This window comes from Triticum aestivum, chromosome 5B, assembly GCF_018294505.1.
Source record: "Triticum aestivum cultivar Chinese Spring chromosome 5B, IWGSC CS RefSeq v2.1, whole genome shotgun sequence".
Taxonomy (NCBI): domain Eukaryota; kingdom Viridiplantae; phylum Streptophyta; class Magnoliopsida; order Poales; family Poaceae; genus Triticum; species Triticum aestivum.
In genome coordinates, this window is record NC_057807.1 from 293,599,612 (window position 1) to 293,671,700 (window position 72,089).

The 72,089-nt window shown below is 45.0% G+C and overlaps 1 protein-coding gene across 1 annotated transcript; it reads right to left on the reverse strand.

Moving 5' to 3' along the window:
* Positions 1-5,126: 5,126 nt before the first annotated feature.
* On the reverse strand, positions 5,127-20,305 carry LOC123111470 (preprotein translocase subunit SECY, chloroplastic). The gene is made up of 8 exons (XM_044532273.1): positions 20,002-20,305; positions 19,733-19,908; positions 13,829-14,214; positions 12,933-13,232; positions 12,757-12,846; positions 7,056-7,179; positions 6,777-6,940; positions 5,127-5,547 (listed from the first exon to the last, which is right to left on the reverse strand). Exons 1-8 carry the CDS (start codon positions 20,175-20,177, stop codon positions 5,317-5,319), a joined length of 1,647 nt encoding a protein of 548 aa, XP_044388208.1. The 5' UTR covers positions 20,178-20,305; the 3' UTR covers positions 5,127-5,316.
* Positions 20,306-72,089: the final 51,784 nt, after the last annotated feature.

Below are 72,089 nucleotides of genomic sequence, written 5' to 3' on the forward strand. Positions count from 1 at the left end.
TAAATGGCCATCTGGTCAGAGCTAATGTTTAATCTAGTTTTAATATTGTGTTGACACTCTTAATTGCGCTCATCACAAAAAAAACGTATTTTGACATTACCTTCCATGACATAGAATTCTGAGGTACCAGATAACTATGCCACAGAAAATAAGAAGGAGCATTTGAAACCAGTTTCTTGTTATTCAGAAGTTACATATTCTAGAGAACTTGCACATCCAACCTATCTATCAAATATACAGCTGGATCCACATAATAATAATATGGGACAACTTGGGTGCATGAGTTCTTTTGTATGTGTGCAACATCACGTGATCAATGAGTCTGACATACTTATATCCTACTAATAGAAGGCTTTAAGTAAAGGTGGAGTTTGGCATAGTGAGAACAACTCTGCCTTTCCTTTTTATATCAAAAATCATATACACCCAAATACAGGAAAGTAAGCCTCTGTGTACTTCCCAGTTTCTACTGCTTTAAAGAATTTAGTGTCTATCCTATTTTTATGTTTAGTTATAGGCACACCCATACACCTGATCAAGAACAAAACAATGCTCGGGTGTATTAAACTTCTTTTTCCAATGACAATAACAGCACGAAAGTATTAGCACATGGTTTATTAACATAATATAAAAACATAAAGGCACAAATGGTCAAGAAGAGGGGGTTGGGGGCGAGGAGGGCATGTGTCACGGGTCTGCTAGGCGACTGGGGATTGGATATCGCAAGGATGAAGAAAACCTCCATCGTCGACCGAATTGGAGCGGTTGGTGCTCTTAAACGTTAAAAGGCCAACAAAATTAAACATTAAAAGGGGTGGAAAACTAAAGAGTGGATGAGCTCACCAGAGGGTCCTGGCCACTACAACACATGTTGCCATACTAATGAACAAACACTTCCTAGTACACATCAGGGGTCCCCATATGTTACAGTCTGCTACCTAAAACAGTCTGAACATGAATTCTATTGGATAATTCAAAATGTGGTGTTGCATAGTATACAGTAGCTAGCAGATAATATACTTTAACTAAAAACTAAAACTACAGTTGTCCACTCTCTGATTTCTAGCATGGTTCAATTCATGTAAGGCAAGAAACACATCAGTTTGAAACTATTGAGAACAGAGGCACAAGTGTAGCTTAGAAATGTACTCCTCTCTCTCGCTCGCTCAAAATTACAGAACTGCACTTGTTCCTAACTCATGTCCAAAATCAAATTAAAATCTAGTTATTTCTTGTTACTTCTTTTTCTTGTTGTTTGGCACATCAATTTCAATTGCATATACCAAAGGCCAATACATTTAAGAAATGAGGAGAAATGGAAGGGATGGTGAGTACTGACGAATATGGCCAATGTCTAAAGACACTAATCACAATCACAATTCCTTCTGGAGGTTATCTGATTATCACGAACACGTGGGGAAGAAGGTCACAAACACAATTCCTTCTGGAGGTTATCTGATTATCACGAACACGTGGGGAAGAAGGTCGCAGCTCACCTACGGCATAGAGCTGGAATAAAAAGTAGGAGCTCATCATTTCGCATACTTGAACATGCCCCCACAAGCCAATAAACATTCCATTACTCCTGAAAAATTGTAAAGCAAACAAAAATCAATGCTTTTTTTTTGCGGATGAAAAATCAATGCTTTGTGACAGACCAACAAAATTAGAAAACAAATTCTTATAACCGAAGGTGCTCTGAACCCAAATCGTTTCTTCATAAACATGGAGAAATTCTCGTGAACAGAGTAAGCTTGCGACATATAAAATGATATTATAAAAAAGAACCAGATAGGAGCTAACAAAACTAAGTTATACGCTAGAAAATCAATAACTGTACAAAAATATTGTGGTCCAAATCGAATTCATATAGGCCACTAACTAAACTGACAGGAACCAAACTTTTATATTTTGACCAATTGTTCCACATTATACTGATTTTGTTTCAGGAGATCCATTTGGCAAGCACAAGTTGATCATGATGCAACAGAGAACATTCACCATATAAAATCAAGATTACCTGAGACCGTGCTGTGGACCAGCCAAACCATTCAGTGTCGCTACAAAAGAAAGGTAAGGATCTAACAGAGCAGTTCCAACCTATGATAAAATAAATATCATTAGTGCTAGATAAAAAGGTTAGTGCGTGTAGGGGGTATAAACAGGAAACAATTAAACAACCAATTCACACTGAGCTAGTAGGATCACAAGCAACGACACAAATAATTGAAGGCCAACCAGTCTCTCTAAATTAGCAGACCACAAAGTTGCTCCACCTCAAAAAGGCTACAACTTGCACAACTACAAATTAGGCGTCTAAATTATGCTATTTTCCATTACAACAATGATGCATCGCACGGGGCACCAGTACCTTCACTGGCTCAGATCTGGCACACGCTTTACGTAGGCGAGGAGTGGTTGCGGCCCATGCTTATTTTGACGTGGCGAGGGAGGCGGGCAAGATGGGGCTGGTTGTTAGGGTTTCTCGGGCGTGAGAACGATAGCCTGCTGCTGCTGTCAGGCCTGCATTACAATATCTTTATTATCTCAAGTAGAACCAAAACAAAACAAAAATTATCTCACTATCCTTCGTTGTGTTGCTTGGGGAAGTAGTGATCTAAACACTCTTAAATTTCTGTACAGAGGGAGTACATGGTTATAATTTCAGTTTTCTACAACATGTTTTTTTGCTAGTTGTTTATAATGTCCAGTTTAGTTTGTAAATCCTAATAATTTCTCAAGTAGTGCAAATCAGTGTTGAACCATCAAATTAATCCGATGTTTTGTCAGTGAGAAACAGTTTACTGTTTGAACTCGATACAAGTTACAGGATTCATCTGGATCAACAAAATTCAGGTCAATTTTCACAACTTCCAGTTCAGATTTCTTCCGGACTCGAATATACTGATCACCTTCTGTTAACATCCACATAGGATCTATAAATAAAGAGGTCAGATGTACAATAAATGGGTGGTTGCACATGGACGAACCTGTCCAATAGCCATTCAATCCCCTCAAAGCGATGCACCCAACTGAAACCGCGCCGACGCCCGCGCGCGTACCTCCGGCTGGGTGCTCGAGTGTGGTGGAGCTGACAGCGGCGCGCCCAAGGGCTCCAGATAATGCATAGAAAATTCAGATACAGGCTCGAAGGTTGTCGCCGCCACGAGAAAGAGATGCTCCCTGCTGCCCTTTCTGGAAGACATGAGAAGGAGGACAGCGGCAGCTAGGCGGAGACAGAGGCGATGATGCAGGATCTTGATTAGTCATCTGAACAACTGAAAGTGTTGATGGTTTCAGATTTTGGAACAGCACAATCCAACTTGAAACAGCACTGAATATCATTGAGAGAAGGGATCCTCAATTTACTCTACACAGGATATGCATGGAATTTATGAATATGAAACCAACCCTGCAACGTCCGGGGAGTAAAAGCAGGGGAAAATTATCTAAGACAAAAGCAATGAACGGCCTGTCACCGCAGCTTCCCCACAGAATGAACAGAGGGTACATCACCAATTATTCACATGCAGTCTGCATATTTGTCACAGGTGTACAAGTAAAAACGCAGGTTTCGGAACAAACCTACAGCTAGGGATTAACCCTGCCGAATCCTCCATAAACTTCCTTCACACAACCAACCACAGGCACAACCGCATCAGACGAAGAAGAAAACCAGAGGAAGAAACGGTAAGGAGGGATCCATACCGAGGATTTGATCTACAACGCCATGGGTAGCAGGGGGTTGAAGGAGGACTCATCAGCACGGCCCTGGCGGCGCCGTACACCATTCCCCGCTGCCGCCGCCGCCGTGCTCCTCGCCCTCCCTCCGCTGCGCCCAAGGCCTGCTGCTGCGCCGCCTTGGCCTGCCGCTGCTGCTCTCCGCCGCCGCCGTCGTGCTCCTCCTCATCGCCCAAGGCCTGCTGCTGCGCCGCCGCCAAGGTCCAGGCCTCCTCATCGAGTGGCCGCGGTCCATGGTGGCGTGGTCATCGGCCACAGCGAGCGGGACGGGTGGGGTGGGGCGGGCGAGGCGGCGGGGCATCGGCCACGGCGAGCGGGACGGACGGGGCGGGCGAGGCCGCGGGGCATCGGCCACTGCAAGCGGAACGGCGGGGGCGCGGTCATCGGCCACGGCCAGGGCGAGCGGGACGGCAGAGCGGGGCGGGCGAGGCAGCGGGCCGGGGCGGGGCGGGCGAGGCAGCGGGGCGAGCGGCTGGAAAGGGGAGCGGCTAGGGTTCTACGGGAGCTGCTAAGGTTTTATACCCAAAAATGAAATGACAAAAATACCCTCAGGGGGGCGCTGGAATTACGGGCGGTGGCAAGCTTGGAGTGAAACTATTCATTCCTACAGTCGCACGAGTTCGATCCTACGGCCTGCCTCCTCCTGAGGCTCGATCCGACGGCCTAGATCTCATTAACCGAACGAGATGGACGGCCAGATGTTTCAGATCGCTGAGGAGGCTCGGTGAGAGCTTCATCTCTTATTTCTCGATGCATTCATATCATCAAATGACATAAGTACTAAACCTGCTAGGTAAATAAAGGGTGATCTTATATTGTCTCAAAAATCAAATGGTGATGTTATCTTCTGTATGATTATTGCATCTCAGATATTGATAATTTGATTCATAAATAGTACTCCATGTTTAAGTTGGTTCTAATATTACCTGTACATACATCAGTATCTATGTTACAGACAAAATGAGTCCTACTGAATGTGAGGTAACTCCACACATACGACGATGAGTGAAATGTATTGAGCTCGACAAGATTTGCTTGTGTAAAAAAGGGTAAGATAATGAAAAAAAAAGCATCAAGATAAAAAAATCAAATAATAGAAAGAGAGCTATCCACATAAACAGGGCGAGAACAAAATATGCGCATATGCGTAAACTGGCATGCCAGTTAATATGGAGTTGCAATAGTGTAGCATATATATGCATGAAAAGAGAAATAATTGAGTTGGCTTGAAGAACATTATATTATCTCTGTTTCTCAGTCTCTCGACGGACATGTTGAACACTCGCCAATACTTTAGTTCTAAAATTTTAAGAAGCAATATAGATAAAGTTTAAAATCCCTTCTCCAGGGTACAGAGATCACATCAGATCACTCGACAACAGAAATATCCATGAGCAAGCTTCCACAGCTATAGAGTATCTTTTACAATACTGATGCTTTCCGAACTCTGATCCTCTAGAAGAGATCTAACTGATATACACAGAAGAGAAAAAAGGAAAAGAATAATGAAATACTACCAAATGACACAACAATCATTTATACGAGATTATATTTAAGTACATGTTCGGAAGATAATCATTTGTCAGAACTATTGACATCATAGAACTCGATGTCCTTATATTTCTGAGAAATTATTTCTGTCTGAACTTTCCGAGCCGTGTCGGTTGCACATCCGACAAGGATAAGCACTGATGTACCAGCGAATCCCCGAAATGCTGTCAAGTGAGAGACTTGTTCAACCACAGATGGTCCAGCAGCTAGTACAGCGAGAAAGGCAGATCCTAGGACAGAGATACGACTAAGAACCTGCAATTAGATAAAGTTATTTTTAGTGTGAGATATTGCTGAGGTACCGTGGACAAATTTAGATGTGCTTCAGTTCTGTTGATTGCGTTTCTTATTGGATGTGGTACTTCTAAGTCTATTTGTCCAAAATTGATGCATGGCTGAAGTGCAACATGCTTTCTCACATGCATACATGACTAGTTATCTGAAATAAGGGACCTAGACATTTCAACATCAAATAGAAGTACACCGTCTGCTGAGGAGACTCGCCCACGTGGTGCTGGTTTACTCTGAGGTTCGCTCTGTGCTCGCTGTACACCGTCTGCTGCACTGGCTCTTTCCCGCTCTAGTGCTCCGTCCCTCCTGCCCACTACTCCTGATAGTTTGGGTAGCTCTCATACTCATTGCGGCTACTACAACAAGGGTGGTCATCCCGAGTCTGATTGCTTCACGAAGAAGTGGCACATGCGCAACAAGGGGCACACATCTTCTTCATGGACTCGTGCTTCTACTCCGACACCCGCAGCTGTCTATTCAACTGAGCAGGATATTGTGCGACTTAAGCGTATGCTTGCCACTTTAGGTTTTCCTTCCACGGGTGCTGGAGGTTCAGATTCTGTGACTGATGCTTCTGGCACCAAGCGACCACCATCTACACACTCAGGTACATCCCTGTGGGTTCTGGATTCTGGAGATTCCTTTCACATGTCTTCTGATTCTTCCACCTTGTCCTCTCTTAGATCTCTAGATTTTTCTGTTCATGTACTCATAGCTGATGGTACTCCTCTTTCTGTTGCTAGTCAAGTCCCCCAAACCTCAACCACCGCAAGGAAACCATGTTTCTTTGGAAAAAAACTCAAAGTGGAATCTCGCTTAACTTCCCATAAGACAACCACTTGGAGGAAGAGAAAGCAGTGATCTAATTCCGAGGTTGAGAACACTTGGGAGGAAAAAATAGAGTAGATACTAGTGCCTTTTAAAAGGTTTACAGCTGAGCTATATGGGATACTACCTTGCCAAATGTGTAATACAGTACCAGAACAATTAGCACTTATAACCATACAAAGAGACATACTCATTAACAAATAACTACTCTTCCCCACATACCCATTGCATAGAATCGGTTATGCAGTTAGCCTAATGAAAAGCTACCACGTTACAATAATGAGCAAATAAAGTACATAGTCATGCAATACTCCAAAATTTAGACAAAAAAATGCATCCTTTCTGATGGAAGAGAAAGAACTCACTGTTTTAATAAAGGCAGCTGTATTTTTTCCTGGCCGCACAAGCGGTATTGACGCACCTGTTCGCTTCAATTGCTCACTAAGATCATCAGGATCCAATTGAAGGAAAGTGTAATAGTAATTGAAAAAGGCTATAAGCAATACATTAGTTGGAAGATAAAAAGAACCTGCAGCAGAGAGTTAACAGAATGAGATCATTGTAAATAACAGGTGCTTTATGGCATCTTGGTTCTCCTGAGAATAAATAACAATCTTTGAATAAACTAGAAATATTCAGTTTACCTCCTGGAGTTAGGGCTATGGCAGCCTTTTTAAGAAAATCTAAGCCAGTGAAACGTGCCAAAGTAGCAGGTAAAGCCAATGAAGATGTAGAGAATATGATAGGCATGACACCAGAACTATTGACCTGCTCGTAATGGATTGAAAGGTAGGTTACAAAATAAGTTAAAAATAGGAACACTGTGAGGCTGACAGACAGAACAATGTTAGCACAATTGTGAGTATTAGCAGTTTGATCTTATTCATTTGCGAATGAAGAACAGAATACATTTTTGGCAGTTCAAGATTCATATAAATGAATAAATGAGTGAATTCCTCTCGCCATGTTTCATGCATGTGAGATCTAGAGAACTGAGCGCTAGTGATTGTCTGCTGCTCCAAGCCAGCCAAGTACGACTACCCACAGGAGTGAATATTGCAACCAAGTTTCTTGCTGCTTCTTTGGTTAAAACCCAGGGGCACCTCCTCCTCTGGTGTTCTTTTTTACTCTTATGTGTGTGACATCTAGAAAATTATTTGAGATTTTTAACTTGTTTCTCTCAGATAACATAAAACTCTTGTAGAAAAAATTAACACTAAGCAGCTAAAAAATATTGAAATTCTAACCTACACTTTAAGAGAAAGATTGTGTATGAAACTGGAACTTCCCCTTTATGGATTTGCCCCTCTTATTGCATAATTTTGACTTCTTACCCAAAAAGCGTTGATCTTACCTAGAAGACCAAAATGGTCTTACCTCTTGCCTTACTATCCCCCCCCTCCCCCCCCCCCCCCCCCCCCCCCCCCGCCAACACACACACACACACATTGGACTATAGTGATAAAGCCTCGTTCGTCGCTGCACCTGTCGGGCCGTCACGCAAACCTCGATGTACCTCAGTAGAGGCCTCCCCGCAGACCTTGGCAACAGCTTGACAAGAGCCGCAGTGGGGAAAATGGAAGGGGATTGAATCAATCACAATGTTCTGATGGAAAAGAAGATTCATTCATTTAGTTCCCTCAATAGGTTCCATTACTGGGTTGATTTGTTTGATTCATGGTGAAAAGAACAAAAAAACTAGCAACCACACACACCACCATCGCTGGACTCCACGCCATGCCTCCCCGCAGACCACGCCATGCCTACATGGTGTGGTCAGGGACTGAAAGGAAGTATCCCCAAGCCTGGGAGCACCTAATATGTTCTTCTCGGGAAGGAGACAAGGGCGACGTCTCACATGGTCACTGGTGATGTGTCTGAAGAGTAAAGGATCAGGTTTGTAAAAGGGAACAAGGGGAAAATAAGGAGAAAACAAAGAGGAGGGATCAAAAGGAGGGCCTAAGCGGTACGTTTAGCATTCAACCAGTCAAATGGCACAAAGGAGAGAAGCCCAATGTTCTGGTGGCATAAACAACATTATGCAATACAAAATGGGATGTAAATAGAGGCAAAACCACTGCTGGCAACAACAACAACAACAACAACAAAGCCTTTAGTCCCAAGCAAGTTGGGGTAGGCTAGAGGTGAAACCCATAAGATCTCGCAACCAACTCATGGCTCTGGCACATGGATAGCAAGCTTCCATGCACCCCTGTCCATAGCTAGCTCTTTGGTGATACTCCAATCCTTCAAGTCTCTCTTAACGGACTCCTCCCATGTCAAATTCGGTCTACCCCGCCCTCTCTTGACATTCTCCGCACCTTTAGCCGTCCGCTATGCACTGGAGCTTCTGAAGGCCTGCGCTGGATATGCCCAAACCATCTCAGACGATGTTGGACAAGCTTCTCTTCAATTGGTGCTACCCCAACTCTATCTCGTATATCATCATTCCGGACTCGATCCTTCCTCGTGTGGCCACACATCCATCTCAACATACGCATCTCCGCCACACCTAACTGTTGAACATGTCGCCTTTTAGTCGGCCAACACTCAGCGCCATACAACATTGCGGGTCGAACCGCCGTGCTGTAGAACTTGCCTTTTAGCTTTTGTGGCACTCTCTTGTCACAGAGAATGCCAGAAGCTTGGCGCCACTTCATCCATCCAGTTTTGATCCGATGGTTCACATCTTCATCAATACCCCCATCCTCCTGCAGCATTGACCCCAAATACCGAAAGGTGTCCTTCTGAGGTACCACCTGACCATCAAGGCTAACCTCCTCCTCCTCACACCTAGTAGTACTGAAACCGCACATCATGTACTCGGTTTTAGTCCTACTAAGCCTAAACCCTTTCGATTCCAAGGTTTGTCTCCATAACTCTAACTTCCTATTTACCCCGCTCGACTATCGTCAACTAGCACCACATCATCCGCAAAGAGCATACACCATGGGCTATCTCCTTGTATATCCCTTGTGACCTCATCCATCACCAATGCAAAAAGATAAGGGCTCAAAGCTGACCCCTCATGCAGTCCTATCTTAATCGGGAAGTCATCAGTGTCGACATCACTTGTTCAAACACTTGTCACAACATTATCGTACATGTCCTTGATGAGGGTAATGTACTTTGCTGGGACTTTGTGTTTCTCCAAGGCCCACCACATGACATTCCACGGTATCTTATCATAGGCCTTCTCCAAGTCAATGAACACCATATACAAGTCCTTCTTTTGCTCCCTATATCTCTCCATAAGCTGTCGTACCAAGAAAATGGCTTCCATGGTCGACCTCCCAGGCATGAAATCAAACTGGTTTTTGGTCACGCTTGTCATTCTTCTTAAGCGGTGCTCAATGACTCTCTCCCATAGCTTCATTGTATGGCTCATCAGCTTAATTCCACGGTAATTAGTACAACTTTGAACATCCCCCTTGTTCTTGAAGATTGGTACTAATACACTCCGTCTCCATTCTTCTGGCATCTTGTTTGCCCGAAAAATGAGGTTGAAAAGCTTGGTTAGCCATACTATCGCTATGTCCCCGAGACCTTTCCACACCTCAATGGGGATACAATCCGGGCCCATCGCCTTGCCTCCCTTCATCCTTTTTAAAGCCTCCTTGACCTCAGACTCCTGGATTCGACGCACAAAACGCATGCTGGTCTCATCAAAAGAGTCGTCCAGTTCAATGGTAGAGCTTTCATTCTCCCCATTGAACAGCTTGTCGAAGTACTCCCGCCATCTATGCTTAATCTCCTCGTCCTTCACCAAGAGTTGGCCTGCTCCGTCCTTGATGCATTTGACTTGGCCAATATCCCTCGTCTTCCTCTCTCGGATCTTGGCCATCTTATAGATGTCCCTTTCGCCTTCTTTCGTGCCTAATCATTGGTAGAGGTCCTCATACGCCCGACCCCTTGCTTCACCAACAGCTCGCTTTGCGGCCTTCTTCGCCATCTTGTACTTCTCTATGTTGTGTGCACTCCTATCCAAATATAGGCGTCTGAAGCAATCTTTCTTCTCTTTAATCGCCTTCTGGACATCATCATTCCACCACCAAGTATCCTTATCTTCGCTTCTCCTTCCCCTGGACACTCCAAACTCCTCTGAGGCCACCTTACGAATGCAAGTCGCCATCTTCATCCACACATTGTCCGCATCCCCTCCTTCCTCCCAAGGGCCCTCCTTAATGACCCTCTCCTTGAACGCCTGAGCTACCACCCCCTTGAGCTTCCACCACTTCGTTCTAGCGACTTTGGCCCGCTTATCCCGCTGGACACGAATCCGAAAGCGGAAGTCAGCAACCACCAGCTTATGCTGGGGTACAACACTCTCTCCAGGTATCACCTTACAGTCTAGGCACGCACGCCTATCTTCTCTTCTCGAGAGGATGAAATCAATCTGGCTAGAGTGTTGGCCACTACTAAAAGTCACCAGATGTGATTCTCTCTTTCTAAAGAGGGTGTTGGCTACAATCATGTTGTAGGCTAGAGCAAAGCTTAAGACATCTTCTCCTTCTTGATTCCTGATGCCATAGCCAAAGCCCCCATGCGCCCCTTCAAAACCTGTGTTAGATGTACCCACGTGGCCATTGAGGTCTCCTCCTATGAAGAGCTTCTCACCAATCGATACACTCCTAACCATGTCTTCCAGGCCTTCCCAGAACTCCCTCTTGGTGTTCTCATTGTGGCCTACTTGCGGGGCATACGCGCTGATAACATTGAGAACCAAGTCCTCAACTACCACTGCTGGCAAACAAAAAAATTAACAAAGATTTGGAGGTAATGCTACACACTACAGCATGATTGAGAATAATACATACTGAATCTTCCGTACCCAGGGGCAGATCCAGTGCCTAGGAAGGTCAGGAGTCTGTATGACTCCAAGGACCTCAGGGCCTTTGCCAGAGTACAGTGAATTATGTTCTTTACTCTTTTTGAAGAATACACAGGACATCTGTGAGCTTTTCATTCAAAGGAAGAAATTGCGCAATTTGCACAAGGCAGTGGAGGAAGAAAACAGCACTGGTGTCACACACTCATGTTTGGAGGGCAGTTGGGCTGACTGCACCCCACTGGCACACTCAGATTAAGCCACCACTTTGAACTGGTTTGGCTCAGGAACAAGGCCAGTTGCCCAGACTGAAATGCTGAGACAAGTGGAATGAAAACCCTAAGTGGTCTTGTGAGTGAGAGGTGGCAAGACATCAAGGTTTTATGAGGGTGATCGAGAGCAAGCAGTAGGCAGCTGCAGTTGGGAGGAGCCAGGAGGCTAAGGGCCAGTTCTTTTCAGATTCCCCAGCTGATTATGTCGGGTTGTGCCTCTATGGTGTTGTATGGGTCATGCCTTCTTTGGCGTTTGTATCTTCTGATTTCTTATTAAAAGGGCAGCCCGGTGCACGCAGCTCCCGCTTGCGCGGGGTCAGGGAAGAGTCTGACCACTTTGGGTCTTTCGTACGCAGCCTTTCCCTGCATTTCTGCAACAGCTTTACCACTGTGCCAAGGCTCCCCTTCTTCTCCTTTCTTAATGCATATTAAAAAAAAGAACTGGGCTTTGGCCCATCGATTCCCCAGTCAGCTGCTCCCAGTTCATGTGTATGGCCAGAAGTGAGGCAACCCCAGCTTCCCGAAATTCTGAGCCAAAAATTGAAAGAGCATATTTGATTGTCCCTATCCGCCGGTGGAATTACAGAGAAATCGGCCCTAGCCATCTCCATCTCCCCTTCCCCCTCGGTAAAAACTGACACTTGAGCTCCCTCCTCGCCCGGTCCCGCATGGAGCAGACGCCACCCGAGCCTCCCGCCCCAGCATTCTCCTGCCAGAGCACTCCGACACCAAGTCCACCACTCTCGCTGCCATCATCTTCACGTTGGTGGCGCCGGTGGTGGTCGGCGCTGCTGTTGAGTCGGGGAACATGCCGGCCTCGCCGGGGACTCGACTAGTATCTACAGCACCGCGCGTGCTCCAGCGCAGGGAGTTCTTCCTCCGCTGCTGTCCTCGACTCAAGTGTCCTTGTGCTGAAAAATGTTGTTTTCTCCATATGGGTGAATGTACTGGATTTCTGAACTCTGTAATTATGGTGTTGCTTCTCCCCTTCATGAAAAGATGTGCAAACGCTTGTTTGCACTCCAAAAAACCATGCACATCTCGAGATAGTATGAAGAGATCGAGTTGTTTTCAGTTTATAATCAAAATAAGTCTTGAAACAATTGGCTACTCTCTAACTATAACTACTGCCCTGGCTTATTTGTGTTCTGTATGTGTTAACGGATCTCAAAACCTAAAATCGATCCACACCCAACATGTGGAGAGGCAGAAATTAAAATGAAACCATATGGAAACATTACGAACCTTAAAAGGTAGATATGCAGAACGTTGGGGTCCTCCAGTTCGACTGCCGTATCGAGAAGCATAGTTCAGTGGTATTTTTCTCTCAGCTTCCTGAAACCATAGAAATGATCTGAATTAAGCAAATCATACTCGGACAAATTTATATTTATCTTGAAAAGCAAAGTATATTTTCTCACCTGGACATAGACAATCCCAAGAACTAAGAAAAAGAATGACAATATGATTGTGAGAAGTCCAACATAATTGCCTGCTTGAAATCCCTCTGCAACTGTCCTTCCAAATGATGCAGGCAAATACGAAATTATACTTGTAAAAATAAGGAGAGATGTTCCATTCCCGAGTTTCAACTCAGATATTGTTTCACCAAGGAAAGTTGTGAACACCGATCCAAGCGTCAATAGAGTCACAGATGTTAGCACCCATTCTGTGCTGAAGTCATTAACATAAGGACGAAGAAAAAGAACTTGCCCGATAGCCTAGCAAAAGGTACAGAAATTAAATTTGAAGCAGATGGGAAGATAAATAGAGCAATCAGAACTTACATTAAAAATAAAATAATACCTTCATAACTAATACTGTGCAAACTCGTACTAGAATGAAATGTACACACAGCAGTATATCATTCTCCAAAAAATGTCTGGCAACAGAAGCGTCAGACGGACTCAACTGAATAATACTAGGATTGATTTTCATTGTTTATGACCGCAAAGCACATGATTTGGCATCAGGAATAAGTTCGTTGTATTTTGAGTTTCTTTGCCATGTCAAAGATAAGTCATCGGTGTACATAGAAGGTATAAGTTACAAAAACGGAAGTGTCATATTACCTTGATATTGCAAGTTATGTGGTCAAATTGTGTGGCATGTTTGACATAATTCTAACTGTTTAACATGGTATGCTGTTAAGTAGATAGTCAGTTAATATAGCATGTGAGGTACCGACGCTTCAGAACCGATTATTGACATAAAAAATTTCCAACAGCTGCTCTTGTAGTTTTAACTAGTCAAAAAATTATCTTGACAAAAAAAGATATCCAAGAGCTGCTCAAATATTTCCAAGACTCTAACCTACCTGGGCAATTGCAAAACCAACAGATGCATATCTTGTGTACTGAAGAATCTTTTTTCTACCTGCCTCCCCTTCTTTTTTCTGAAGCTCTTGCAATTTCGGGTAAAGCTGAGTAAGGAGCTGAAACACAATCTGTGCATTGATGAACGGAACAATGCCGAGGGAGCATATACCAAGCCGGCCAATACCTCCACCAGAAAAAGAATCTAAAGTGCCCAGCAGACTGTTCTGGTCAAGATTACCAGCAAAAGCTGCTTGGTTCACTCCACCCAAAGGTATATACACACCAAGTCGAGACAATGCCAAAAACCCAAGGAGCTTCAGAAACTTCCCGGGTAGAGGACCCTTGAAGAAGTCACCAAAGTCAATAGTACTGTCCTCCATTGCAGCTGCTCCAATCAGATTAAAATACATTATATAGGTATAACAGGATAAACTGAAGTGGACTCAAGCTGCAAATATATGAACGACAATGCCACCAGTCATACCTGTTTAATACATAAATAGTCGCAGTCGACTCGGCACTCACTATATCAACTGAATTTTCATAGTAACTACATATCATGTATACGTTTGGGCTAAACTGGGGTTGAAATTTTAGACTGGTTGAAGAAATTTCTCATTAAGAAGACCCCACAACCAAAAAATTCGACAAAATGTGGATGAGTAATCAAGAGGCAGATTTTTTTATGGGTAGCCCATTAGGTTTATCAGTTACAAGCATACTTTCTTTTCCTGAGGAACCGGCAGGACGCTGCCTCTTAATTAAGGAGAAGAATATTTACATGTTGGGACATGTTTTGAGAAGGCTGCAAGGCGAGCTGTGAGTGAAGCGAGGGGTCGGGCGTATGAGGACCTCTACCAGCGGTTAGACACAAAGGAAGACGAAAGGGACATCTATAAGATGGCCAAGATCCGAGAGAGGAAGACGAGGGATGTTGACCAAGTCAAATGCATCAAGGACGGAGCAGACCAGCTCCTGGTGAAGGACGAGGAGATTAAGCATAGATCGCGGGAGTACTTCGACAAGCTGTTCAATGGGGAGAATGAGAGCTCTACCATTGAACTGGACGACTCCTTTGATACAAGCAGGCGTTTTGCTACGTTGCATGGATACTTGGATACGTATCGGATACGCGATACGGGGATACGCCCGATACGGGGATACGTTTATACATAGATATTACATATATTAATTATTAAAAGTATGGAAAAAAATAAGGAGCTTCCAGGTTAAAGCATGCCTCAATAGGACCCTTTCTTTTCTTGCACTTGGTCCACTTTCATCTGTTGGCACTCGGATTTCCCTAGGTTTGTTGTTCTAATCAGTGCATCGACTCTCTCTTGCTCGCCTCTCAATTGAATAAGAATATTGCCAGTCATGCTTTGACATGAACTCACGCCCATCTTGGGAATCTTCAAAAGGTGCGCTGTACTATTGAGGGGATTTCACACCGAACTAGGCGTTTGAGGCATCCAAAAAGTATCGCGGAAGTATCCCAGGAGTATAGGTATCCAAAAAGTATCGCGGAAGTATCCCAGGAGTATCAAACATTATTTTCTTTTTTAAAAATCAAAAAATTGAGGGATACTTACAGGATACGTATCGGGGCAGTATCCGGCCGGATACGCACGCTTTCTGAAGTATCCGCGCAACGTAGGCGTTTTGTGTGGTGAATCCAGGAGTCTGAGGTCAAGGAGGCCTTAAAAAGGATGAAAGGAGGCAAAACAATGGGCCCTGATTGTATCCTCATTGAGGTGTGGAGAGGCCTCGGAGACATGGCTATAGTATGGCTAACTAAGTTTTTTAACCTGATTTGTTGGGCAAACAAGATGCCTGAAGAATGGAGACAGAGTATATTAGTACCAATCTTCAAGAACAAGGGGGGTGTTCAGAGTTGTACTCCCTCTGTAAACTAATATAAGAGCGTTTAGATCACTAAAGTAGTATTCTAAACGCTCTTATATTAGTTTACGGAGGGAGTAGTAATTACCATGGAATTAAGCTGATAAGCCATACAATGAAGCTATGGGAGAGACTCATTGAGCACCGCTTAAGAAGAATGACAAGCGTGACCAAAAATCAGTTTGGTTTCATGCTTGGGTGGTCGACCATGGAAGCCATTTTCTTGGTACGACAACTCATGGAGAGATATAATGAGCAAAGGAAGGGCCTGCATACGGTGCTCATTGACTTAGAGAAGGCCTACGATAAGATACTGCAGAATGTCATGTCGTGGGCCTTGGAGAAAACAAAAAGTCCCAGCAAAGTACATTACCCTCATCAAGGACATGTATGATAATGTTGTGACAAGTGTTCAAACAAGTGATGGCGACAGTCATGGATCTTGAGCCCTTATCTTTTTGCTTTGATGATGGATCAGGTCAACTTTGAAATAGGATTGCACCAGAGGTCAACTTTGAGCCCTTATCTTTTTGCTTTGATGATGGATCAGGTCACAAGGGATATACAAGGAGATATCCCATAGTGTATGCTCTTTGCGGATGATGTGGTGCTAGTCGATGATAGTCGGACGGGGGTCAATAGGAAGTTAGAGCTATGGAGACAAACATTGGAATCGAAAGGTTTTAGACTAATAGAACTAAAACCGAGTACATGAGGAGCGGTTTCAGTACTGCTAGGCACGAGGAGGAGAAGGTTAGCCTTGATGGGAGGTGGTGCCTTAGAAGGACACCTTTCGATATTTGGGGTCAATGCTGCAGAAGGATGGGGATATCGATGAAGATGTGTACCATCGAATCAAAGCCGGATGGATGAAGTGGCGCCAAGCTTCTGGCATTCTCTGTGACAAGAGAGTGCCACAAAAGCTAAAAGGCAAGTTCTATAGGACGGCGGTTAGACCCGCAATGTTGTATGGCGCTAAGTGTTGATCCACTAAAAGGCGACATGTTCAACAGTTAGGTGTGGCAGAGATGCGCATGTTGAGATGGATGTGTGGCCACACAAGGACAGAGTCCGAAATGATGATATACGAGATAGAGTTGGGGTAGCACCGACTGAAGAGAAGCTTGTCCAACATCGTCTGGGATGGTTTGGGCATATTCGGTGCATGCCTCCAGAAGCGCCAGTGCATAGCGGACGGCTAAAGCGTGCCGATAATGTCAAGAGAAGTCGGGGTAGACCGAACTTGACAGGGAAGGAGTCCGTAAAGAGAGATCTGAAGGACAGGAGTATCACCAGAGAACTAGCCATGGACAGAGGTGCGTGGAAGCTTGCTATTCATGTGCCAGAACCATGAGTTGGTTGTGAGATCTTATGGGTTTCACCTCTAGCCTACCCCAACTTGTTTGGGACTAAAGGCTTTGTTGTTGTTGTTGTTGGACATGTTTTGAGAAGGGGAGAAGCGCCAAAAACCTCGAACAATGAGGGATGCTCAAACCATTGGTCACTGAGAATATTAATGGATTTTTGCGTTAGGTACGATCGATATTAAATGTATTAAGTTTGCTATTCTAGCTTTAATCCTAAGACCCCAGGGGCGGACCATATACCCCAATTCCGACCTATTGCTCTTATCAATGTGCTCTTCAAACTGGTTGTCAAAGTATGCGATGCGATTGGGTTTGTTAGCAGCTAAAATTGTCCCATGCACAAATGGCTTTTATTAAAGGTCGTTTTATCCTTGAGGGGGTGCTATGTCTTAACGAAATTGTTCACGAGCTTAACCGTAAGAAACTCCCTGATGTTCTTCTAAAACTTGACTTTGAAAAGGCGCATGACCGAGTTAGTTGGTCTTTTCTTTGACAAGTTCTGAACGGAAAGGGTTCCAAGCAGGCTTTATTCACAGGATTATGCAGCTTGCCTTGGGAGGACATACTGCAATTTGCATCAATGGGGAGGTTGGCCCATTTTTTCGCAATAAGAGAGGCATGCGTCAAGGGGATCCCATCTCTCCCCTTCTATTTGATATAGTCGCGGATTCGCTTTCTTCCATGCTAACCAAAGCCAAAGGGGCTAGTCACCTCAAAGGGGTGGCGTCCCACCTCATTCCAGGAGGAGTGACTCAACTCCAATACGCTTACTACACGATGCTTCTCTTTGAGCCCGATGTACGAAGTTTGGCCACTATCAAGATGCTTTTAATTTGCTTTGAAGCTATGTCACGGGTGCAAATTAAACTTTGCCAAAAGTGAAGCATGCATGGTAGGTGTGGATGAGGCTAAGAGTGTGTGTGTGAATTGCCAATCTTCTTAACTGCTACAAATCGGATTTTCCCATCTCTTACCTTGGCCTCCCATGCTCGGATAAACAGGTGTGGGCGTCGGATAGGGATCCAGCGATTAGTAAAGTTATTACATGAGTTGACCCTTGGCAACGAAAACTCATGTCTTCGGGCGCGAGAATCACTCTTACCAATGCATGTCTGTTTGCTAACCTGACCTTCGCGATTGGTCTCTTCTTGCTGGGGGTGGCGTCCATGCGCAGTTCGACAAAGGTTAGAGCCAGATTCTTCTGGGAAGCGGACGTGGCCAAGCGCATGGTCCGATGGGCGGACATTTGCAAACCTAAAGACCAGGGAGGCCTAGGTATTACTAATTTCAAGAAATTGAACCTTGCGCTGATTAGTAAGTGGATTTGGAAAATTGTTCAGAACGATGACAACCTGTGGGCTCGTGTCCTCAAAGCTAAGTACTTCTCGGATTCTTCGCTCTTCGCTACTAAGACCAAGGGCTCCAAATTTTGGAATTGGGATCCAAAATTGCAAAGAGATATTCAATTTGGGTGCTCGCTTCGAGGTCGGGAACAAGGACACCAAATTTTGGCTTTCAAAATGAATTGATGACAAACCTCACTATGCTATTTATCCTAACCTATTTGTCATTGCGTCGGATCTTAGTTAGCAATTTGTTTGTCGCCGGCCAAATTAATCTGGCTTTTACGCGTAACCTCAATGATTCTGAGCTTGCCTCATGGGAAGCTTTACAAATTCAGTTCGCTAATACTAATTTAACCACCGAAAAGGATTCAGTAAGTTGGGATCTTGAGGTGTCTTGCGACTTTTCAGTAAAATCTTTATACGCCAAACTTAACCAATGTCCTAAGGTGAGATGCGCTAAGGCTTTCTGGGCAGCGAGAGTTCCGCTCAAAGTCCGTATTTCCCTTTGGCGGGCTGTGTTAAATCATCTGCCATCTGCAATTAACCTCCAGAAATAGAGAGGTCCAGGCAACGGCTGCTGCGGCCTTTGCAACAGCCCGGAAGACGCTGACCACATTCTTTTCCACTGTGCCCCTAATATATCCTTATGGAGCTGTGTCAGGGACAGCTTTGGCGCTAACTGGGCACCAAACTCCATGGTTGCTCTGCTGTGCACCACGAGAGGCCAGCAAAATAGATTACCCTAGCGCTCGTTTGCGGCCTTAGCTTGGGCGCTGTGGGCCACTTGCAACAAAATTGCTATTGAAGGAAAATTTCCAAGTCATCCAGCTAATTTTATTTTCAAATGGTCTCTTTTCTTTCAGCAGTGGTGCCCTCCAGGGAAGAGGAAGGCCAGTGACGCGGCCAGCCCGGTGCTTCGCACGATCATACACTCGCACGCCATCAAGAGAACAACATCCTGTGAAGCCATCAAGCGCTGCCTAGCAGCTTTATATCTGTGTATGGCTATGTCTTTTGAGCGGTTCTGTAATGCTTACTCTTAAGCTCTGATCTCGGCACTTATATTCTCCTTTATGTTGTAAGACTTTGTAAGACTAAGTGGCCTATGTTGGCTTTATTAATTAAGTCGGGCGCTCCTTGCGCCTTTCATCTAAAAAAACATTACTTCATCTAAAGTAATGAAAGCATTTGTGCAAAGTGGCATCCCTCTGAAGCACTGACAAAATAATCATGGACTATACTTCGTCAAAAATAATAGAGGGAGAAGGGATTAGCTTCGAATTGCAACCTGCTGCTCCTCGGCCATAGGATGACTTCTCTTTCCTGGATCCACTGGAGCTCCCGAACACTGGAGACAGGACGCCGAAAAATGTCGAGAAGGGAGACTGATAATCAGAACTGGACGGGTCCTCCCTGTAGAGCCCTAGAGGATCAAAGGCCGGGCCACCCGTCTCCAACGTGCATCTACACGAATACAGCAGAGGAGAGCCCAATCAAATTTAAACAGCACATACCCCTGATTGTATTCTGCGCCCAGGAGAGGCGCTAATTTGCTACCTGGGGGAGAAGGCTAAGGCGGCTCTTCCACTCCTTCTTGCCGTTACAGTGCGGCGGCCCGGGAAGTGGAAGGAGGAGGCTGCTCTGGTGAGGTAGCGTAGGCGTAGGGGAGTGGAGGTGGGAGGAGGGCGCGCGCGGGCCGGAAGGCAGCATTGCTGTGGTGTCGCCGTGGCCATGGTGCCGCGGGGACGATGGCGGAGGAAGGAGACGAGTGGATGGTGGTTTTTTAGGTGATATAAAGCTAGACGAAATGATTTTATTTTTTTGGAGCAACCGCTAGACGAAATGATGATGACGCTGTAGAACTGGCTTCGTCGGCCTGCTCATTGTTTGATTTCGGCCCAGTTATGGCCAAGGGGCGGGCGTTTTTTAGAACGAAGGCTGCAGACGAGCCTGACTTTAAATTAACAAAACCATCAACCGACTAGGTATTACGGCCAACAAGTGCAAGCCCAACTTCATTTACAAAGAAAATAAAACACGAGCGGCCAAAAGATACATGGGTGCTGAAGAACACAACTTACAACACAGTCGCAAACTACAAGCACCTAAACTAGTTGGAGATGAAGAATCGCTTGAAGAAAGGGCCGCCCTTGAAGCTCGAAACACCGGCGCCAAAGAAAACATCAGCGACAATGGCATTGTCGACCGCCTTGACCACAAACACGCCAAACACCTGCACTAGAGACCAGAAAGATATCACACCTTCCTTCTCCCTTGCCGAAGAGGTTTCGTGGTTCTAGCTTCTTGTTATCCTATCGATTTATTCCATTTGTCACATGTTCTTTTCTTACCCATCTGGAGTATGTCAGAAGTTGTTTTTCCCGTTTCTTTTCACCGGAGGCCATCATTCCAGAAGAATTCTTTGTCCTCACATTTCAGCTACCATTATCCAATTATCCCGGCGCTTCGTTCAAATGTTCTTTAATCAGCTCGAGTTCTTCCCGTTCTCTTGTATCTAAATCCCCTCAAGCATATTTGCCTTCTAATTCTTCCCGGTGATTCATTCTCTTTCGTCAGTCATTTCCGAATTCTAACGGTGGTTCTTTAAGATTCTTTTCTTTGGTTATCATATTTAATTCATTCGTTCTTTCTAATCCTACCGGTGGTTCATGAAGACTTTCTCAAGTTTTGTGCTATACCCCCCTTAATCCTTTTCAAGAAGAATAAGTAGTATGCAAAATCCATTGCTTGTCATCAATTTAATTTGATGAAGGTAAGCATACAATAAATCTTATTCTTATTTCATCCAAGTGAGTAATCCCTTCCTTCGGAGTTTGTCCTTGAGGAATAAATTCTAGTTCCAAGTGTTTTCATATTTCTTTTCCGAGTTCAAATTACTCGGCCTTTTCGTCGGAACATTCATCTAGTCATCGCAAGGCTTCAATATTATCTCTTTCATCCTTCAGTTTTATCTCGTCATCCTTTTGTTACCGGAGTTCTTCATGGTGGTTCTTCATGATTTAATTCATTCTTCAAGTGTTCATCAAGATTCTAGTAGGCGAAGCTCAAGTATTCTTCTTCTTGCTTCGCGAGGTGCAATTAATTCCTTTGAAGTGGAGTTTTGTATTTCTTCGTTCTTCTCAGCTATCCAAACATTTCCGTTTGTGGCTGGTTATCACCTTATGATCTTGAGATGTTACCTATAAGACCACAACAAGCTTATTCTTTTCGTTGTTGATTTTCTCAAAAACTCTGTTTAAACCTTCCTTCTAAAGATGCTTTCAATTTCATTCGTGGCAAAACTTGTCCTTTTCTTCTCCGTTCTTTCATTCAACTCTTTCAATTCTTTCCGGAGGTTTTGTGTCATGTCTTCATCAAGTATCATTCCATCCTCTAAAGCTCGTGTTCTACTCCTCCATGTTTCAGTCAGAGTGCTGCCCAAATTCTTTTATTCATTCCTTTTCTATCTTGTTCTAACAGGAGTGGTTTCATAGTCTATCTGATTCCGTGAGCTTTCGATTATCGCCATTCTCGTCATTCCTCTCTTCTTATCGAGTGCTCTCGATTCTTTGCTTCTTTTCTTGAGTTCTTGTTTCACCTCACCCTTTTTTCCTCCCCGTCCCGGTCCTAAGATCTCGGGACGAGATCTCTTATTAGTAGAGGAGAGTTGTAACACCCCGGATTCGATGCGCCAGGTGTCTGCCAATTATTCACCGTCATTGCCATGTCATGTGCTTGCGTGTTGCATTTTGCCATGTCATCATCTGCATTTCAGATCATGTCATCATGTGCATTTCATTTTGCATACGTGTTCGTTTCTTGCATCCGAGCATTTTCCCCGTTGTCCGTTTTGCAATCCAGCACTCCTATGTTCCACGGCACCCCCTTTTGCTTCTTTTCTTGTGCGGGTGTTAAACGTTCTCGGAATGGATCGATGTTTGTCAAGCGGCCTTGGTACACCACCGGTAGACCGCCTGTCAAGTTTCGTGCCATTTGGAGGTCGTTTGATACTCCAACGGTTAACCGAGTAACCGTTAAAGCCCTCTTTATGTTGCAGCCAACACCCCTCCAAAGTGGCCCAATAACCCATCCAAACCCCCTCCATGCTCTCGGTCGTTCGATCACGATCGTGTGGGCGAAAACTGCACCTCTTGAGGACTCTCCTAACTCCCAGAATCTATAAATATGTGCCTCCCCCCGAAATTCACGGATGAAACACTAGCCTCCTCTTCCTCTGCGCCGCCGGACACATCTCCCCGGCCGCCCGGACTTGTCCGCCGCCGCCCCTGCCCAATCCGGAGCCGCCACCTGTCCGCCGTCGTCGTCCCCGCGGTCGCGGCCCCGCGCGAGCCCGACTGCGCCCGCCGCTGCGCCCCGCGGGCCCGAGCGCCCCGCCGCCGCCGCTCGGGTTCCCCGCGCCTCCGCGCCCAGCCGCCTGCCGCCGGCGTCCCTTCGCCGACCTCGCCGGGCTCCTCCGCCGCGCCGTCGCGCGCCTCCACCGCCGAGACCCTCCGCCGCCATGCCCCGGCTCCCTCCGCCGGTCGCCGGAGCACGCCGCGCCCCGAGCGCCCCTCGTCGTCCGCCTCTGGACCTCCCGCGCCGTCACCCTTCCCCGGCGCCACCCGGCCGCCCCTCGCCGTCCCGACCCGCACCGGCGCCGCCACGCGGCCCTCAAGCTCCGCCGGGCCCCGCCGCGACCGGATCTGGCCGGGCCCCCTCCTCCGGCGAGCTTCCCCGACCTCCCCGGCCCCGTCCCCGACAACTCCAGCCGCCGGCGCCTCGGATCCGGCGAGATCCACCGCCGCTTCGATTTCCGTGTGAATCCTAGGTTGACCCCGAATTTTGCCTACTACATTTTGTACCGAAATTCATCACATCATATCTCCTTGCATACTGCTTCATTTTGCGTGCATGATATACCAAAATGTTCATCGTGAGATGCTCTTCATTTCGTTTCAGTGTGACATGTTTGTTTGAGTTCATCTTGATGCCCTAATCATCGTTGCAAGTGGTATATGATGTTAATCTGTTGAAACTGTTATAACTTGATGATTTGTCTTTTTTGTTGCATTTTGATGTGTGCATCCTATGAGCATGAGCTCTACATGTGTTATGTACTTAATCATGTCATCTTTGTAGTGGTGCCATCCTTGTATTTTTGTGAGTCTTGTACTGAGTGCATCAAGCTTGTTAAGTAGGGTACTTGCTGTTGCTGTTTTGCTAGGCTGAATCTGTTATTTCGTGATGCTATGTAAGCCTGCTGATACAAGTCATTCTATGCATAATCTGGAGATGTTCACTAAGGATGATTTGTTATACATGTCATGCTCTATCTATCCATGCCCCTAGTTGCATTTAAAGTCTGTTGTAACTTGTTGTAATATTGCTCTCAAGTTGCTAAATAATGTTGCTGTCAGCCTGTTAACATTAAGTTCAGTTTTGCCATGTGCTTTGCTAGTGATCCATGCACCCTATGAACTTGATCTTGCCATGCTTAGCTTCATAAACATGTATTCTTACTGTTGGTTGCCTTGCCATGCCATGTATTGCTCTGTGGTGAGTGGTACAAGCTCACCAACATGCCTACTTATTGTTGTTCCTGCCATGTCTGAATCTGTCATATCATTTGCCATGTTTACATGGGTGCCATCATATTTTCTGTGCCTTTTTGGCTCATGATCAGTAAGGGACTTTTGTTCTATGTAATTATTAGATTCATTACATGCCTTTGTTTGCCATGATAAGTTATTGTAACATGTTGTTTGATAGCTCTAAACATTGCCACCTGATGTTATTTCTGCTAATGACTGAAACTGTTATTATTTTCAATCTTGCCATGTACTTTTGAGTATGTTCTAGTGATTTCTAGAGATAGCTCAGTGTTCATGTTTTGTCATGATTTACCTGTACATCACGTCCATGCCTTTTGTTTTCACGTTGGGATGCTATAGCATATTGTTTTGATGCTTGCTAGATGCCTAGTTGCTGTTTTGGACAACTTGTCCTTTAAACTTGTATAGAGTGTATGTGTTGCACCGTTGCTCCATTTTGAGTGTGCTCTATATGAAACTTGCTTGATTTTGCATGTAGTTTGATGTTATCTTGTTGCATCCTTGTTTTGAGGTGTTTGCTTGATGTTTATATGCATTTTGCATCAATGCCATGTTTAACTTGTTTTGCTCATATCTTCTAGACCGTAGCTCCGAACTAAATGTATTTTATATGTAACTTGACTAGAATCTCGTGTAGATCATCTTGTTACATCTTAACTTACTGTTGAACAACTTGAACATAAGGTTTATTCAGATCTGGACCAATTTCGAAATTTGCATATGAGGACTTACCGGATTAGTTATATGTTGTTTCCGGCCTCATTTAAACTTGCTTTGACCTGTTGCTCTTGTTTGCATCATCTCTTGCCATGAGTAGCTTCACGTAGTCTTGTCTTGCATCATGCTTGGTTGTGCATCATGTCATGTATATTTGTGGTGTGTTTACCATGTTGTGTGCTTCTTCTCGATAGTTCCTGTTTCGTTGCGATCGTGAGGATTCGTTCGTCTACGCTTGGTTCGGCTTCATCCATTTGTCTTCTTCATGGAATCGTTCTTCTTCCTTGCGGGATTTCAGGCAAGATGACCGTCACCTTGTATCTCACTACTATCATTGCTATGCTAGTTGCTTCGTTCTATCGCTATGCCGCGTTTACCTACCACTTGCTTAGCAAGCCTCCCAAATTGCCATGAACCTCTAACCTTTTTCACCCTTCCTAGCAAACCGTTGTTTGGCTATGTTACCACTTTTGCTCAGCCCCTCTTATAGCGTTGTTAGTTGTAGGTGAAGTTGAAGATTGCTCCATGGTGGACAGGATTATGTTGGGATATCACAATATCTCTTATTTAATTAATGCATCTATATACTTGGTAAAGGGTGGAAGACTCGGCCTTATGCCTGGTGTTTTGTTCCACTCTTGCCGCCCTAGTTTCCGTCATACCGGTGTTATGTTCCCGGATTTTGCGTTCCTTGCGCGGTTGGCTGATTTATGGGACCCCCTTGACAGTTCGCTTTGAATAAAACTCCTCCAGCAAGGCCCAACCTTGGTTTTACCATTTGCCTCACCTAGCCCTTTTTCCCTTGGGTTTCCGGAGCCCGAGGGTCATCTTTATTTTAGCCCCCCTGGGCTAGTGCTTCTCTAAGTGTTGGTCCGAACCGAGCAACCTGCGGGGCCACCTCGGGGAAACTCGAAGTCTGGTTTTACTCGTAGCTTGACTTATCCGGTGTTGCCTTGAGAACGAGATATGTGCAGCTCCTATCGGGATTTGTCGGCACATCGGGCGGCTTTGCTGGTCTTGGTTTACCATTGTCAAAATGTCTTGTAAACCGGGATTCTGAGTCTGATCGGGTCTTCTTGGGAGAAGGTATATCCTTCATTGATCGCGAGAGCTTATCATGGGCTAAGTTGGGACACCCCTGCAGGGTATAAACTTTCGAAAGCCATGCCTGTGGTTATGTGGCAGATGGGATTTTGTTAATGTTCGGTTGTAGATAACTTGACACCAGATTCGAATTAAAACGCATCAACCGCGTGTGTAGCCGTGATGGTCTCTTTTCTGCGGAGTCCGGGAAGTGAACACGGTTTTGGGTTATGTTTGACGTAAGTAGGATTTCAGGATCACTTCTTGATCATTGCTAGCTTCACGACCGCTCCATTTGCTCTCTTCTTGCTCTCATTTGCGTATGTTAGCCACCATATCATGCTTAATCGCTGCTGCAACCTCACCACTTTACCCCTTCCTTTCCCTTTAAGCTTTGCTAGTCTTGATACCCATGGTAATGGGATTGCTGAGTCCTCATGGCTCACAGATTACTACAACAACAGTTGCAGGTACAGGTTATGCGATGATCTTGATGCGAGAGCGATGTTTGCTTGTTTTGGAGTTCTGCTTCTGCTTCTTCTTCGATCAGGGGATAGGTTCCAGGTCGGCAGCCTGGGCTAGCAGGGTGGATGTCGTTTGAGTTTCTGTTTGTGTTTCGTCCGTAGTCGGACGGTGATCTTATGTAAGATGATGTTGTATTTGTGTGGCATTGTATGCCTTATGTATGTATCCCTATCTATTATGTAATGTTGATGTAATGATATCCACCTTGCAAAAGCGTCTTCAAGATGCGCTTCTATCCTTGGTGGGACCTTCGAGTTCCTTTAGGATAGGGTCGCATCTTGGGCGTGACATCTATTCGATGTAATATTCTTTTGCGATGTGTTTGTCGAGATCCGATGAATTGTGGATTTATGATCAGATTATCTATGAATATTATTTTAGTCTTCTCTGAATTCTTATATGCATGATTTGATATCTTTGCAAGTCTCTTTGAATTATCGGTTTAGTTTGGCCTACTAGATTGATTTTTCTGGCAATGGGAGAAGTGCTTAGCTTTGGGTTCAATCTTGCGGTGTCATTTCCGAGTGACAGTAGGGGCAACAAGGCACGTATTGTATTATTGCCATGAGGATAAAAAGATGGGGTTTTCATCATATTGCTTGAGTTAATTCCTCTACATCATGTCATCTTACCTAATGCGTTACTCCGTTCTTTATGAACTTAATACTCTAGATGCATGCTAGATAGCGGTCGATGTGTCGAGTAATACTAGTAGATGCAGAATCTTTTCGGTCTACTTGACATGGACGTGATTCCTATATTCATGATCATTGCCTTAGATATCGTCATAATTATGCGCTCTTCTATCAATTGCTTGGCAGTAATTTGTTCACCCATCGTAATATTTGCTATCTTGAGAGAAGCCACTAGTGAAATCTATGGCCCCCGGGTCTCTTTTCCATCATATAAGTTCTCTTTTCCATCATACTAGTTTCCGATCTATTATTTTGCAATCTTTTACTTTCCGATCTATAAACCAAAAGTACCAAAAATATTTACTTTACCGTTTATCTATCTCTACCAGATCTCACTTTTGCAAGTAACCGTGAAGGGATTGACAACCCCTTACCACGTTGGGTGCAAGTTTGTTGATTGTTTGTGCAGGTTTTCAGTGACTTGTGCGTTGTCTCCTACTGGATTGATACCTTGGTTCTCAAACTGAGGGAAATACTTACTCTACTTAGCTGCATCATCCTTTCCTCTTCAAGGGAAAAACCAACGCAAGCTCAAGAAGTAGCAGGAAGAATTTCTGGCGCCGTTGCCAGGGAGATCTACGTCAAGTCAAGACATACCAAGTACCCATCATAAGTTCTCATCTCTTGCATTACATTACTCGCCATTCTCCTCTCATTTTCCTCTCCCCCACCTCTAAAATGATTTTCGAAAATATTTGCCTTTTCTTCGCCCTTCTTCCGTTCGATCTTTTGTTCGCATGTGTTACCATGTGCCTTCTTTTTGCTTGCATCTTTGCTTGCTAAAAGTTTATGGATCCCCATCCACTTGCTAATATTTTTAAGAGATCCAATTATTATGAACCAATTGCTAGTGAGTTGAGTACACTAGATTATCTTTATGAAGTTTTGCTTGAAATTCGTGAATCTGAAAATTGTGATGAAGAAATTTATGAAGAGATTCACGATAGCTCCTTGAATAAAAAGCATGATTGCAATGATTTTACTATAAATTCTATTGATGTCAATTGAGCTAATAATGTGCAAAACCTTAAGCTTGGGGATGCTAGTTTTGCTATATCCATTACTTGTTGCAATGATCATGATTGGGGTGATTCTTCTTATGATCTTGAAAATTTATTTAAGCCCCATGATGAATATGAGATTGATAAAAGTGTTTGCAATAATATTGAAAGTGGGTTTGGAAGAGTGTTAACTTTAGATCCCACATATTTGGATAATGTTAAATATTATGAATTTTTTGATAAAAGTGGGTTTGGAGAGGTCATGACTTCAGTTAATGTTGTTCCCACTATTTTGGAAGAGTGTCAACTTTGCATGCATGTGGATCGTGTTGAGAATATGTTATGTGATAGCTATATTGTTGAATTTGCTTATGATCCTACATGTAATTATTATGAGAGAGGAAAATATGGTTGTAGAATTTTTCATGTTACTAAATTACTCTCTTCATGTTGAGATTGCTATCGCCTCTTTATTCTTCCTTGCATATGCTAGTTTTTGCTTGCCTTGATAATTTGTTTGCTTATGAAATGCCTATGCATAGGAAGCATTTTAGACTTATATGTGTTTGTCATGTGTTTTATGATGCTCTCTCTGTGCTTCAATTCTTTTCTTTTATGTGAGCATCATTGTAATTATCAATGTCTAGCTAAGGGCATTAAACAATAGCGCTTGTTGGGAGGCAACCCAATTTTATTTTTGTTCTTTGCTTTTTGTTCCTGTTTAGTAATAAATAATTCATCTAGCCTCTGGTTAGATGTAGTTTTTATGTTTTAATTAGTGTTTGTGCCAAGTTAAACCTTTAGGATAGCTTACGGTGATAGTTGTGTTGATCCTGCTGAAAATCAGAAACTTTTGCACTCAGTAAAATAATTTTCATAATTCACAGAAACGTGCGTTTGATCTGATTATTTTTGCTATGAATTTGCACACAAATTGCTAAGGTTTTCCTAATTTTTCGGAATTTTTGGAGTTACAAAAGTATTCGAGAGTTACAGATTGCTACAGACTGTTCTGTTTTTGACAGATTCTGTTTTTTGTGTGTTGTTTGCTTATTTTGATGAATTTATGGGTAGTATCGGGGGGTATGAACCATGGAAAAGTTGGAATACAATAGATATTACACCAATATAGATAAATAATGAGTTTGCAACAGTACCTTAAAGTGGTGATTTATTTTCTTATACTAACGGAGCTTATGAGATTTTCTGTTGAGTTTTGTGTCGTGAAGTTTTCAAGTTTTGGGTAAGGATTTGATGGACTATGGAATAAGGAGTGTCAAGAGCCTAAGATTGGGGATGCCCAAGTCACCCCAAGGTAATATTCAAGGACAACCAAAAGCCTAAGCTTGGGGATGCCCCGAAAGGCATCCCCTCTTTCGTCTTCATCTATCGGTAAATTTACTTGAGGCTATATTTTTATTCACCACATGATATGTGTTTTGCTTGGAGCGTCTTGTATGATTTGAGTCTTTGATTTTTAGTTTACCACAATCATCCTTGCTGTACACACCTTTTGAGAGAGATACGCATGAATAGTGATTTATTAAAAATACTCTATGGGCTTCACTTATATCTTTTGAGCTAGGCAATATTGCTCTAGTACTTCACTTATATCTTTTTAGAGCACGGCGGTGGCTTTATTTTATAGAAATTGATGAACTCTCATGCTTCACTTATATTATTTTGAGAGTCTTTTAGAACAGCATGGTAATTTACTTTGGTTATAAATTTAGTCCTAATATGATAGGCATCCAAGAGGGATATAAAAAAACTTCCATATAAAGTGCATTGGATACTATGAGAAGTTTGATTCTTTATGATTGTTTTGAGATATGAAGATGGTAATATTAGAGTCTGATAACCCATGAGTATAGGGCATCACAATAGTTTTCGAGGGTAGAGTATTCAACCCAAATTTATTGATTCAACACAAGGGGAGCCAAAGAATATTCTCAAGTATTAGCAGCTGAGTTGTCAATTCAACCACACCTGAAAGACTTAATATCTGCAGCAAAGTATTTAGTAGCAAGGTAGTATGGAGGTAATGGTAACAGTGGCAAAAGTAATAGTAGCAGTTTTGTAGCAACCGTAACAGTGGTAACAGAGAAGTAACTAAGCAAAGATCTATATGTGAAAAGCTCATAGGCAATGGATCAATGATGGATAATTATGTCGGATGCAATTCATCATGCAACAGTTATAACATAGGGTGACACAGAACTAGCTCCAGTTCATCAATGTAATGTAGGCATGTATTCCGAATATAGTCATGTGTGCTTATGGAAAAGAACTTGCATGTCATCTTTTGTCCTATCCTCCCGTGGCAGCGGGGTCTATTGGAAACTAAGGGATATTAAGGCCTCCTTTTAATAGAGTACCGGACCAAAGCATTAGCACTCACCGGGAAGTGTCCCGACTATTGTCATTCCGGGGTTTGCCGGATCATAACACGTAGTAGGTGACTATTGAATTGCAAGATAGGATCAAGAACTCACATATATTCATGAAAACACAATAGGTTCAGATCTGAAATCATGCCACTTGGGCCCTAGTGACAAGCATTAAGCACGGCAAAGTCGACGTCATAGCAACATCAATCTTAGAACATAATGGATACTAGAGATCAAACCCTAACAAAACTAACTCGATTACATGGTAAATCTCATCCAACCCATCACCGTCCAGCAAGCTTACGATGGGATTACTCACGCACGGCGGTGAGCATCATGAAATTGGTGATGAGGATGGTTGATGATGACGATGGCGACGGATTCCCCTCTTCGGAGCCCCGAGCGGACTCCAGATCAGCCCTCCCGAGGAAGATTAGGGCTTGGCGGCGGCTCTGTATCGTAAAACGTGATGAATCCTTCTCTCTATTTTTTTTCTCCCAGAACGTGAATATATAGAGTTGGAGTTGAGGTCGGTGGAGGTCCAGGGGACCCACGAGGCAGGGGGTGCACCCCAGGGGGTGGGCGCGCCCTGCACCCTCGTGGACAGGGTGTGGGTCCCCCTCTGTTGATTCTTTCGCCAATATTTTTTATTTATTCCAAAACGTGACTCCATGGATTTTTAGGTCATTCCGAGAACTTTTATTTCTGCACAAAAATAACACCATGGCAATTCTGCTGAAAACAACGTTAGTCCAGGTTAGTTCCATTCAAATCATGTAAGTTAGAGTCCAAAACAAGGGCAAAAGTGTTTGGAAAAGTATATACGTTGGAGACGTATCAGAGTCATACTAGTGAGTAGTTGTGAATTTGAGAGATACTTGTGTTAAAGTTTGTGATTCCCGTAGCATGCACGTATGGTGAACCGTTATGTGATGAAGTCGGAGCATGATTTATTTTTTGATTGTGTTCCTTATGAGTGGCGGTCGGGGATTAGCGATGGTATTTTCCTACCGATCTATACCCCTAGGAGCATGTGCACAGTACTTCGTTTCAATAACTAATAGATTTTTGCAATAAGTATGTGAGTTCTTTATGACTAATGTTGAGTCCATGGATTATACGCACTCTCACCCTTCCATCATTGCTAGTCTCTCTTGTGCCGCGCAACTTTCGCCGGTACCATACACCTGTTGGGGAGCGTTGCATAAAGTAAAAAATTTCCTACGTTCACCAAGATCAATCTATGAGTTCATCTAGCAACGAGAGAGAGGAGTGCATCTACATACCCTTGTAGATTGCGAGCGGAAGCATTCAAGAGAACGGGGTTGAGGGGGTCGTACTCGTCGTGATCCAAATCACCGGAGATCCTAGCGCCGAACGGACGACACCTCCGCGTTCAACACACGTACGGTCAGCGTGACGTCTCCTCCTTCTTGATCCAGCAAGGGGGAAAGGAGAGGTTGATGAAGATCCAGCAGCACGACGGCGTGGTGGTGGATGCAGCAGGGTTTCGACAGAGCTTCGCCGAGCTTCTGCGAGAGGGAGAGGTGTAGCAGGGGAGAGGGAGGCGCCAAGATTTCAGGGTGTGGCTGCCCTCCCCCCTTTATATAGGCCCCCTGGGGGGCGGCCCTGGAGATGGGATCTCCCAAGGGGGACGGCGGCCAGGGGGGTGGAGTGCCCCCCAAGGCAAGTGGAGGCGCCCCCACCCTAGGGTTTCCAACCCTAGGCGCAGAGGGGCCCAAGGGGGGCCGCACCAGCCCACTAGGGGCTGGTTCCCCTCCCACTTCAGCCCACGGGGCCCTCCGGGATAGGTGGCCCCACCCGGTGGACCCCCAGGCCCCTTCCGATGGTCCCGGTACAATACCGGTGACCCCCGAAACTCTCCCGATGGCCGAAACTGCACTTCCTATATATAATTCTTTACCTCCGAACCATTCTGGAACTCCTCGTGACATCTGGGATCTCATACGGGACTCCGAACAACTTTCAGTTTGCTGCATACTCATATTCATACAACCCTAGCATCACCGAACCTTAAGTGTGTAGACCCTACGGGTTCGGGAGACATGTAGACATGACCGAGACGGCTCTCCGGTCAATAACCAACAGCGGGATCTGGATACCCATGTTGGCTCCCACATACTCCTTGATGATCTCATTGGATGAACCATGATGTCGAGGATTTAAGCAACCCCGTATACAACTCCCTTTGTCAATCGGTATGTTACTTGCCCGAGATTCGATCGTTGGTATCCCAATACCTTGTTCAATATCGTTACCGGCAAGTCACTTTACTCGTATCGTAATGCATGATCCCGTGAGCAGACACTTGGTCACTTTGAGCTCATTATGATGATGCATTACCGAGTGGGCCCAGAGATACCTCTCCGTCATACGGAGTGACAAATCCCAGTCTCGATCCGTGTCAACACAACAGACACTTTCGGAGATACCTGTAGTGCACCTTTATAGCCACCCAGTTACGTTGTGACGTTTGGTACACCCAAAGCACTCCTACGGTATCCGGGAGTTACACGATCTCATGGTCTAAGGAAAAGATACTTGACATTGGAAAAGCTCTAGCAAAACGAACTACACGATCTTGTGCTATGCTTAGGATTGGGTCTTCTCCATCACATCATTCTCCTAATGATGTGATCCCGTTATCAATGACATCCAATGTCCATAGTCAGGAAACCATGACTATCTATTGATCAATGAGCTAGTCAACTAGAGGCTCACTAGGGACATATTGTGGTCTATGTATTCATACGTGTATTGCGATTTCTAGATAATACAATTATAGCATGAATAAAAGACAATTATCATGAACAAGGAAATATAATAATAATCCTTTTATCATTGCCTCTAGGGCATATTTCCAACAGTCTCCCACTTGCACTAGAGTCAATAATCTAGTTACATTGTGATGAGTCGAACACCCATAGAGTTCTGGTGTTGATCATGTTTTGCTCGCGGAAGAGGTTTAGTCAACGGATCTGCGACATTCAGATCCGTATGTACTTTGCAAATATCTATGTCTCCATCTTGAACATTTTCACGGATGGAGTTGAAACGACGCTTGATGTGCCTGGTCTTCTTGTGAAACCTGGGCTCCTTGGCAAGGGCAATAGCTCCAGTCATATTGGGTATGACTCCTAGGTATGACTCCTAGGTCGGTGATGAACTCCTTCATCCATATCGCTTCATGTGCTGCCTCCGAGGCTGCCATGTACTTCGCTTCACATGTAGATCCCGCCACGACGCTCTGCTTGCAACTGCACCAGCTTACTGCTCCAAGATTCAACATATACACGTATCCGGTTTGTGACTTAGAGTCATCCAGATCTGTGTCGAAGCTAGCGTCGACGTAACCCTTTACGACGAGCTCTCCGTTACCTCCATAAACGAGAAACATGTCCTTTGTCCTTTTCAGGTACTTCAGGATATTCTTGACCGCTGTCCAGTGTTCCTTGCCGTGATTACTTTGGTACCTTCCTACCAAACTTACGGCAAGGTTTACATCAGGTCTGGTACACAGCATGGCATACATAATAGATCCTATGGCTGAGGCATAGGGGATGACACTCATCTCTTCTTTATCTTTTGCCATGGTCGGGCATTGAGCCGAGCTCAATCTCACACCTTGTAATACAGGCAAGAACCCTTTCTTGGACCGATCCATTTTGAACTTCTTCAATATCTTATCAAGGTATGTGCTTTGTGAAAGACCTATGAGGCGTCTCGATCTATCCCTATAGATCTTGATGCCTAATATGCAAGCAGCTTCTCCAAGGTCCTTCATTGAAAAACACTTATTCAAGTAGGCCTTAATGCTGTCCAAAAGTTCTATATCATTTCCCATCAAAAGTATGTCATCTACATATAATATGAGAAATGCTACAGAGCTCCCACTCACTTTCTTGTAAACATAGGCTTCTCCATAAGTCTGCATAAACCCAAACGCTTTGATCATCTCATCAAAGCGAATGTTCCAACTCCGAGATGCTTGCACCAGCCCATAAATGGATCGCTGGAGCTTGCATACCTTGTTAGCATTCTTAGGATCAACAAAACCCTCCGGCTGCATCATATACAGTTCTTCCTTAAGATAGCCGTTAAGGAATGTCGTTTTGACATCCATCTACCATATCTCATAATCATAGTATGCGGCAATAGCTAACATGATTCGGACGGATTTCAGCTTCGCTACAGGAGAGAAAGTCTCATCGTAGTCAACCCCTTGAACTTGTCGATAACCCTTAGCGACAAGTCGAGCTTTATAGATGGTAACATTACCATCTGCCTCCGTCTTCTTCTTAAAGATCCATTTGTTTTCTATCGCTCGCCGATCATCGGGCAAGTCTGTCAAAGTCCATACTTTGTTTTCATACATGGATTCTATCTCGGATTGCATGGCTTCAAGCCATTTGTTGGAATCTGGGCCCGCCATCGCTTCTTCATAGTTCGAAGGTTCACCGTTGTCTAACAACATGATTTCCAGCACAGGGTTGCCATACCACTCTGGTGTGGAACGTGTCCTTGTGGACCTATGAAGTTCAGTAGCAACTTGATCCGAAGTACCTTGATCATCATCATGAATTTCCTCTCCAGTCGGTGTAGGCACCATAGGAACAATTTCCTGAGCTACACTACTTTCCGGTTCAAGAGGTAGTACTTCATCGAGTTCTACTTTCCTCCCACTTACTTCTTTCGAGAGAAACTCTTTTCCAGAAAGGATCCGTTCTTGGCAACAAAGATCTTGCCCTCGGATCTTAAGTAGAAGGTATACCCAATGGTTTCCTTAGGGTATCCTATGAAGACGCATTTTCCCGACTTGGGTTCGAGCTTTTCAGGTTGAAGTTTCTTGACATAAGCATCGCATCCCCAAACTTTTAGAAACGATAGCGCCCAAACCATAATTCATACGGTGTCATCTCAACGGATTTAGACGGAGCCCTATTTAAAGTGAATGTAGCTGTCTCTAGAGCGTATACCCAAAATGGTAGCGGTAAATCGGTAAGAGACATCATAGGTCGCACCATATCCAATAGAGTGCGATTACGACGTTCGGACACACCGTTACGCTGAGGTGTTCCAGGCGGCGTGAGTTGTGAAACGATTCCACATTTTCTTAAGTGTGTACCAAATTCGTGACTTAAATATTCTCCTCCACAATCTGATCGTAAGAATTTATTTTTCGGTCACGTTGATTCTCTACTTCATTCTGAAATTCCTTGAACTTTTCAAAGGTCTCAGACTTGTGTTTCATTAAGTAGACATACCCATATCTACTTAAGTCATCAGTGAGAGTGAGAACATAATGATATCCTCCGCGAGCCTCAACGCTCATTGGACCACACGCATCAGTATGTATGATTTCCAATAAGTTGGTTGCTCGCTCCATTGTTCTGGAGAACGGAGTCTTGGTCATTTTGCCCATGAGGCATGGTTCGCATGTGTCAAATGATTCATAATCGAGAGACTCTAAAAGTCCATCAGCATGGAGCTTCTTCATGCGCTTGACACCAATGTGACCAAGGCGGTAGTGCCACAAGTATGTGGGACTATTGTTATCAACTTTACATCTTTTGGTATTCACACTATGAATATGTGTAACATTACGTTCGAGATTCATTAAGAATAAATCATTGACCATCGGGGCATGACCATAAAACATATCTCTCATATAAATAGAACAACCATTATTCTCGGATTTAAATGAGTAGCCATCTCGCATTAAACGAGATCCAGATACAATGTTCATGCTCAAACTTGGCACTAAATAACAATTATTGAGGTTTAAAACTAATCCGTGGGTAAATGTAGAGGTAGCATGCCGACGGCGATCACATCGACCTTGGAACCATTCCCGACGCGCATCGTCACCTCGTCCTTCGCTAGTCTCCGCTTATTCCGCAGCTCCTGCTGTGAGTTACAAATATGAGCAACGGCACCAGTATCAAATACCCAGGAGTTACTACAAGTACTGGTAAGGCACACATCAGTTACATGTATATCACATATACCTTTAGTGTTGCCGGCCTTCTTGTCCGCTAAGTATTTGGGGCAGTTTCGCTTCCAGTGACCCTTCCCTTTGCAATAAAAGCACTCAGTCTCGGGCTTGGGTCCATTCCTTGACTTCTTCCCGGCAACTGGCTTACCGGGCGCGGCAACCTCTTTGCCGTCCTTCTTGAAGTTCTTCTTACCCTTACCCTTCTTGAACTTGGTGGTTTTATTAACCATCAACACTTGATGTTCTTTCTTGATTTCTACCTCTACCGACTTCAGCATTGAAAATACTTCAGGAATAGTTTTCACCATCCCCTGCATATTGTAGTTCATCACAAAGCTCTTGTAGCTCGGTGGGAGCGACTGAATGATTCTGTCAAGGACCGCCTCATTTGGGAGGTTAATGTCCAGCTGGGACAGGCGGTTATGCAACCCAGACATTTTGAGTATGTGCTCACTGACAAAACTATTTTCCTCCATCTTACAACTATAGAACTTGTCGGAGACATCATATCTCTCGACCCGGGCATGAGTTGGAAAACCATTTTCAGCTCCTCGAACATCTCATATGCTCTGTGTTGCTCAAAACGCTTTTGGAGCCCCGGTTCTAAGCTGTAAAGCATGCCGCACTGAACGAGGGAGTAATCATCAGCACGTGACTGCCAAGCGTTCATAACGTCTTGGTTCTCTGGGATGGGTGCTTCACCTAGCGGTCCTTCTAGGACATATGCTTTCTTGGCAGCTATGAGGATGATCCTCAGGTTCCGGACCCAGTCCGAATAGTTGCTGCCATCATCTTTCAGCTTGGTTTTCTCTAGGAACGCGTTGAAGTTCATGTTGACATGAGGGTTGGCCATTTGATCTACAAGACATATTTTGCAAAGATTTTAGACTAAGTTCATGATAATTAAGTTCATCTAATCAAATTATTTAATGAACTCCCACTCAGATTTGACATCCCTCTAGTCATCTAAGTGTTACATGATCCGAGTCGACTAGGCCGTGTCCGATCATCACGTGAGACGGACTAGTCATCATCGGTGAACATCTCCATGTTGATCGTATCTTCCATACGACTCATGTTCGACCTTTCGGTCTCTGTGTTCCGAGGCCATGTCTGTACATGCTAGGCTCGTCAAGTTAACCCTAAGTGTTTTTGCATGTGTAAAACTGTCTTACACCCGTTGTATGTGAACGTAAGAATCTATCACACCCGATCATCACGTGGTGCTTCGAAACGACGAACTTTAGCAACGGCGCACAGTTAGGGGGAACACTTTCTTGAAATTATTATAAGGGATCATCTTATTTACTACCATCGTTCTAAGTAAACAAGATGCATAAACATAATAAACATCACATGCAATTATATAGTAGTGACATGATATGGCCAATATCATATAGCTCCTTTGATCTCCATCTTCGGGGCTCCATGATCATCTTCGTCACCGGCATGACACCATGATCTCCATCATCATGATCTCCATCATCGTGTCTCCATGAAGTTGCTCACCAACTATTACTTCTACTACTATGGCTAACAGTTTAGCAATAAATTAAAGTAATTACATGGTGTTAAATCATTGACACGCAGGTCATACAATAATTAAGACAACTCCTATGGCTCCTGCCGGTTGTCATACTCATCGACATGCAAGTCGTGATTCCTATTACAAGAACATGATCTCATACATCACAATATATCATTCATCATTCATCACAACTTTTGGCCATATCACATCACAAAGCAATTGCTGCAAAAACAAGTTAGACGTCCTCTAATTGTTGTTGCATCTTTTACGTGGCTGCAATAGGGTTCTAGCAAGAACGTTTTCTTACCTACGAATAACCACAACGTGATTTGTCAACTTCTATTTACCCTTCATAAGGACCCTTTTCATCGAATCCGCTCCAACTAAGGTGGGAGAGACAGACACCCGCTAGCCACCTTATGCAACTAGTGCATGTCAGTCGGTGGAACCTGTCTCACGTAAGTGTACATGTAAGGTCGGTCCGAGCCGCTTCATCCCACAATACCGCTGAAGCAAAATAAGACTAGTAGTGGCAAGAAAGTTGACAACATCTACGCCCACAACAGATTTGTGTTCTACTCGTGCAATAGAGAACTACGCATAGACCTAGCTCATGATGCCACTGTTGGGGAACGTTGCATAAAATAAAAAAATTCCTACGTTCACCAAGATCAATCTATGAGTTCATCTAGAAACGAGAGAGAGGAGTGCATCTACATACCCTTATAGATCGCGAGCGGAAGCGTTCAAGAGAACGGGGTTGAGGGAGTCGTACTCGTCGTGATCCAAATCACCGGAGATCCTAGCGCCGAACGGATGGCACCTCCGCGTTCAACACACGTACGATCAGCGTGACATCTCCTCCTTCTTGATCCAGCAAGGGGGAAAGGAGAGGTTGATGAAGATCCAGCAGCACGACGGCGTGGTGGTGGATGCAGCAGGGTTCCGGCAGAGCTTCGCTGAGCTTTTGCGAGAGGGAGAGGTGTAGCAGGGGAGAGGGAGGCGCCAAGACTTCAGGGTGCAGCTGCCCTCCCCCCTTTATATAGGCCCCCTGGGGGGTGCCGGCCTGGAGATGGGATCTCCCAAGGGGGGCGGCGGCCAGGGGGTGGAGTGCCCCCCAAGGCAAGTGGAGGCGCCCCCCCCCCCCACCCTAGGGTTTCCAACCCTAGGTGCAGGGGGGCCCAAGGGGGGGCGCACCAGCCCACTAGGGGCTGGTTCCCCTCTCACTTTAGCCCACGGGGCCCTCCAGGATAGGTGGCCCCACCCGATGGACCCCCGGGACCCTTCCGGTGGTCCCGGTACAATACCGGTGACCCCCGAAACTCTCCCGATGGCCGAAACTGCACTTCCTATATATAATTCTTTACCTCCGGACCATTCCGGAACTCCTCGTGACGTCCGGGATCTCATCCGGGACTCCGAACAACTTTTGGTTTGCTGCATACTCATATTCATACAACCCTAGCGTCACCGAACCTTAAGTGTGTAGACCCTACGGGTTCGGGAGACATGTAGACATGACCGAGATGGCTCTCCGGTCAATAACCAACAGCGGGATATGGATACCCATGTTGGCTCCCACATACTCCTCGATGATCTCATCGGATGAACCACAATGTCGAGGATTTAAGCAACCCCGTATACAATTCCCTTTGTCAATCGGTACGTTACTTGCCCGAGATTCGATCGTCGGTATCCCAATACCTTGTTCAATCTCGTTACCGGCAAGTCACTTTACTCGTACCATAATGCATGATCCCGTGACCAGACACTTGGTCACTTTGAGCTCATTATGATGATGCATTACCGAGTGGGCCCATAGATACCTCTTCGTCATACGGAGTGACAAATCCCAGTCTCGATCCGTGTCAACACAACAGACACTTTCGGAGATACTTGTAGTGCACCTTTATAGCCACCCAGTTACGTTGTGACGTTTGGTACACCCAAAGCACTCCTACGGTATCCGGGAGTTACACGATCTCATGGTCTAAGGAAAAGATACTTGACATTGGAAAAGCTCTAGCAAAACGAACTACACGATCTTGTGCTATGCTTAGGATTGGGTCTTGTCCATCACATCATTCTCCTAATGATGTGATCCCGTTATCAATGACATCCAATGTCCATAGTCAGGAAACCATGACTATCTATTGATCAATGAGCTAGTCAACTAGAGGCTCACTAGGGACATATTGTGGTCTATGTATTCATACGTGTATTACGATTTTTGGATAATACAATTATAGCATGAATAAAAGACAATTATCATGAACAAGGAAGTATAATAATAATCCTTTTATCATTGTCTCTAAGGCATATTTCCAACAACACCCACCAGATACCTTCCTCAAAACAGCCACCATACCTACCTATTATGGCATTTTCATAGCGATTCCGAGATATATTGCCATGCAACTTTCCACCGTTCCGTTTATTATGACACACTTCGTCATTGCCATATTGCTTTGCATGATCATGTAGTTGACATCGTATTTGTGGCAAAGCCATCTTTCATAATCCTTTCATACATGTCACTCTTGATTCATTGCACATCCCGGTACACCGTCGGAGGCATTCACATAGAGTCATATTTTGTTCTAAGCATCGAGTTGTAATTTTTGTCTTATAAGTAAATAAAAGTGTGACGATCTTCATTATTAGAGCATTGTCCCATGTGAGGAAAGGATGACGGAGGCTATGATTCCCCCACAGGTCGGGATGAGACTCCAGATGAAAAAAGGAGAAAAAAGGAAAAAAGGAAAAAAGGAAAAAAATGAGAGAAAAAGAGAGAAGGGGCAATGTTACTATCCCTTTTTCCACACTTGTGCTTCAAAGTAGCACCATGATCTTCATGATAGAGAGTCTCCTATTTTGTCACTTTCATATACTAGTGGGAATTTTTCATTATAGAACTTGGCTTGTACATTCCAATGATGGGCTTCCTCAAATTGCCCTAGGTCTTCGTGAGCAAGCAAGTTGGATGCACACTAGGTGGGAAGGTGGCAAAAACAGGGGGAAACACGAGAAGCAGCTAGACGAGCGAGGGAAGCTTCTACATTCTTGGGGGACGTGGCATTGGCCATTGGGCGACGGCGGTCATCCGGGTATGCCATAAAGGATGGGAAGATGCATCATATATCAGCAAGGACCAGCTTTCCTACCGATAGCTCATCTAAGGGAACTCCCAAGTTAACTGTGCTCAAGCTGGAGTAGCCATCAAATGGGTGACCTGATGGGAAGCGGTCTCAATCTTAAATTAACTAATAGGTTGGGTCACCGTAAACATTTAATTGGTTTAAATGTATATAGTGCTTCGTCCTATTAGTTAAATTAACCTTGAGGTCCTTGCTTTGCAAATTATAACAATTTTTGTTTTTTGAACACATGTTAAAGAAGGTCTACCACGTTACTTTTTGACAATTTTGGTTTTTTGAACACATGTTAATTGGCTTGAAGAAGGTCTATCACGTTACTTTACGACATGTTTCCAAAAAAATGTGATATGACTTCATCAACTCATAAGTCATGTTTGTCAAATTAACCTTTGTGTAATTGTTCTCAAATTAACCTCTGGGCCTTGCAGGAGTGCTACAATGTGTCAGCGTCATTGCAAGATGAGTCAGCAAGCTAGCTGTGGAGTTGCCAACATGCTAAAAGTGCACGCAACATTGGGTAGAAAGAAGCATGCCTAGGAAATTAATGCATGCATAGGGAGGCCCTTTGCTAAGAGAAGCAGCAATTGTTTTTTCTCTATTTCTACACCTTGTAATAACTTTGTCTTGATTATAGTCTATTTGGTGAATCATTGAGATGCATCAACATGCCGAACTTATGAGCATGTGAAATGTTAGTTTAATGTGAATGTTGACTAGTGTGTGAACCTTTACAATCTATATTGTGGGCCTGTTATTTGACCCCTCATTTTGCCGCACTACGACCAGTGTGAGTGTCTGTATGCAATAAATAGAAATGTTTTCCTTTCTTTCGCATTTGATTTGCATGCCCCTGTAGATTTGACTCGCATCCTCTAATTTGGTGGATGCCAAGCATGAGGAGGAGGGTGTCTCTATTTTTTTCTTTCGAATGGGCAATAAGCTGGAGAGCTGGAGAGTGTCTCTAATGGGCTGCCTGTAGTGTTAAGATCATCCAGGATGGAACACGATAGCCCACCATACCGATACAAAAGAAAATCCATCTTAAAGCCCATTTGCTTTTCCCCCTAGGAAATCCCATATTTCTTGAATTGGGGCGCTCCCGAAAAAAACCTGCATCCCGCTGGACTCTCCCCCTTTCATCGCCCCCAATTCCCCCTGCTCCCCTTCTTCCACACTTGTACAGAAAATCCCCGCCTACCTTCTTCCTCACTCATATAGAAAATGCATGTTCCCCTTCTTCCTTGCTACAAAAAACCCCAACCCTCCTTCTTCCCCACTCGCACTGCCATTGGGCTCATCTCTGGCTACCCTACTCAAACCCATGAGCTCGACGCGACGCTCGCAAGGAAAATGGAGTCAGCTGGCCCCAGCACCAAGAAGACGAGGCTCCCACCAGTGGCGATGCTGGTTGTAGATGCCGCACCCGACATCGCAGGGAGAAGCGGCGAGCATCCCCCACCCGATCTGAGGAACCCGTAGATTCTCGGGTGGACCACATCAGCAAACTCCCGGACGCCATCCTTGGGGAGATCACCAAGGATTGCTGCTGCACCCAAGTCCTCTCAACTCGGTGGTGCCCTCTATGGCACGCCGTGCCTCTTAATCTCGACTGTCATCAGTTATATGTCATTCATGATTTTTAACTCCTCAGGGCCATCATCTCCTCCCACCAGGGCCCCGTTCAACACCTCTGCACCCCGACACGCTACCTGCTGTCCATTCCCTGCATGGTGGACGCCTGGCTGACATCACCCGAATTCGAAAAACTCCAGCAGCTTGAGCTCTACCATTACTACGAAAACTACATACCAGAAACTAAACACCACGTATTTGTGCCCACACCACCATTGTCCACCTTGTGGTTTTCCTCCTCTCTCCACATCGCCACCTTCGCCCGGTGCCATCTACCAGACAATCTGGCACAAATGCTTCGAATCCCACTGCTAAAAAACTTTTGCTTGAGGTGGTTGATCTATCAGAGGCCTCATTGCACAGCATCATCCAGACCGGTTGCCTTGCCCTGGAGAGCTTGATGCTTGTTTTGGGAATCGAAATCCGTATTAGTTGTCTCCAAATAAAGCCGGCTCACCTTAAAAGCATTGGAATTTGTTTTGAAGGACATCAACTCATCATCGAATATGCCCCTTCACTTCAAAGGTTGCTCCTTCATTATTTTTATATATCTTCGCAAATAACTTTTGTCTCTAGGCCTAAATGGAGACCTTGGGTGTAATTCGTGATTCATTTAATTATCAGAAGTTGGTGTTTGGATCCACACTTATTCAGGTACCTTATATTATCATCTAAACACCTGTAATCATAAGTTGCATTTTCATTTGTGCGCATACGCTTTATATCATCTTGGAGTACACTTTGGGTACTAATATTATGTTGTATGCTCAATGAAGAGTTTGTCCATGGATAGCCTATCAATGGTGCTGGATTCTGTCAAGATCTTATATATCAAAATGTTTAGTTATAATATGAACACAATTATTGGCTTGCTGTGATGCTTTCCATGTATGGAGAATTTGTATATAAAGGTGATGATTTCATGCACATTGAAAGCCAGTATATATTGTACTAGAATTAACCATTCAGCTGTCGCTCTTTCGACATACTCTTTTTTTTAGACCTTAAGTGCTTTCAATCTTCATGTCTACTTAGGTACTGACACATGGAGAAAAACATATAACCAATCAGTGGCGTAATAAGCACTGTGATTTTCCTAGTTCTCATGACATTCGTTTGAGGACAATAACGATGGAAGAATATGCATCCAACCAGGCAAATAGAAGCTTTGTCACATCTTCCTGCTGAATGTGAGGTTACTATTATCCACAAGGCTTAAGTTTTTCAACAAGAAACTTCTCACGGACGTATATGTTGAACAAAGAAAAAGAAGTTTCAGGTGGACAAATGGGCTTCTGAACGTGCTCGGCTTCTATTTACAACAACTTGTGGTCATATTCCAGTAAATTTTTTGGCACAAGATGTTGATTTTATGGATCAGACCGATCCATTTGTTTTTGAATGCCAAAAATAGTGGTTGGGTTAGATATTATTGCCATGTTCAATCAGGGTTTTGTCTAAATTTGATGAACAATTAATCCTTGGGCTTTTGTACTATTTGTAAGCTTGAGTTTGATGTTCTTGCCCTCATGCTCCCCTCCGCCTACCACTATGCTGCCACATTTTCCACGGCTCATGTTCGTTCCCGTCTGAGGCCTCGATGTCGTTCTCCGCCTTGGTTCACTCGTGGTGCGCCCGCTGCATCTGGCATTGTCAACATGGTCAACAACTGACAGGAATCAGGAGATGACTGTACGTGGAGTGACTGACAATACGGACCCACCAGGATCATGGCAGTACGTAAGCCGGTGCCTCATTATTACAAGCCAAAAGAAATACTTCCTCCTAATGGTTTGGCATCTAGGTCCCACGCCATTGTCAACGTAGTCAATAAACGAGAAAATTACACAACGAGCGGCTAACACCAGGGACCCAGCAATATCGCCCAGTTGTTTTTTAGTTTTAGAGACGGAGCTATCAAATGCGCATTGTGAGGGGGCTGTGGCCCGTATAGCCCAAGCTTTTATTTAAGCACATGACGAGCCCAGTTGATATCTTTTTCCTTTCTGAAAATGGCTAACCCAGTTCTATTTTTTTGGAGAATACCCAACCGAGGTCCACTTGCTTTTCTCAGCCACTTGGGCTGCAAATCTTTCAAGACAAGGAGGGGTGTATTCGACTTCCCCATAAAATGGGCTATAAGTAGAAATGGGCTGTAAATTTTTAAAAACAAAGCCAACCAACAATTAGATTCAAATTTAATTTTTTGTGGATTTCAAGATTTTAAATTTCATTGATTTTTTGTGGAGAAAATTCTTTGCATTGTATTTTGATATAATTTTTCAAAATTATTTTTAATGTGGCTAAAAATTTCGTGATTAAAAGAGTTCGGACCCCACCAAAATATGCAAAATTTCATTGAATTTTTTAGCAGTGGCTAGAATATGGTCTGTAATGCTAACAAAAAGAATATTAGCTTCAAAATATCCTTACGAATTAGCAAATGGGTTGTAAATTATTAAAAAAAATGGCAAATGAGTTGTATATTGTTTTCCATAGATTTGGAGGCTGACTTGTGGGCCTACTAGATTGACGATGACGCAGTCCTAAAAAATTGACGCGTACGCAAGGCTTTGTCAACCTAGTCAACTCCCGCCTCTCGTGGCCGGCTGTGCTGCCGTGCAGGCCTCAACGGCCCACCCTACTCCCACCGCTGGACAGACCATGCCTCTACCCACCCGCACCTCCTGTTATTTTCCGACAATGTCAGCCTCACCCCACAACCGACCAGTCAGCCGTCATACTCCCCTCAGCGTGGGCATCCACTGCTGTGGCTTCGCCGGCTCCGGGTCATTCCCTTCCCGGGCCTCATCGTCGTCCACCGCCTTGGTGCTCTTGGCGCGGCGTGGTCAACATGGTTAACAAACGACAGCCATCGGAAGACGGATGTAAGTGGAGAGGCTGACAGTAGGGACCCACACAAGCAAGTGCCTCCATATTGCGAAAAAATGATGGAAGGAAGTGCCTCCTTATTATGCAAAAAACTATTCCTTCCGATGACAGCTGGGACCCGGCAGATTTTGTGGATGACTTGTGAGCCTACTAAGCTGATGCGTACGGAAGGCTTTGTCAACTTAGCCAACAAATGATTTTAGCAGCTGGACCGTTGGATGTTAATCCAACAACCATGTTGCTTCTTTAACCTCTGATCTTCTTGCTCCAGCCACCCAAACCAGCACCAGCTGGACCGCCTGCTCCTGCCTCCCGTGGGCGGCAGTGCTTCCGTGCAGGCCTCATCGCCCCACCCTAATCCCACCGCTGGCCAGGCCTTCCCTCTACTCACCCACACCCCCTATTATTTTTTGGCGATGTTAGTTCACCCCGCAGCCAACTAGTCAGCCCTCACACTCCCCTCGGTGCGGGCATCCGCTGATGTAGCTTCGCCGGCTCTGGGTTGTTCCCTTCCTGGGCCTCGCCATCGTCCACCGTGTTGGTGCTCTCAGCACGTCGTGGTCAACATGGTCAACAAACAACAGCCTTCGAAAGAGGGATGTAAGTGGAGAGGCTGACAGTAGGGATCCACACAAGCAAGTGCCTCCTTATTACACGAAAAATGATTGCTCCTGCTGACAGCTGGGACCCACTAGGCACCAGCTATATCTTTGTATGGAAGGAAGTGCCTCCTTGTTATGCGAAAAAACTATTCCTCCCGATGACAGCTGGCACTAGTAGAAAAAGGGCCTAATGTTCAACTCTTTAGTGCCGGTTCCGACGGCTAGGTGGGCGGCTCTCATTAGTACCGGTCGTGGCGAGTCTTTAGTACCGGTTCATGCCATGAACCGGTACTAAAGAGGTAGTGGCAGGTTTGTGTCAGGCTGCAGCCCCATCATGACCTATAGTACCGGTTCATGCCACGAGCCTGGACTAGAAGTTCACCTTTAGTCCTGGTTCGTGTAACCAACCAGGACTACAGATATCACTGTATATAGTGCTTCTTCCAGCCCGAGCCGAAGCCCTCTGTTTTTTCCCTCCTCTCTATTTTCTTCCCCTATTGCTCGAGCTCCCACCTCCATTTTTGCCAAAAATTTCCAACATTTGAAGGCACCCCATCCATCCAAGTGATCACAAAGGTTAGCAACTCTGTCCTTTCATCTCTCATTGCTACATTAGCTCTTGCAATGCTCTATAAGTATAGTGATTTGTGGGTTTTTAGTTTGGGAGGAATTATATGTTGTAGTTTATTTGATTTATATGCAATTTGAGGTCAAAATAACTCTTAGTTTGCATATGTAGGTGTGGTTTACTTAGTGCCTTCCCATCTCCGTCCTAACCACCGTCGATCGCCCGCACCATCCCGTCGTCGGCACCACCTTGTGGTGAGCCTCTTGTTCTTATCTTTTTAATATAATAAAAAAACTCATGTTTGTGTTATTTAGATATATAGTTACTTGTATAATTATCTTACTCGTACGTTGTTTGTTATACATAGTACCATGGTTTTGATATCCGTCCCCGTCGGCCCTCGTCCGGGTTATGATTCGGATGTGGTATATTATCTTTTATAACTATTTGTTGCATTTCGTGTTTATGACAAATTATGCCCATCAAGTTGACATAGATATTTTTATCTAGGAGGTATGTGAACCGGAAATTCCAACCGACCCTATTGTCGAGAGGTTAAATTTAGTTGAAAAAGAAAACGAGTATTTGAAAGAAAAATTGAAAATAATTGAGGGGGAGAAGATGGAATTGGAGTTGCATGTTGCCGCTGTCGTCGATGATCACAAGATCAAGATGGAGAAAATTCGCTTGAAGATTAGAAAGATTAGAAAATATGCCATCGATAGTGAGGCTTGGTATCATTATGCTGTTGGATCAATTGTTACCTTAGTTGCGATCTTGAACGCATTTGTTGTTGCATTTAAATGCTTTAGCTAGAGAGTTACTTGTATGTTGTTTTATGAGAATAAGTGTTGTATGAACTTTATGTATGAACTTTATGTATGAACTTGTATTCATTTGGTCTTTTCGGTGTTGTGTAAATGAAGATGAGCCGACAATGGATGTACGATGACCGATGCTCTCCCCAGTTCATGAATGGCGTGCATACTTTTCTTCTTGCGGTTGAGGCAAACAAGCGGGCGGATGGTTTTATGCCTTGTACATGTGCTAACTATAAGAATGATCTGAATTACTCTAAGTCAAGAACCATTCACGTCCACCTGTTTGAGTTCGGTTTCATGCCCCACTATAATCTTTGGACCAAGCACGGAGAAAGAGGGGTTATGATGGAAGACAATGAAGAGGAAGAGGACGATGACAGCTATCCTGGCCATGGGTTCCCTGAATACGATGGTATAACAATGGGGGAAGAAGTTGAGCCGGAAATGCGGGAAGAAGATGAAGAAGAGGCATCAGATGAGCCCGCTGATGATCTAGGTCGGGCCATTGCCGATGCAAAGAGAAACCGCGCAAGTGAAAAGGAGAAGAAGAAGTTGCATTGCATGCATGTTAGAGGATCACAAGAAATTGTTGTACTCGAATTGCAAAGCTGACAAGAAAAATCTAGGCACCACACTAGAATTGCTGCAATGGAAGGCAGAGAATGGTGTATCTAACAAGGGATTTGGAAAGTTGCTGATAATGTTAAAGAAGATGCTTCCAAAGGACAACGAATTCCCCGACAGTACATACGAAGCAAAGAAGGCTATCTGTCCTCTAGGATTAGAGGCGCAGAAGATACATGCATGCCCTAATGACTGCATCCTCTACCGCAGTGAGTACGAGGATTTGAACACGTGCCCGGTATGCGGTGCATTGCACTATAAGATCAGCCGCGATGACCCTGGCGATGTCGAGGGTGAGCGCCCTAGGAAGAAGATTCCTACCAAGGTGATGTGGTATGCTCCTATAATACCATGGCTGAAACATTTGTTCCAAAATAAAGAGCATGCCAAGTCGATGCGATGGCACAAAGAAGACCGTAAGAAAGACGGGAAGTTGAGAGTACCCGCTGACGGGTCACAATGGAGAAAAATCGAGAGAAAGTACTGGGAGGACTTTGCAAGTGATGCAAGGAACATATGGTTTGGTCTAAGCGCAGATGGCATTAATCCTTTTGGGGAGCAAAGCAGCAACCATAGCACCTGGCATGTGACTCTATGTATGTATAACCTTCCTCCTTGGTTGTGCATGAAGCGGAAGTTCATTATGATGCCAGTGCTCATCCAAGGGCCTAAGCAACCCGGCAACGACATTGATGTGTACCTAAGGCCATTAGTTGAAGAACTCTTACAACTTTGGAATGAAAAAGGTGTACGTGCGTGGGGTGAGCACAAACAGGATGAATTTGACCTACATGCATTGTTGTTTGTGACCATCAATGATTGGCCTGCTCTCAGTAACCTTTCAGGACAGACAAACAAGGGATACCACGCATGCATGCATTGTTTGGATGATACCAACAGTATATATTTGGATAATTGTAAGAAGAATGTGTACCTGGGACATCGTCGATTTCTTCCGAGCAGGCATCCCGTAAGAAAGAAAGGCAAGCATTTCAAAGGTGAGGCAGATCACCGAACGAAGCTTCACCATCGTACCGGTGATGATGTACATGATATTGTCAAGGGTTTGAAGGTAATCTTTGGAAAGGGTACCGGCGGACAATCTGTTCCAAATGACGCTGACGGACGCGCACCCATGTGGAAGAAGAAATCTATATTTTGGGACCTACCCTATTGGAAAGACCTAGAGGTCCGCTCTGCAATCAACGTGATGCACGTGACGAAGAATCTTTATGTGACCCTGCTTGGCTTCTTGGGTGTGTATGGGAAGACAAAAGATACACCGGAGGCACAGGAGGACCAGCAATGTATGCATGGAAAGGACATCATACATCAAGGTCATGCCAGCTACGCTCTTACCAAAGAAGAGAAGGAAATCTTCTTTGAATGTCTGCTCAGTATGAAGGTACCATCTGGCTTCTCGTCGAATATAAAGGGAATAATAAATATGGCAGAGAAAAAGTTTCAGAACCTAAAGTCTCATGATTGCCATGTGATTATGATGCAGCTGCTTCCGGTTGCATTGAGGGGGCTTCTACCGGAAAACGTTCGATTAGCCATTGTGAAGCTATGTGCATTCCTCAATGCAATCTCTCAGAAGGTAATCGATACAGAAATTATAGCAAGGTTGGAGAATGATTTGGTGCAATGTCTTGTCAGTTTCGAGTTGGTGTTCCCACAATCCTTCTTCAATATCATGACGCACATCCTAGTTCACCTATGCGAAGAGATTGTCGTTCTAGGTCCTGTATTTCTACACAGTATGTTCTGCTTTGAGAGGTTAATGGGAGTCTTGAAGAAATATGTTCATAACCGTGCTAGGCCAGAAGGAATCATCTCCAAGGGCCATGGAAATGAGGAGGTCATTGAGTTTTGTGTTGACTTTATTTCTGGCCTTAAGACGATTGATGTTCCTGAATCGCGGCATAAGGGCAGACTGGGTGGAAATAGCACGCTAGGACCGGATCAAATAATATGTATGGACGGGCATTCTCTCATTGAAGCACACTAGATAGTTCTACAAAATTCCGCCTTGGTGGCTCCGTATACGGAGGAACACAAGAATATTCTAAGCTCCAAATACCCAGAGCAGTCTGAAGATTGGATTACACGTGAACAAACAAGGACTTCGCCAGTTGGTTGCAGACATGTGCCATGCATGACGCCTGTACTGAAGATGACATGTACTTGTTGTCCCAGTTACCATCTTCGAATATAATGACTTTCAAAGGATACGAGATAAATGGAAGTACATTTTACATGATTGCCCAAGATAAAAAGAGCACCAACCAAAACAGTGGTGTCCGCTTTGATGCAGCAACCAGTAGGGGGAAGGACACATATTATGGTTACATAGAGGAGATATGGGAACTTGACTATGGACCTGATTTGAAGGTCCCTTTGTTTAGGTGCAAATGGGTCAATATGACAGGAAGCAGCGTAAAGGAAGACCTGCAGTACGAAATGACAACAGTGGATCTCAACAATCTTGTGTATGCAGACGAACCATTTGTCCTAGCCAATGATGTGGCGCAGGTTTTCTATGTGAAGAACATGTCTACCAAGCGAGAAAAAGAAAAGATAAGGAAGCGAATACATCATATGATGAGCCAAAGTGCCACATAGTTCTTTCAGGGAAAAGAAACATCGTGGGAGTGGACGACAAGATAGACATGTCAGAAGATTATGAAAAGTTTCATGAAATTGCTCCCTTCAGAGTGAATATTGACCCGAGCATCCAATTAAATGATGAAGATTGTCCATGGTTATGGCGCAAAAGGACACACGCGAAGAAAAAGTTTCACACCCAAAGACGGTAGGGAATCTTTGTAATAGTTAGGGTGCTTATGTGTTTTGCATTTGAAATGTGTACTTTTGTGCTTCGGACAAACGTGTACCTTTCTGACTTCATTTGCTAATTTTCAGCTCATTTACTATTTTTTAGCTAAATGACCCTGAGATTGAAAAGACTACAAATGAGCTCTGAAAAAGTTGAAAGTTGGCATGGTATCAACATTTCACTCACATAGCATGTGCAAAAAAGTTGAGAGGGTTACATCAAAAACTGGATGCACTTCGTGTACAATATGGACAATCTGTTTCGAAGTATCAGGGTTTCAGACGAAAACTCATCTGTTACAAAGGCAATTCATTTTTAAACTTATTACTACTACATACTATTTGTTCGTTCAGTATGCACCATTCAAAGCCACGTCATCAACTTTCAACCCTTTCTGACATCATTTGCTATTTTTCATGCATTTTCTGAATTTCTTGAGCTAAATGACCTTGAAATTGAAAAGCACTACAAATGAACTCTGAAAAGGTTGAAAGTTGGCATGGTATCATCATTTCACCCACATAGCATGTGCAAAAAAGTAGAGAGGGTTACAGGAAAAACTGGATCCACTTCGTGTACAAAATGAACAATCTCTTTCGAAGTATCAGGGTTTGGGACGAAAATTCATCTGTTACAAAGGCATTTCATTTTTTAAATAACCTAAGTATTACCAAATTGAATATAATGATAAAACACACTAATATTAAACATAAGAAAAAAGAATTACTGAAAAATCTATTTTTAAAGTAAAGTTATTCCCAAACTAGTGATTCACACAAATTTCAAATAATTCAAATTTAAACTATTCAAATTTGAAAAGTACTGGCACTAAGAGAAAGTTTGTAAATTTTTGTACCTAAAGCAAAAATATTCATAAAGAAACTCTAAATACAGCAAAAAACAACTCAAAAATAAATAAAAGAAAATAAATAAAGCAGAAAAGAAAAAAACTAAATAAAAAAAGCCCGCCTAATGGGCCACAGCGACCTGCATACGACTAGAAACCCAACCTGTAGTTGGGCTAGGATGCAGGCCCACAAGGCCCAATAGGCCCACAGGGCAGCGCGACAGAGTTAGGCCCAGGAGCCTACTATAGAGAGGAGTTCGAGAGAGCTGTCGCCCAGGAGCCTGCTAAAGGGGTGCCCTTCCCGCCGCTTCGCATGGCTAAAACAACCCTTTAGTACCAATTGGTGGCTTCTATATAAGAAGCACTTCAAAATTTTGTCAGTTTTTCTCTGCTTCTTCTCCTCTGCCCCGTCGCCGCCGCCCCCCTTAGTCGATCACCATCCCCATCGCTGGCCCCCGTCGCCGCCCCCGTCCCTGTCGCCGTCCCCGTCGCCGCCCGTCGCCGTCCACGCGTCGCTACCCGTACGTAGCCGTGCCGTCCCTGTGGCCGCCCGTTGCCATCCCCGTCGTCGCCGCCCGTCGCCGTCGCTGTTGCCGCCCCCGTCGTTGTTGTGAGCTCGTGGGCCCCGCCATGGCCACACACGCACACGCACGCGCGTGCACACACACAACAATTTTTCTTTTAGTTATAGAAATGTTTATAGTTATGTTTATAGAAATGTTAGTTATATATAGAAATGTTAGAAATTTTAGTTATAGAAATGTTTATAGAAATTTTAGTTATATATAGAAATGCTAGAAAGAATTTTTTTTTCTGTTTTTTAGTTATAGAAATGTTAGTTATATAGAAATGTTAGAAATTTTAGAAATGTAGTTAGATCTTAGATGGATTAGATGAATTAGCTAAATCACAATCCAAACATTTAAAATGTTACATTTGCATATAGTATTTGTTCTCGGCATCAATGATGCCCGGCCCGCATCCTCGCCGTTGATCCATTCACGACGACGTCCTGCTTCAGACGAGCCATGTCCGGGACTGGGCTCCGCCGGGCTGACACTGGGAGGTGCTACCTTCAGGGGCGCGCCGCTTGGTGAGGAACCCAGCCCTGGGTCCTGTCGTCGACCCGGAGCTCCTTTGGTGGCGTTTGCATGGGCCACTTTCGGTGCGGAGGGAGCCGACCCTGCTAGAGGTGGTACGTCGCGGTGTCAGGGAGGAGGACGAGCACTTCCGTCGCTACATGGCTGCTATGGACGCCAGATTCTCCAATACCTGGCAGGTTCTTCGGGGATCTCACCCGAGCTATGATCCTGTGGTGGTTCCTTCTCTTTGGGTGTCCACCGCCCGCGCCTCAGGAACCTTGAGTGAACTAGATAATTCGATAGTATTCAATCTATATTAGCTAGCTAGTGATGTATTCAATAATATTCGAGACAATGAATTTGAGATTATATATATTATTTGATAATATTCAAGACGATGATGTTCGAGATTATATTTGATGATGCATATTAATTATCTACTATGATCCAGTTTTTTCTTTTGAGATGCATATATATTGTCTACTATTATTCGAGATGCATATCAATTATCTACTATCATTTGAGATGCGTACTAAATTTTTGTATATTTCTTCTGGATTAGTTAAATAAAAGCTATGGGGACAATACCGGCAGATACGAAGGAGAAGAGGCTATGTTCGCTCTCATACGCTCCCCGAGCTGGACAGATGATCTGAATGAAGAAGATGACGGCTCCCAATATCTGAACAATATCGGGGATGGTGATATGATATTCGTTCGATACGACCGAATTGATGAAGTCCAGAACTATGATGATGATCTTTAAATAGCAAATACTGGCAAGGTACATCTTTATAGAAGCAAGCATCTGGTGATCATCACGTGTTTTTAAATGATTATATATATATTAACGAATCAAGATCTTTCTTCTTTCAGCCCTCCGGATCGAGCAAATCGTCTGCAGGGAGCAGGACAGTGCGAGGCCCGGCCAAAAAGTTGAAGGAAGGCATAAAATACAACATCGATGCCATCAAAGATAATGGCGAACCGGTCGAGCCTAAGAAGAATGCAAACAAGTCCATTCGTTAGTGTGGAGTTCTTGTGAAGGACCAACTCCCGATCTCCATTCAAGAATGGAAAAGGCCAGCAAAGCCACATCCAGATCTTACTTTTCTTGATGATAGAGCCAAAAAATGCTTTGGGAAGCTCTCATTTCACATTTCACGCTACCAGATCATTTCACAGCTGAAGATGTGGAGAAAGTCAAGAACGCTTCTCTTATTAAGATGGCGGTTGCATTCAACAACCACAAGAAAACTATATGGGCCGCATACGTCAAAGGAGGAAAGAAGACTCCAGAATTCACGGGAACACTAGAGAAGCAAAGAGATCACTGGCCAGCTTTCGTGAAATTCAAGGAATCAGAACTAGCTAAGGAATGGTCGAGAATAAACACGATCAATGCCGTGAAAAAGGAGCAGTTCCATAGGCTGGGGCCAGGTGGCTACGCGGTGGCCCGGCCTAAGTGGGATAAGGCTGAGGAAGAGATGCAGGCTGCAGGGGTTAGTCCAATTACATTGAGCTGCCCCCCCGGTGCAGACTTGGTTCTATGCGCATGGGGGGCGTTGGACCCAAAGACATGCCAGGTTTTGAAGAAGGCAACTCTTAAAGGAGTCGAGGACAAAATGCTTGTTGCAATAGAAGAGGCTCGAACGGGGGTGTTCACGCCCAACAGAGAGAACGATGAGCTTATGCACGCCCTGGGAAATCCTGAACACTGATACGTCTCCAATGTCTTTATAACTTTTGATTGCTCCATGCTATTATATTACCCGTTTTGGATGTTTTTGGGGCTTTAGTTTACCCTTTTATATCATTTTTGGGACTAACCTACTAACCGGAGGCCCAACCCGAATTGCTGTTTTTTTTGCCTATTTCAGTGTTTCGAAGAAAAGGAATATCAAACGGAGTCCAAACGGAATGGAACCTTCGGGAGCGATCTTTTTGGAACAAACGTGATCCAGGGGACTTCGAGTGGACATCAAGCAACAAAGAAGGCGGCCACGAGGGTGCCTGGCGTGCCCCTTACAGGTGGGCGCCCCCCCACCCTTGTGGGCCCCTCGAGCGTCCACCGACCTACTTCTTCCTCCTATATATACCCATGTACCCTGAAACCATCGGGGAGCACCATGAAAAACTATTTCCACCGCCCTAACCTTCTGTATCCGCGAGAATCCCATCTTGGAGCCTTTGCCGACGCTCCACCGGAGGGGGAATCGACCATGGAGGGCCTCTACATCATCTCCAAGGCCCTTCCGATGAGTTGTGAGTAGTTTACCATAGACCTTCGGGTCCATAGTTATTAGCTAGATGGCTTTTCTCTCTCTCTCTTTGAATCTCAATACAAAGTTCTCCTCGATCTTCTTGGAGATCTATTCGATGTAACTCTTTTTGCGGTGTGTTTGTCAAGATTCGATGAATTGTGGGTTTATTATCAAGTTTATCTATGATAAATATTTGAATCCTCTGAATTATTTTATCTGTGATTAAGTTATCTTTGCAAGTCTCTTCGAATTATCAGTTTGGTTTGGCCTACTAGATTGATCTTTCTTGCAATGGGAGAAGTGCTTGACTTTGGGTTCAATCTTGCGGTGTCCTTTCCCAGTGACAACAGGGGCAGCAAGGCACATATTGTATTGTTGCCATTGAGGATAAAAAGATGGGGTTATATCATATTGCATGAGTCTATCCCTCTACATCATGTCATATTTCTTAATGTGTTACTCTGTTCTTTATGAACTTAATACTCTAGATGCATGCTGGATAGCGGTTGATGTGTGGAGTAATAGTAATAGATGCAGGCAGGAGTCGGTCTACTTGTCACAAACATGATGCCTATATACATGATCATGCCTAGATAATCTCATAACTATGCGCTTTTCTATCAATTGCTCGACAGTAATTTGTTCACCCACCGTAATACTTATGCCATCTTGAGAGAAGCAACTAGTGAAACCTATGGCCCCCGGGTCTATCTTTTATCATATAAGTTTACCATCTACTTTTATTTGCATCTTTTATTATTATAAAAATACCAAAAATATTTATCTTATCATACTATCTCTATCAGATCTCACTTTCGGAAGTGGTCGGGAAGGGATTGACAACCCCTTTATTGTGTTGGTTGCGAGGTTCTTGTTTGTTTGTGTAGGTGCGTGGGACTTTTGAGGAGCCTCCTACTGGATTGATACCTTGGTTCTCAAAAACTGAGGGAAATACTTACGCTACTTTGCTGCATCACCCTTTCCTCTTCAAGGAAAACCAACGCAAGCTCAAGATGTAGCAAGAAGGATTTCTAGCGCCGTTGCTGGGGAGGTCTTCGCTCAAGTCAAGACATGCCAAGTACCCATCACAAACTCATCTCCCTTGCATTACATTATTTGCCATTTGCCTCTCGTTTTCCTCTCCCCCACTTCACCCTTGCCGTTTTATTCGCCCTCCTTCCGTTCGATCTTGTGTTACCATGTGCCTTCTATTTGCTTGCCTAAAATCTATTGTTATGGATCCACTTAAAGTGTTCTACTTGGATCATCTTCGATCCTTATGCGCTTGTGTTGAAACCCCAACTAGCCTAGTTGATGGGAAATCTTTAGATGTGTGCGTCACCGTTTGTCTGAAAAAGGGAGACTCTTATGGGATCAAATAAACAGATTGCTGTGTTATGCTTGGAACCTTTGTGAAATTTATGATTTTACTTGTTGCTCTAAGAACCCTAAAAAACACCTTCCCTATCTATGTGAGTTTAATGATAATGAAATCTTATCTTCTTATGCAAGGGTGTTTATAGTTACTATGATATCGAACAAATTGAAGAATTTGTTGCTTTTAAGGGTGCTTATGAAGTTGCTTCTTTGATTGAAAAGTATGATATTACTCTCTACGAATCTGAAAATTTTGACATACTTAAATATTGCTATGAAAACTATGCTCATAATACCTATGTTAAGGAATTTATTGTGAGAATGACCATTGCTTTGGAAGAAAATAGTGATATGCATGAATCTATAGATAATTATGATTCCGATGATTTGATTGAAATATCCCTTGATGAACATGATGCTTGCTATTCTTGTGGCCATGATGTCAATATTTATGAAGATGTATTTGCTATAGTTCCTTATGTTAAACATGAGATCGTTGCTATTGCACCCATACTTGATAGTTCCTTCGTTGAAAAGCATGATTGCAATGATGTTATTATAAATTCTCTTGATGTCAATTGTGCTAATAATATGCAAAACCCTAAGCTTGGGGATGCTAGTTTTGCTATGTCTACTACTTGTTGCAATGATCATGATTGGGGTGATTCTTCTTATAATCTTGAAAATTTATTTAAGCCCCATGATGAATATGATATTGATAATAGTGTTTGCAATAATATTGGAAGTGGGTTTTGAAGAGTGTCAACTTTAGATCGCACATATTTGGAGAATGTTCAATCTTATGGTATTTTTGATAAAAGTGGGTTTGGAGAGGTCATGGCTTTAGTTAATGATAATCCCACTATTTTGGAAGAGTGTCAACTTCACATGCATGTGGATCGTATTGAGAATATGTTATGTGATAGCTGTATTGTTGAATTTTCTTATGATCCTACATGTAATTATTATGAGAAAGGAAAATATGGTTGTAGAAATTTTCATGTTACTAAATTACCTCTCGTTATGTTGAAATTGCTATTGTTTCTTTCCGCTTCCTTGCATATGCTAGTTTTTGCTTGTTATGATAATTTGTTTTCCTATAAGATGCCTATGCATAGGAAGTATGTTAGAATTAGATGTGTTTTTCACGTGTTTCATGATGCTCTCTTTGCGCTTCAATTCTTGTCTTTCATGTGAGCATCATTAAAATTATCAATGCCTAGCTAAAAGGCTTTAAAGAAAATCGCTTGTTGGGAGACAACCCAATATTTTTCCTTGTTTTTATTCAATAAATAATTCATCTAGCTTCTGTTTAGATGTGTTTTCATGTTTTAATTAGTGTTTGTGCCAAGTAGAACCTATAGGATAACCTACGGTGATAGTTAATTTGATTCTGCTGAAAAACAGAAACTTTGCGGGCACAAAAATAATTTTAGTAATTCACAGAAACGTGATTTTGTGTTGGTTCTTTTTTATGTATATCAATAGACAAATTTCCCAGGACTTCCTATTTTGGTAGGATTGTTTGAGTTACAGAAGTATTCGATAGTTACAGATTGCTATAGACTTTTCTGTTTTTGACAGATTCTGTTTTTCGTGTGTTGTTTGCTTATTTTGATGCATCTATGGCTAGCATTAAGTGGTATGAACCATAGAGAAGTTGAAATACAGTAGGTATAACACCAATATAAATAAAGAATGAGTTAATTACAGTACCTTATGTGGTGGTTTTTCTTTCTTGCACTAACGGAGCTTATGAGATTTCCTGTTGAGTTTTGTGTTGTGATGTTTTCAAGTTTTGGGTAAAGATTTGATGGACTATGGAATAAGGAGTGGCAAGAGTCTAAGCTTGGGGATGCCCATGGATCCCCAAGATATTAAAGGATATCCAAAATCCTAAGCTTGGGGATGCCCCGGAAGGCATCCCCTCTTTCGTCTTCGTCTATCGGTAACTTTACTTGGAGCTATATTTTTATTCGCCACATGATATGTGTTTTGCTTGGAGCGTCTTGTATGATATTATTATTTGCTTTTTAGTTTACCACAATCATCCTTGATGTACACACCTTTTGGGAGAATCCCACTTGATTGGAATTTATTAGAATACTCTATGTGCTTCACTTATATCTTTTTGAGCTAGATAGTTTTTGCTCTAGTGCTTCACTTATATCTTTTAGAGCATGGCGGTGGCTTGATTTTGTAGAAATTGTTAACCTATAATGCTTCACTTATATTATTTTGAGAGTCTCTTGGAACAGCATGGTATTTGCTATGGTTATAAAATTGGTCCTAGAATGATGGGCATCCAAGTTGGGTATAATAAAAACTATCATAGGAAGTGAATTGGATGCTATGATCAATTTGATACTTGATAATTATTTTGAGATATGGAGGTGGTGATATTAGAGTCATGCTAGTTGGGTAATTGTGAATTTAAAGAATGCTTGTGTTTAAGTTGGCAAGTCCCGTAGCATGCACGTATGGTAAAAGTTGTGTAACAAATTTGAAACACGAGGTGTTCTTAGATTGTCATCCTTATGAGTGGCGGTCGGGGACGAGCGATGGTCTTTTCCTACCAATCAATCCCCCTAGGAGCATGCACGTAGTGCTTGGTTTTTGATGACTTGTAGATTTTTGCAATAAGTATATGAGTTCTTTATGACTAATGTTGAGTCCATGGATTATACACACTCTTACCCTTCCATCATTGCTAGCCTCTTTGGTACCGTGCATTGCCCTTTCTCACCTTGAGAGTTGGTGCAAACTTTGCCGGTGGATCCAAATCCCGTGATATGATACTCTCTATCACACATAAACCTCCTTATATCTTCCTCAAAACAGCCACCATACCTACCTATTATGGCATTTCCATAGCCATTCCGAGATATATTGCCATTCAACTTTCCACCGTTCCGTTCATCATCATGACGTGCATCATCATTGTCATATTGCCTTGCATGATCATGTAGTTGACATCGTATTTGTGGCAAAGCCACCATGCATAAACTTTTCATACATGTCACTCTTGATTCATTGCCCATCCTGGTACACTACCATTCATATGGAGTCATATCTTGTTCTAGTTTTGAGTTGTAATTCATGAGTTGTAAATAAATAGAAGTGTGATGATCATCATTATTAGACCATTGTCCCCAAATAAAAAAAAGAAAGGCCAAACAAAAAATATAAAAAGGCCAAAAAAGGCCCAAAAAATAAAATAAAATAAAATAAAATAAAAAGGGGGCAATGTTACTATCCTTTTCCACACTTGTGCTTCAAAGTAGCACCATGTTCCTCATATAGAAAGTCTTTTATGTTGTCACTTTCATATACTAGTGGGGATTTTTCATTATAGAACTTGGCTTGTATATTCCTACGATGGGCTTCCTCAAAATTCCCTAGGTCTTCGTGAGCAAGCAAGTTGGATGCACACCCACTTAGTTTCTTTTGTTGAGCTTTCATACATTTATAGCTCTAGTGCATCCGTTGCATGGCAATCCCTACTCCTCATGTTGACATCAATTGATGGGCATCTCCATAACCCGTTGATTATCCTCGTCAATGTGAGACTTTCTCCTTTTTTGTGTTCTCCACACAACCTCCATCATCATATTCTATTCCACCCATAGTATTATATCCATGGCTCACGCTCATGTATAGCGTGAAAGTTGAAAAAAGTTTGAGATTACTAAAGTATGAAAAAATTCTTGGCTTGCCATCGGGGGTGTGCAAGATGAGAGCATTTTTGTGTGACTAGAATGAATCATGACCAAACAATATGATTTTATAGGGATGAACTTTCTTTAGCCATGTTATTTTGAGAAGACATGATTGCTTTTATTAGTATGCTTGAAGTATTACTATTTCTTATGTCAATATAAACTTTTATTTTGAATCATTTGGATCTGAACATTAATGCCACAATAAAGAAAATTACATTGAGAATTATGCTAGGTAGCATTCCACATCAAAAATTCTGTTTTTATCATTTACCTACTCGAGGACGAGTAGGAATTAAGCTTGGGGATGCTTGATACATCTCCAACGTATCTATAATTTTTGATTGCTGCATGCTATTATATTACCCGTTTTGGATGTTTATGGGCTTTACTTTACACTTTTATATCATTTTGGGACTAACCTACTAACCGGAGGCCCAACCCGAATTGCTGTTTTTTTGCCTATTTCAGTGTTTCAAAGAAAAGGAATATCAAACAGAGTCCAAACATAATGAAACCTTCGGGAGCGATCTTTTTGGAACAAACGTGATCTAGGGGACTTGGAGTGGATGTCAAGCAAGAGAGGATGCGACCATGAGGGTGCCTGGCATGCCCCCTATAGGTGGGCGCGCCCCCACCCTCGTGGGCCCCTCGAGCATCCACCGACCTACTTCTTCCTCCTATATATACCCACGTACCCTGAAACCATCGGGGAGCACCACAAAAAACTATTTCCACCGCCATAGCCTTATGTATCTGTGAGATCCCATCTTGGAGCCTTCGCCAGTGCTCCACCGGAGGGGGAATCGACCATGGAGGGCCTCTACATCATCTCCAAGGCCCTTCCGATGAGTTGTGAGTAGTTTACCACAGACCTTCAGGTCCATAGTTATTAGCTAGATGGCTTTTTCTCTCTCTTTGAATCTCAATACAAAGTTCTCCTCGATCTTCTTGGAGATCTATTCGATGTAACTCTTTTTGCCGTGTGTTTGTCGAGATCCGATGAATTCTGGGTTTATGATCAAGTTTATCTATGAGAAATATTTGAATCTCCTTTGAATTCTTTTATGTCCGATTAAGTTATCTTTGCAAGTCTCTTCGAATTATCAGTTTGGTTTGGCCTACTAGATTGATCTTTCTTGCAATGGGAGAAGTGAGCTTTGGGTTCAATCTTGCGGTGTCCTTTCCCAGTGACAGTAGGGGCAACAAGGCACGTATTGTATTGTTGCCATCGAGGATAAAAAGATGGGGTTTATATCATATTGCATGAGTTTATCCCTCTGCATCATGTCACCTTTCTTAATGTGTTACTCTGTTATTTATGAACTTAATACTCTAGATGCATGCTGGATAGCGGTCGATGTGTGGAGTAATAGTAGTAGATGCAGGCAGGAGTCGGTCTACTTGTCACGGACGTGATGCCTATATAAATGATCATGCTTAGATAATCTCATAACTATGCGCTTTTCTATCAATTGCTCGACAGTAATTTGTTCACCCACCGTAATACTTATGCTATCTTGAGAGAAGCCACTAGTGAAACCTATGGCCCCCGGGTCTATCTTTTATCATATAAGTTTACCATCTACTTTTATTTGCATCTTTTATTATTATAAAAATACCAAAAATATTTATCTTATCATATTATCTCTATATGATCTCACTTTCGCAAGTGGCCATGAAGGGATTGACAACCCCTTTATTGTGTTGGTTGCAAGGTTCTTGTTTGTTTGTGTAGGTGCGTGGGACTTTTGAGGAGCCTCCTACTGGATTGATACCTCGATTCTCAAAAACTAAGGGAAATACTTACGCTACTTTGCTGCATCACCCTTTCCTCTTCAAGGAAAACCAACGCAAGCTCAAGACGTAGCAAGAAACACCCGGGAAGAACACGAGGCGTAGCCGTTGTTCCGTGGTATGAGCAGTTTTCAGACTGGAACGCCGACTGAAAAAGTCGTGCCAGATGGAAGCTGGAGGAGGAGAAGAAGAGGAAGCTGGAGGAGGAGCAGAGGAAGCAGGAAGAAGAACGCCTTAAAGGCCTAGAACTTTCGCACGTGGAGTTGGCACTCCTATTGCAGCGGCAGCAGCAGCAGATCGACAAAATTACCAGCCAGGGAAGGGGGTCTCTGCAGCGGCAGGAGCTAGCGGATCCAGCATTGGATAGCACCGTCCCATCCATGCCGAGAAGTAGCATGGGTTCCGCACCGGGCCATGAGGCACTGCTGGATACATACCCCGTGGATGACATCATTGAGAACACTAATTGTGAGCTACATACATTAGTGAAGAACATATCCATCAAGGTGGCGGACGACGTTGCTTATACAAACCCCCCTGAAGCAACCTTGCATTGCAATCTGATTCCAGCTGGCTATGCTCGTGTCGCGGTTGATGAAGTGGTGGCAGAATATAGGGGGCTACAACTTGACATTCCTGGAGGTGACGACGAGTGCACGCTGGGAGAGGCATTACATCATATCATTCTATGGAGAAAGGATTGCACCGTATTTCCAAGGCCACCAATACCGCGTCAGTCGTCTCCTCCTCCAAGTCCGCCACCGCGTCAGCAATCGACTCCAGATCCTCCAAGTCATCCACCGCCTCTGCAGACTCCTGCTCCTCCAAGTCCGCCAACACGTGAGGCCACTCCTCCTCCTCCAAGTCCGGCACCGCGTGAGCCCACTCCTCCTCCTCCAAGTTGTCCGGCACCACGTCAGCCCAGGCATCCTCCTCCAAGTCAGGCACCGCATAAGCCGTCTCCGCCGCCTCAGCAGGCTCCGCCACCTAAGCAACAGCAGAAGAGAGCCGCCGCAACTATGGTGGCTGGCAGTACAAGTACAGGAGGCAAGAGAGTCCAATTTGGTCCAAGCCTCGCGCCTCTTCCGCAGAGGCCTTACGACATGAGCGAATAGGAAAACACAGCCGAAGTTAGGAGACTATTGGACGCCCATTTTGGACCGGAACGGCCACCGCCACCAAAGGAGAAAGTGCCTGAGCATGCCATTGAGCACTTTATTTGTATGGCTAAAGCACCAGCTCCCAAGCCCGTTTACTCAGACTATGAGCGCCAAATCAGGAAGGCACATGAGCGCCAAAAGAAGGAGTCGAGCTCGAGCTCTAGCCAAGCAGCTGCCAAGAAAAGCGGGAAAACTGTTCCCCAGCTGAGAGAACAGGCGGTGCAATCGACCCCCCCGCTCATTGTACCATCAACACATGTGAGTACCGGCTACGATCTGCCGGTAATAACTGACGCTCATAGAAGGATGGCTGAAGAGGACAGTGTCACTGTGGAACAACTCCTAGAGCTAGAGCCCACACCATTGATTACAGAGGCGGAAGTAAAACAGAAATATGCCTGCGGTGAACCTTTGGTCAAGCATGAGGAGGTAAATAAGCTCTCAACGAGAATGTATCAATTGCATGAATGGTACATGAAAATTATCAAGACTACCAATCGAGAGTCCCTCATGGTGAAAATCAAGGCAGATCATTACCACCATGCGAATGCTCTGTATGTCGAGTTTACAGAACTATTTCAGTTATTCAATCAAGACGCACTGGACAAGTCTCTCGTCAGTTGCTATTGTCTGTAAGTGATTTCTTTCTATAATTTAATTAAGTCTCTAGCTACCTGTAGTGCTCATTGATCATTACCTGTAATTATCCTCACTATATTCTTTTCTGTGGTATAATGCAGAATTAAGATCTATGAAATGAAAAAGCTGGACGCTATGGCATTGGGTTCATTGACCCAAATATTGTTAATCAAGTGACATGGTCAGAGCCATTCTATCGAGAAGATACATAGACTAGCTTCCTAGAGTTCTTGAAGCACCTAAATACCAATAAAGATATACTATTCCCTTACCACTTCGGGTGAGTCACACTGTCTTGTACTACAAATTCTGTTTTTGCTTACTAGCTAGATGTTAATTAATAAGTGTACAGGGTTTAGGGTAGTTGATGAGTGTTATGCACATGCCCGCTTAATTTATACATGCAAACGTGTGCGCATGCAGTTTCCACTGGATCTTGTTAATCATTCGAGTTGAAGATGGAGAAGTTGAAGTTCTAAACTCGTTACTTAAACCAGTCGAGCAGTACAAAATCGTGAAGGGGATAGTCAACAGGTAATTTCAATCATCATCGAACTATATGTCGGCCTCTTTAGTTCGTCATTTCCTGATATCAACTAATTAATAACTCCTTTATTCATTTTCTTTGCCGGCGGGTAGGGCTTGGCAAAAGTTCAGGAAAGAGGTTCCAGGTCCATGGAAAGAAAAGCTGTATTGGTATCGATCCAAGGTATAATTAATTAAGTAGTACTAGCTAGCTACCATCTCTTTAATTCTAGTTTCAATATACCATTAGTTATCATGCTTGATTAATTATTATCTGATTGAATTCTATTCTCGGAAAGTGTATGAAGTAGTTGCCGGGAAATGATCTATGTGCATACTACATTTGCGAGAACATTCGCATGATGGCGTCCGAAAGGAGCAGAGATGATAGAAATCAATGGGTATGTTGCCAGAGCACTATTCACAATTTTTACATCATTATCGGTATCTAATATATACACACACAACTAATACATGCATATTTGATCTCCTTCTTTAAAGTTCCAGACGTGCGGGAGAAGCTCCTACCAGCAAATCGCGTACGAGCACTTCAAGAAGAAATAGCGGGATTTTTGCTTGACCAGGTCATAGATCCCAAAGGAGAACCCCATTACCCGCTACCACCGCAGTAATGCCTCCATGTAGGAGAAATTGTATATATATATATACACCAAATTGTATATATATACATGTGTATGTGTGTCGGGGAAGCTGATCCACGAGCACCTATGGGGATCGGCAGACCGAGCCCCTTTCGATTCGGTGAGGGCGGAAGTTGAACAAAGAGCGGATCGAGGCGGTACACGCGAGCAGTTTTACCCAGCTTCGGGCTGCACGGATGCGTAAAACCCTACTGCTGCTTGTTTGTGTGTATTGAATTCTTGCTCAGGAGCGATGGACGCTATCAGACTGAGCGTGGGAGTGTTTCTGGTGTTTCGAATGAGCCGAACCCCTTCTACGTTGCGCTTGGGCCTCCTTTTATACTTTCAAGGGGTCACCGACAGGTGGCAACGTAGACTAGAAGGGTAAAAATGGAAAAGGATGCGGTAGGTGTAGCTACCGCTACTGTAGACACAGTGCACCCTACCTAACTCTGACGGCAGGGGACAAAAGCATTGAATGCCTGTCTGAGTTGCCTAAACAGTGCAAAAAGTGACCGTTAGGAGTGCCACCGTTCGCCACGATGGCCTTCTCTTCATCTCCGCTTGCCACCACGTACCCCTGGCTGCACAGGCTCCCGCCACGCGCCCCCTGAGGAAGCCTCATGGTGACACGCGGGTGGGTGCGCTAGAGCGTGGGTACAGAGTGGCAACTGGCCCCCGGCAAGTACCTTGCCGGGGTCGTCGTCTTGTCGCGTCTGGAAGCTTGTCGCTCGCCGGATCTTGCCGGGACGCAGGGCGCGTCGCGGCAAGCTTTCTTGGAGTGCCGTGGTTGGCCTTCCCGGCAAGCTCCTCTTGCCGGGGCCTGGGTTTGAGTACTTTGTTCTTGAATGGCTCCAAGGGAACCCATGGAGGACCCTGGCGGTCGCGCGGCAAGCCTTGCCACGGGGCGCTGCAACTGCCCGTGCACGAGTTCGGGATACTAGGGTACCCCTACTCTAGTACACCGACAGGAGCCCTCGGGCCTGGGCCAGACATGGTGCCGACCACTGTTGGGCCAGGCCCAAAACAGTGCACGGGCACGCACGGCCTAAGTCATGCCGCATATCTCTCTGCTTCCACCACGCACGCCCAGAACGGCACGCGTCAAACGCGGCGTCGTGGGTGACGCGGGCGGCGTGCGCGGGGCTAAGCCCCTCGAGCATGCATCAGGCCACGATGATGGGGACGGTTCACACCCTCCTCCCTAAACGGAGGTAGGCGTGGGGGCGTGGTGCATTTACTGGACGGGGCCGGTGCGCGGTTTTCGGGACGTCCACTCCCCGCGATCACGAGGCGGAGCGAGGCCGCCCCATCCGTCGCCTTAGTTCTGCATCCCCGCCACGCGGCTCCCATGCGCTTGGGGTCGCGGACGGTGGAAGTGGGAAACTGGGCCGTCGCGAGCAGAGGCAGCGGGTTGGCCCCGACTCCCTGCTCTTCCCGTGCCTTGATTCGCTGAGTGGGGCGGCCGAGCCCCCACCTCGCTCCTTTATAAAGAGCGGGAGGGGAGCACAGAAACCTGCACTCTCTCATCTCCTCCTTTCTTCAGCTTCTGCTCCCCTTTCTCTCATCCGCCATGGAGAAAGGGAACCCAGGCCCTTCATCGGTGGCGGCGAGGGTCGCCGCCAGACAGCGCACCTCTCCCTCTCCCGCGCTCGTGGTGGCAGAGCCGGCCATTAGGGGAAGAGGGAGGGGGCGAGGTCGTGGACGAGGTCGAGGACGAGGTCGAGGCGCTCGGGGAAGAGGCGGACGGGGCGGCGTGCCAGCCTCGCCTCCGCCGGCGGCTCCTCCCCCCACGGCGGTCCATATAGGGGACGACCCTTGCGAGTTCTTCGTCAAGCTGCGCCGGGCGCCTCGTCGTCGCCTCCGGCTTCCAGCTCCGTTTGCGAGCGCGATGGAGTTGGACCCGCCCGAGACACTGAGACTGCACATGAGGGGCTGTGGGATCAGCGGCACGCGAGTCCGCGTTGTATTCCCAGCCCCTAATGTGATGTATCTTGATCGAGGGTGGAAGACGTTCGCCCGTATCCACAGCCTGATGGAGGGGTTTACCCTCCATTTTAAGTTGATGGAGGGCGATCTCCTCTCCGTCAAGGTCTTCGGGTGCTTCGGCACTCGGGCGAAGTGCTGCGTGGACAGCTCCTCCGACAGCGAAGGCTCCTCCTCGAGCGAGAGTGACGAGGAGGAGAGCGACAGCGATGATGAGGGTAGCGGGCGGCGGGGTGGCGGGTCCGACTAGGCGTCGGGCGCCGTTTCGCGCGGTACCGGCGACCCCATCATCCGTGTCGCCGGCTCCTCGAACTCCCCGGGGTCGTCTCCTTGGGCGGCTGGCGTAGGGAGGCTGCGGAAGGGGAAGAGGGCTGGCGACAAGGCCGTCAGGTCGGAGTACGAGGGCGTGGTGCCCTCGACAGCGTGCTGACGTCCTGCCGCCCCGTCTTCGAGCCCCGCTTCCAGCGCCGCCTTCACCGTCCAGCCTTCGGACGGCCCCCGGGATGTTCTCTTGGTGTCTTCTGGCACCCGTAGCTCGCCTAGGCGCTCCTTTTGCCCTTTTCGCCTCCTTGACCTGCCTCCTGAAGAGAGGGACAGGAAAGAGTTTACGGGCATCTTATCTTTTTAATTTGTAAGCCTTCGGGCCTTAGCTGTATCTAAAACTTGTAATCCTCTCTTTCATGTTTTTCATCCTCTATGGACTGTACCTGAGTGGGATGTTTTTTTAATGAAAAGGGGATGTTTGCCGGGTTATTTGTCTTGCGAGTTGAACCCACGCCAAGGAGCAAATCCTCGGTATCCCTCGGATAGACATTTCGTCTCCCGGCAACATGCCCTGCCGCCTTCCCACATCGCTCGACCTTTCTCACGCCTTTGACGGAGGCAGGAACGAGGTGGGTGCGATCTCCTCGTTTCTTCCCTTTGCTGCCGCGACTACGACCAAACTTGGCCCCGAGAACGAGCCCCAGGGCCTAGAGTTAAGGGAGCACGACAGTTTTCGGGAAGAAACATGGTTTCACATTCCCCAGTCCATAAGAGGATGCATGATGAGGGATGAAAGACTTATCTGATATTGCAGCCCCCGGCAACTCTGGTTTGCCGTGAAGGTAGCTTGAGTCTTGCTTGCCGATGTAGCGCTTGTCGGCGAAGATGGATCCTCTTTAGCGTAATTGCATACAATCGTGGCCCATGCCCGGCGGTTAGTGTAGCCCTGGTTTTCGCTACACCGACAGTTGCCGGGAGGTCTTATGTTTCTCGCGGAGACTTTTAACGTTCTCGACGCCGGCTTCCGGCAAGCTCGTCGCCAGGAAGGGTTTTATCTCCAGCAGAGAACTTTGACGTTCTCGATGCCGGCTTCCGACAAGCTTGTTGCCAGGAAGGCTTTTATCTTCAGCAGAGAACTTTGACGTTCTCGATGCCGGCTTCCGGCAAGCTTGTTGCCGAGAAGGCTTTTATCTTCGGCAGAGAACTTTGACGTTCTCGATGCCGGCTTCCGGCAAGCTTGTTGCCGAGAAGGCTTTCATCTTCGGCAGAGAACTTTGACGTTCTCGATGCCGGTTTCCGGCAAGCTTGTTGCCGAGAAGGCTTTTATCTTCGGCAGAGAACTTTGACGTTCTCGATGCCGGCTTCCGGCAAGCTTGTTGCCGAGAAGGCTTTTATCTTCGGCAGAGAACTTTGACGTTCTCGATGCCGGCTTCCGGCAAGCTTGTTGCCGGGAAAGCTTATGGCGAAGAACTTCGTCGTTCTTGACACCGGCTCCCGGCAAGATCGTTGCCGGAAAGGCTTATGGCGAAGAACTTCGTCGTCCTTGACACCGGCTCGCGGCAAGATCGTTGCCGGAAAGGCTTATGGCAAAGAACTTCGTCGTTCTTGACACCGGCTCCCGGCAAGATCGTTGCCGGAAAGGCTTATGGCGAAGAACTTCGTCGTTCTTGACACCGGCTCCCGGCAAGATCGTTGCCGGAAAGGCTTATGGCGATGAACTTCGTCGTTCTTGACACCGGCTCCCGGCAAGATCGTTGCCAGAAAGTCTTATGGCGAAGAACTTCGTCGTTCTTGATACCAAAGAGATTGGTCCTAAGGGCGTCGCCAGCCCCCGGGCCATAACTGCGTTTAAACATGACAAGTGATTAGCATCTGAAGTGCACTTAACTCGCTTGTGAATTTTGACTTTTGCTGCATATTCCCTATGCCTGCTGGAATGCTTTCCGGTGCATACGATCCAGCCAGTAGCGCTTGAGGGAATGGGCCCTTAGCGGCTATTCGGGAACATCACCTCCCGGAAAGGTTTACCTTCTTGGTTCTAGCGCAACCGCACAAGTTGCCGAGCGGACTCGAGGCAACATGGAGCGCAACTAGCCCCGAGAAGGCTCCTTGGCATACAGGTCTATGCAGAAATCTCAAATAAATAGTGCATACTATCAGCCTGTTTAACCTCTCTTTGTACGTTCACCCTACGCTTTTAGGGAACTTGTCGGCGTAGGCACCTTAGCCGCGAGCGCTGAGTGCGGGACGTCAGCAGCCTGCTGGCGGTGCCGCTACCGACAAGAAACCTTGTCGCAGCTAGTCGCAGCTCACTTAAGTTGTTGAGCGGACTCGAAACAAAGTAAGGGCGCAACTAGCTACGAGTTGATTCCTCCACGCACAGGTTTTCCATACAAAGAACAAGATCTCCGAGGCGGATAACCTTATATAGAAAGGAAATATCTAAAGTTTCGCATGACTTAGCTTTTCTGTTGTCGCACTGGCGTCGTTCTTTTGCTCGCCCGCTTCTTAGGAGCCATGACGATGAAGAACAACTGAGCCTTGACGTGGACGGAACAGCTGCCGCCGAAGCCTTCTTCTTCGGTGGCATGTCAATGAAGACGATGAAGATTTAGCTCGCGTGCACGCCGGATCGGGTTCGCACAATCTCGACGCCCCCTACCTGGCGCGCCAAAGATGTCGGGGAAGCTGATCCATGAGCACCTATGGGGATCGGCGGACCGAGCCCCTTTCGATTCGGTGAGGGCGGAGGTTGAACAAAGAGCGGATCGAGGCGGTACACGCGAGCAGTTTTACCCAGCTTCGGGCTGCACGGATGCGTAAAACCCTACTGCTGCTTGTTTGTGTGTATTGAATTCTTGCTCAGGAGCTATGGACGCTATCAGACTGAGCGTGGGAGTGTTTCTGGTGTTTCAAATGAGCCGAACCCCTTCTACGTTATGCTTGGGCCTCCTTTTATACTTTCAAGGGGTCACCGACAGGTGGCAACGTAGACTAGAAGGGTAAAAATGGAAAAGGATGCGGTAGGTGCAGCTACCGCTACTGTAGACACAGTGCACCCTACCTAACTCTGACGGCAGGGGACAAAAGCATTGAATGCATGTCTGAGTTGCCTAAACAGTGCAAAAAGTGACCGTTAGGAGCGCCACCGTTCGCCACGATGGCCTTCTCTTCATCTCCGCTTGCCACCACGTACCCCTGGCTGCACAGGCTCCCATCACGCGCCCCTTGAGGAAGCCTCATGGCGACACGCGGGTGGGTGCGCAGGAGCGTGGGTATAGAGTGGCAACTGGCCCCCGGCAAGTACCTTGCCGGGGTCATCGTCTTGTCGCGTCCGGAAGCTTGTCGCTCGCCGGATCTTGCCGGGACGCAGGGCGCGTCGCGGCAAGCTTTCTTGGAGTGCCATGGTTGGCCTTCCCGGCAAGCTCCTCTTGCCGGGGCCTTGTCTCTTCCCGGCAAGATCCTCTTGCCGGGGCCTGGGTTTGAGTACTTTGTTCTTGAATGGCTCCAAGGGAACCCATGGAGGACCCTGGCGGTCGCGCGGCAAGCCTTGCCGCGGGGCGCTGCAACTGCCCATGCACGAGTTCGGGATACTAGGGTACCCCTACTCTAGTACACCGACAATGTGTGAATGGTGGTGCGAGATATTCGATGATATATATGATCGTTTCTACAAGAAATTCTATTTATATATATGCATAATGTGTACAATATGTAGTATTGTAAAATACAAGCAAATGAAAAATAATTAAATGGAAAAAAACAAAATTAAAGGAAAAAGAAATCATAAACCCAAACCCCCCTAAACCTTTAGTACCGGTTGGTGTTACCAACGGCTACTAAAGGTCTCCCAGCCCTCGTCGTGGGCTCGTGCCACGTGGTGGCCCTTTAGTGCGGTTCGTGCTGAACCGGGACTAAAGGGGGGGACCTTTAATCCCGACCCGTTAGTGCCGGTTGCACAACCGGCACTAAAGGCCCTAACAAACTGGTAATAAAGCTCCGTTTTCTACTAGTGTAGGACCCTGCAGATTTGGTGGCTGAGTTGTGGGCCTACTAAGCTGACACATACGCAGGGCTTTGTCAACCTAGTCCACAAACGATTCTAGTAGCCGGACCGTTGGATGTTAATCCAACTGCCGTGCTGCTTCTTCAACCTCTGATCTTCTTGCTCCTGTCTCCCATGGGCGGCAGTATTGCCGCACATGCCTTACTGCCCCGCCCAACTCCCATCGCTGGCCTGGCCATTCCTGTACTCACCCACACCTCATGTTATTCTTCGACGATGACAGACGAACTAGTAAACCCTCGTACTCCCCTCCGTGTGGGAAACAACTGTCGAGTCTACCCTGGCTCCGTGTCGTTTCCTTCCTAGGCCTCACCGTCGCCCACCGACTTGGTGCTCTCGGCACGTCATGGTCAACATGGTCAATGAACGACATCCATCAAAAGAGGATTGTACATGGAGAGGCTGACAACTGGGTCCATGCTCGCACGCAAGGAAGTGCCTCCTTATTAAGCACAAAATAATGATTCCTCCACCTGACAACGGGGACCCATCGGAAGGGCCTCTATATTTCACAAAAAAACGTTTTCCCTAACAGCTGGGACCCACTAGCTACATCTTCGCATGGAAGGAAATGC

What these genes read in the sequence shown, in the direction of transcription:
- LOC123111470 (XM_044532273.1), bottom strand. Translation starts at nt 20,177, where the DNA reads ATGGCCACGGCGACACCACAGCAATGCTGCCTTCCGGCCCGCGCGCGC. An exon ending in GCCTTAGCCTTCTCCCCCAG is followed by an intron (nt 19,909 to 20,001) that starts GTAGCAAATTAG and finishes GTATTCGTGTAG; the next exon opens with ATGCACGTTGGAGACGGGTG. An exon ending in CTATGGCCGAGGAGCAGCAG is followed by an intron (nt 14,215 to 19,732) that starts GTTGCAATTCGA and finishes TGATTGGAGCAG; the next exon opens with CTGCAATGGAGGACAGTACT.